Source organism: Erpetoichthys calabaricus, chromosome 1, assembly GCF_900747795.2.
Source record: "Erpetoichthys calabaricus chromosome 1, fErpCal1.3, whole genome shotgun sequence".
Taxonomy (NCBI): domain Eukaryota; kingdom Metazoa; phylum Chordata; class Cladistia; order Polypteriformes; family Polypteridae; genus Erpetoichthys; species Erpetoichthys calabaricus.
Window position 1 is genome coordinate 51,076,622 of NC_041394.2, and position 72,089 is coordinate 51,148,710.

Genomic DNA, 72,089 nt, shown 5'->3' on the forward strand with positions numbered 1-72,089 from the left:
GCAGTGTATAATTTCTGGGTAAAGTATTCCCTTAACACTTGTGAAATTTCCCTTAAACCTTTCATTTGTCCTTTCACATCCAAAATGAATAAAGAATTAAACAAATGCTAATACCCACCTTAACCCCTCGCTCTATAACGCATTGGTACTTTGTAGTTTGTTTGACTTGTCTTTTTGGCACATTACCGTCACAGCCTGGTCAAGTACTTGTGTAATGTGATGTATCAAAGCAGCCCCTGACAATACAGATGATGGGAGCATGGCAAGGTAAAATCCCACTGTGAACAAGGTCTTTGTTACTTAAAATATAAAAACAACACACGGTGAAGTTGATTTTATTATCCCAAAAAGAAAAAAACAAAAAACAACAAGTTTCATTTGTGTGTGATTGTCCTCCTTGGCCTTCTCACTCAATACAAAGAATACTTTAAAGACCAAGAATTCAGCAAAGGTTCAGTTCTTCACCCCGCTGGTGACAGTTTAAAGTCCAGTAGCCTAGGCAAACCTAGAGTTTAATACAATTTAGATCAGCATGTCCACACTTCCAACAAAGCCACGACCTGGCTCAGCCAAGCTACGAGCACAAAGACCACCTAAACCTTTACTTTTAAACTGGAAGTGTTGGCCAGCCAGCTTCCACCAAGACACAACAGTCCCAACAAACAGTGGATACAGCTTAAAGAAGCAAATGAACACAAATAATAAACAACTGTATAAAAAGAGTTATATATTAATTTTCATATTTCTTTAAACAATTAGAATAATAATCTAAAGTTGGTACCGACCACTATTTCAGTACTTTCACATTTCGTTTTAACATTAAAACATGAGAGAAAATCTACTTCTTTGGGGTTCAATCACAAAATCTTTTAAGTCACACTGTTTTAACAAATTTAAAAAAATACAACTTGTCACCTTTATACAAAAAAAAATACTTATCAAGTTTCTTACCATTTCTCATAAACTTAATATGGTTCAAAAGCAACATATGCAACAAACCCAAACAGGTTAATTTCTCACCTTTAAAGGTTTAGGTCCTGATCAAACTTAATAAAGCGCCCCATTAAATTTGCTGAATAGCATAATTCAGTGTACCCCAAATCGGCATTTTGAGGACTGAAATAGGAAGACAAAAGTGGCCTTCTGCAATGCATGCAAATACTAGAATGAGAGAGTCACCATTTTGAGTGTAAGAGAATTAGCCTTTTAAACACTGGTGTTAAAACAAGTGTTAATTAATATTTAACCTCTAAAATTATCATTCACATTGTCAGTGGTTTTTTTTTTTCTTTTACAAATCTTCAATTGCACTCTTCTTGTTCTGATGGCATTATAACTGAAAAACAAAAAACAAAGTTTAAGAACATTCTCTGCATTTCTTGTAAATAAATATTTCAATTTGAATTAAAGGGTCCAAAAACATTGATACAAATTTACCATAAAATATATATCATATAATTAAAGGATTGCTAAATAAACCCTGTAAAGTGACAAGGATTATTGGTAAGTATTGTAATCTGGTTTTGAACACCACTTTTACATTTTTTTATTTATTACAAAAAAATATTATTAGTATTGAAACCCAATCATCCATTCAGTTGAGGATGGAGGAGGTTGGATTCTGTACTGGCAGCACTAAGCACAAACCTGTGGTCAGAAGAGAAACTGGCTGCTTGTAATAAAAAAGTCAAAAGAAGATGTCATGCAACACTGCCATAAGTAACTTTTTTGTTTTAGCAAATATGGGATGGCAGGTCAAAAGATGCCACTGCTGCTACTCTGCTCGTTTTTCTTTAAGCCTCACAGGTATCAGTGCTGGCCATCCTTCTGCAGCTTACCTGGCTGCAGCCACTGCTTTTGTCTTTCCACCTTTCTTGATTATTACATGGGTAAGTATTTATGTTTTTAATTGCTTTAAATGTCATCGCTTTTAATTACTTACTATGGTCTGTGTAATTCATCACCAGCATGTTCACCCGTTTATTTATTTTTTTGACCAGGTGCCATTTGATCACAATGCACACTGCTGTAGATGTACTTTACTTTAGCTACAAATCCTTGCCCATGTCCAGACTGCTGCTCTCACTTGACTTAATGTGCTGGACAGGACACCGACATAAGTCCGTTACTGGAGGACACCCAAATCTCAGAATGCAATGTACTTGTCTTCACAGAAGTGCTCATTACACTGAAGATCCTTGTTTTCTTCAGGTGTAGGTTATAGTTTTATTTTAAGTTTGTTTTTAAGCCGTTTCCACTTTTGGCAAGTTTGTTCTATATCTTACTTAAACATCCTAATTTCCACATCGATGGAGATTTTGGATATATATTAATAGAGTTTTCTTTCTATTTCTTCCTTCTGTTTGTAAAGAAAGCACATTAGCATTACTATTGGTTTTAGAAGGATCATTTATGTGCCTGTTGTGAGTCATCACCATATTTAATCCCAAAAAGATAAACAGCAAGAATACTCCAAGACTGATTTCTGCCTAAGTGATGAACTGGTCAGCACACAATTAATTTAATGAATTGCATAATTTATTAATACTATGTATATTAGGCTTGTTCTATAGAACTATAGTAATCATCATTCCATATAAGTATTCATGTGTGAAATTTGTGAAAATTATTGAAACACCCGATCATACAATACAGTAGTCAAGTGCTCCCTTTATAATGTATATATGATACCGGCAATGTATGAAACGCGGGCACTGTATAGAATGCCTAGGCAATATATAGAATGCCTGGCGTTTTTGGGAAAAGTATAAAATATCCAAATTATTTTAATATTATATATACTTTCCCTAGGCATTGTATATAATACCATGGCATTATATTGAATGACAAATGCTATTTAGGCAAAGTATTAATAGAGAGTCAGGAAAAGACTTTTATTGAAAAGACGTATATGAAAATGAACGAAATACAAAATAAAGTATAGGACTTTCTTACTGAGGAAAACAAGAGAAAATAAAATATGAACCTACTTGTTGCAATACAGAAGGAAAGAGTTTTATTTTAAATTGCACTTAATTCCAAATCGAACCCCACCCTTGAGAAGGAGAGCATGGCTTAGGGCTTTTTAATAGGGCAAAAATAAACAAAAGAAAAGAAAATATATATACATACATATATATATATATATATATATATATACATACATATATATATATATATATATATATATATATATATATATATATATATATATATATATATATATATATATATATATATATATATATAAAAAATGAAGAAGGGAAATAAATGCGGAAATAATTATTTCTTCTTATTTTAAAATATTATTGATTAGTGGGAGTATTTTATACTTTGCCAGTTTGTCTTTTGGCATTGCATAGAATGCCTACGAAATGTGTGACATATTAATCGTTTCATACTTTGACATCCAATTTTCGGCATTATACATATTGATACACGCACACACACACACACACACACACACACACACACACACACTAAAAAGGGGGGGAAAATGCAGTTTGTTTTAAAACACAGTCTGTTGGGGGCGGGCACCTAGGGCAGTACGAATGTTAGAGCTGGCCCTGGCATCATACTTTACACCCAGTGCCGATTTTCATTCTGTGGCTGCTGGTAGCTTTTCTAACCTCCAGTAGTGTTCAAGAAAATAATATTTGTTTGACATGAGCAGAGAGATACGTGCGTGTCTTTCTTGTAAAGTATAAGTAATGGCAGTTGTTTGTTAATATATTCTACCCTGCATTGAATATATAAAGTGTTATTTTTGTCTCTTAGTCAAACTGAGCTTGACACCCCTACTCAAAAGGAATCTAGTTGTTTTTTAAAAAATTCTGGTATTCAATTTTGTCATCAATCCCCTCCTCACACCCACTTAGTAATGTAGCATTGAAAATGACACTGAATATTGACACTTTTTAAAATGTTGCATCAGATTTGAAAATTTCAGCATCATGACGTTAGGCAGAGACATGACAGCCTAGTACAAAGCTGATCAAAAGACTTCATGTTTGCAAGCCTGTATTAGTTATTTAGTAATGTTTTAATTATTACCAGCATAAAGGTAACCCAAAGCCTGAAACTGGTCAGACCTCTCATAGAATACAACGTTGACTTTTTCAAATTAGACAAGGATACTTAGAGAGAGAGAAACAGATGTTAAAATGATAGAAGCCATTTACCTTCTGATCTAATCGCTGATATTCTGTTGATTTTGGGCGACGAGCTGATCTTGATCGTTTTCCCTCTAAGACATATGCAATAATCTGAAATGCAATCATGAAAAGGTTAACATTAAGCGCTGGCCATTCAGGGTTTCCCCTTGAAAACGTTTTATTTTTGAGTGGCTTTGACCACAGGAAAAAGGGGCTGCAATAAATAATTTAATAATTGTGACAATAAATAATGCAATAATTCAAAGAACATCTTTTTACAATAAAAAAGCACACATATAAATTTTAAATTGAATTACAATAAAAGCATACAACAAAAGACATACGTAAAATTAAATCCTATTTAAAAAACACATCTTAACCAAAAAAGACACATACTTAATTGCATCATATTTTCTAACTCGTTATAATGAGGATTTCTGACTGTTTTTTTCTGTGAAATATATAGCTTAAATTGTTGAAAAGGGGAAGATCTGCTGCCTGCTCAATCCTTATTTAACCATCTTATTTTCACTGTCTTTTTTTGTCTTGCTTTCTGTATACCTTTAACAAAAATGTATACCTAGTGTCCTTCAACACTAACAACAAAATCCATTACTGGGTTCCTTTAACAGAACCATGCAGATTATTTTAATACTTGGAACATGTCTTTGTAGCTTTACAATGTAAGCTTTTCTAGCTTTTGCCTCTGCCCCAGATGCCATGTTCATCAGTTGGGTTTTGCTCACATCCCTCTCCTGTTCGACTTTATTGAAACACAGACTGGTTGTCAGCTATGGTGACACTAAAGCCCATGTCATATTACGCGACTTCTTGTTGTTGGGTCTGTCAGACTTACCAAGTGCAGTTGCTGGTCAAGTTACAGGGTCATGTTAATTTGCACAAATGAAAATTGTTGGCCACATCAAATTTAGCGACTATATGCTGACCTTCCAACACTATCTTGCTGCCTGGCAGAGCCGGTGCTGTACAAAGGTTTAACAGGGATGGAGTGTTGGGTTGTAACCATTTTCCATTATGTCATGGCATGCAAAATATGAAACAGACAAGCTTCTCCTCTATTTGTGAGGACCAAAACACCTCTGTTTCTTATTCCTCGTTATTGCATACTATTTATTAACGAGTAAAACAGAATGAGTAAAAATAACATCTATAAAATAAAAATGCACAAATAACACAAAGTTCCAAATCTCAGTTTTTCACAACAAAGCTTTTGAAGCCAATACCTACAGTAGGTAACATGTATGTCTGAACAGTGCAAACTACTTACAGTGACAAGATATACTGTACACTGACAGTATAATACTGCATATTCACTTGCCCTCCAAATAGCACAGCTGATAGAAAATAACATTAGAACAAGGCAGCTTGTGCACGTACAAGAAGTCTCACTTTACCATGACTGTCTGTGTCTGTGCATGTTTGGTTAAAACCTGCTTGTTCTTCACTCAGTGAAGTGATGGTTAAGCTTCAGCAGGAGTTGGCTCTCAAGGTTCTTGCAGTGAAGCTGTGACTGTTTAGCAGTGAACAGGAGCCCTGCGTGACTAAAAAGTCTCTCACAGGCTGCAGACGCAGGAAGTTTGTGTGTGGTCATGTGACTGCATGGCCACGTCTGATTGGTGAAATGGAGTTATGTGATTATTGTTGCCACGTCTGATTGGTGAAACAGAGTAAGGTGATTATTGTTGCCAAGTCTGATTGGTGAAACAGTCATGCAGTAGATCCACTGGCGACTTCTCTCTGGCAAAAATATAGCGTATCTAATGTGTAAATGGAAAAAAGTAACGAGTCGAGTGTTGCCCAATGTAGCAGAGTAGGAGTAGCATTTCTTCTTCACAAATATACTCATGTAAAAGTAAAAAGTATGATGCAGTAAAACTACTCTTAAAAGTACAATTTTTTTAAATAGTTACTCAATTAAATGTAACGGAGTAAATGTAACTCATTACTACCCACCTCTGGGTACAACCCATTAATTTACTACTAAAGCAATACATTTTTTGGGCTTAATTTTAGTCATCTTGCCTGATACAGTTCAGAACTCTTATTTGCCTATTTTAGCTTTTAGCAGCTGCATTTAAGTTTAAATTCTTGCCCATCTTCTTAACCAGGTATTAGTTAATAATGCAATAATAATAATAATAATAATAAATAATAATAATAATAATAATTAATAATAATTCTTTGCATTTATATAGCGCTTTTCTCACTACTCAAAGCGCTCAGCAATTGCAGGTTAAGGATCTTGCTGAAGGGCCCAACAGAGCAGAGTCCCTATTGGCATTTACGGGATTCGAACCGGCAACCTTCCGATTGCCAGTGCAGATCCCTAGCCTCAGAGCCACCACCAATAAACCAGCAGCTGCCCAGCTAACATGCTTCCTTTAAAACCTGTGAATATGCAACCATGAAGTGTCTGTGTTAAAAAAATGTTTAGAAATCAATTTGAGGGGAATTGGAAGGAGCATTAAATTTAAATCTATTCTGGTCCACAAAACACATGGATAATGTTGTCAGAGAAGGAAACTCTACAGGGCAATTAACATTTCTTTTGGATGAATGAAAGCACTAACATGCCAAACAGTTAAATACCAAGTTTCATTATCAACAAGGACTGTCTTCTAATTAGAAAAAAACTAGTTGTAAGGAAAACCTGCAGCCACTGCGGCCCTTCAAGACTGCGATTGATGAACCCTGTTGTAGACCCTTCAATTCTCCTGTGTCATCACTGATCAGGGGCCTCATCTATTAAACCTGAGTTGTGTGAATTTGAGGTTGACAACATGTGCAAGGCAAATTTAAAAAGAGAACACCTGGCGTACACACATTTGTATACACTTTACTTTTTATAAATCACAATTACTTTGTAAATATGTGTACATGAACGTGCCTCGAACCATTCATATAAGGAGTACCCTAATCAACCTAATGTTAAAAACACACCTCACACTGTTCCACTCCATTTGAACTTGTGTGGTGCTGAGGTGTCATCTGTTGCACAGCTGTGCTCAGGTCCTAACTTGGGATCCTGAGGTGGTTCGACATGTGGTCGGTGCAGCAACATGGTGTATCAGTGCATGCTCCCAGTCACTCTCTCTCTCTCACATCAAATGCTCACGCTGTCTCTGACAACCTGATTAGTCTATCATTAACTTGTGGTGATTGACAACTAATAAGACAAATTGCTCATCAAATCACTGACATTTCTAAACACACACGCACAAACGTGCATGTGCAACATCCAATGGAAAAGTACTCTGAACTTATGATAATCTTGTGACGGATGATTTTTGACCTAGGAAATCTGAGTAGCCGTGGAGCTCTTTAAGCCCTCCTTCAAACCGAGGATGCTGCATGCCACTCACTACACCACTGTGGTGGTCTACTATAATTTAAATCTAGCATGTTAAGCGCATCTCAGCTTTCAACAGCAGTGAGATTTACATTTTGCTTATTCAAAAGCAGTCTGACACCAAGTTTAAAATAAACATACAAACCTGAACATGTGGTGCTCCCGCTTTTAGTTTCCTAAATTATATAGGTGACATCAAGAGCTGTTTGTTGATTTGTAAAAGAATACTCCACCCTAAAATGATAATTTTATGTATTTTAAACTACCCTGTGTAGTTTGTAGTGGTGGGCAAGAAAATATTTTAGTTTCATGTTTACGTGGAGAAATGACTGACATACTGAAGATTTTATTTCAGCGGGACTCTGCGGTTATTACTATAATATAAATATTAATCTAATGTTCTGTGAGGATAAGGGTATTTACCTCAAAATGAGAAACTTAAACATTAGCAGGAAGGTAGGTGCACTGACAGCCACAAACATTTAATTTTGGCTTATCTTTTGTTAAAATCAAACTAATCTGGATCTTAATATTTTAATAATGGGTTAACCTTACTTAGTACAGAGTAGTGTGAAGCTGCATGCCTGAGAATGCAATAATTAATGACATAAAATTAAAAAAGAGACATTTAGTGTCATTCAGATTTTTAACCTAGATGGTTATTCTTTTGAGTGTAACATTCAACTAATCTAATACCTTGCATCTGATTACTTCACAGGTTGCTGCTATAAACTAGAACTTCTACACTGCCAGGCTTTTATATAATCTGGGTTATACTCTGTTCTTACACTGTGGATACCAGTGTGGATGGACTGGCATCATGACCAGGACGGGGAGTGGTTCTTTACCCAGATGGGAGGGCACAAGGGAAAGATTTGGATGGACAAGCATACCAGCCAGGTTGGTTCTTGGTACCTTTCCTGGCTGGGAAGATTTAATGGAAGGATAGGGAAGGACCATCTCTTGAGGTCATATAATGCCCCAGTATGGCAGCATCTCTCTGGTGGAGCTCTGATTTGTACACCCACATAGCATCTGGGGATTTGTAGTCCTGATGAACAACCCTGTCGGGATACTGGTGCGTCACTCGACAGTGCCGTGGGGAGAGGTCACCCATACTTTAAGGAAGTTCCACCTAACTTAGAAGTATTTCCTGGGTGTAATCATGTGACCTCACCCAGGTAAGTAGGAGTCTGGACAGTAGCAGAACAACACTCGCCCGAGAGGAGTAGAAGGAGAAGAATTACATTGCGTTATTGAAAAGAAGAAGCTGGTAATGGTATAGTCTGAATAAAAATCCTTGTATTTCGAACCTATGACTGTGGTCTTGGAATTGTGTCAGAATTTTGGGGCTCAATGGTGCCCCTGTTGGTCACAACATGTTTCACAGACTAACCAACTGTACTAAACAGACTAACCAACTGTACTAATAATGCAGAGTAATAATATTAGATTAGGTCATTATTATTATTAACTAAATACACTTATTCAAGTGAATTACAAAAAAAAAATTACAAAGCTTACACATCACACAATTTTTAAAATATTAAGACAAATCAGTTAATTTCTGTACCATCTATGCTACTTAAGGTCTCACAACTATACTGGAAACAAAGGCTAACTCTGGATAGGGCACCAGTCTAGCTATTTTGCAGCAGCAAGAACCACTGTGTCAACAAATGATCTTTTTCAAATTTCATATTCATTAACCAGCTGAGCATGGATGGTGTTTCAGATGGCACTGTCCTACAAAATACATTCACCTACCTTTCGCTTGTTGTGGTAGCCAATGTACAAAACTGCAACCAGCAAGACACCAGTCACCAAGTAAGTGAAAAAATGGCTGCTTTCAGTATTATCATTTGGGAAATTTCCTTCGGAAGATTCTTTAATTTCAGACTCCCCTTCATCTCCATTTTGAGGTACATTTGAAGTTTCTTGTCCTTCTTTACCAGTTAATTCCTTTTCTCCATTTTCTTGTCCAGACTCTGGAGGCTGATCATGGTCTTTAGTAGGATTCTCTTTTGCATCATGTGGTTCTCCTGGCTCGGTAATTTTCTCATCCCCTTTGCCACTTATCTCTTTATTAACCTCTGCTTGATTTGAGTTTATAAGCTCTTTACCCTCTGTACCAGGGGGCTCTTTCCCACTTTTTGTTTCCTTAGAATTAGGAGTTTGCTCATGTTGATGTTGTTCTCTGTTGGGAGGAGACTGAGGAGGATTTATTTCATGGGTGTCAGGAGCATGTTCATTCTTAGTACTTTCAATCGCTTTGTCATCTGCGTGATCAGAATCAGGCTGCATACTTGGTTCCTCCTCATCATCATCTGTTCCTCCTTTTGGAACAAGAGGTTGTTTATCCCCCTGACGAGGCACCACTTTATCATCTTCTGCTTTATGAGAATCGGGAGAACTGGCATCATTTGTACCAGGATCTGTTTTAGCATTTATTTCTGCTGCAGACTTTTGAGGATTTTTTTCTACAGGCTTTACAGATTTAGCTGATGCTTTATTGTCAGCTTCATCGTCTGTGGTTTTAGAGTTCATTTTGTTATTGGTTTCAGATTCAACAGGTTTGTCTGTCACTGTATTAGCTTGATTCTTGCCATAATCTTTTTGCTGAGAAGACTGTCCAACAGCTTTGGCATTATGATTTGCTTCCGCAGTAGTTCCTGTCTCAGAAGAAGTTACACTTGCTCCTGTATTCTGTTGCTGGACTTTTTTTTTATTTTTTTCCTCACCACCACCTCCGCTGACTGGTTTAGAGGGGAGCGGAATATTAGATAAATCGTTTTTACTTTGTGGTTTTGCTCCTCCAATGGATGCATCTACATTTTCAGAAATGCTAGTAGGGTTTTGTTCACTTCTTCTAAAGCGATTTTGTGAATTTTCACGAAAAACTGGATTTCCTGTGTTTTATAGAAGAAAAGAAGGTAAATATCAATATCTACTTAATATTTCTGCTCCATTATCATTTTCTTTGTGACACACAATGAATGTATTCATTATTTTCTGTATCTCTATTGCTATGGAAATTGGAGAAGAACAAGCAAAAGTATACTTTTGTAATTTTTACCAAGTACGTATCAAGAAAAATATTCATTAAGAACTAAACAGTAATCACCTTATATTAATTATTTAACACACACACACACACACAAGCATTCTCAAACTCTCCTAAGACGAGCAACCCTAATTTTGCCCTGTTTTGCCGTGCCCATCAATGGGACTTACATCCAGGCACTCTGGCATGGGTAGGTTGTTGTCTAGTATCTCTCTGGAATTGTGTCAGGCCCACTGGTGCTAAATTAGATTAAGTAGGTTTGAGAGTGAATGCTACGTACATTTTTTTTTTTTTTTTAGTATTTCCAGCGACACCATCACCAAACTTAGTAGAATATTAATGATTAAACAGACCCAGCTATGACTCAAAAAGTAAATTCCGTCACATCTTGAACTAATTTGCACTAAGAATGTAATAGGGTTGTTATGCTACTGAATTTCTTGACTTTGACACAATACTTTGGAAAAGTACCCGTATTCATTACCACACCACCAGGGAGGAGGTTTTGAGTAGTGATGCTCCAATCGATCAGGCACAGCGCTAAATCGGCTGATTTTTACTATAAAAGACTCAACCAGTGATCAGTGAAATGTCTGACAGCAAAGAAATATTTTTTCAGTATGTGCTTTTATAAGTTTTAAGATAATTTAGTTGTAGTGCTCTTCTACAGGAGGTATTACAGTAGTTAAGTGAGCACACATCTTTTACTTCCTACAAACAGAGAACAGTAAGGCAGACTACAAAATAGAGAGAGAAAAGACTGGAATAGGAACCTTTACATTAAAGAAAATGGAGTAATAAACTGGAAAGAAAAATTAATCAGATGAATCTTCCTGTGCCATTACATAAACTGCAAGAAAAGCTACTTTAATAAATTCAGTACTTTTATTAAAACAGACACTGTTTGTTTGAATTTGAACGGTCTTGTGTTAAGCACAGCAGTTCACATTTCCAATTACAAAAAGAAAGGATCAAGAAGAATTTCTAACTGCTGCTTAGTAAAAATAGGTTTGTAAGCATAAAAGCAAAATGTTTCTATTTTACTTGTAAACATGTTAAGCATGCTAGCCTTGTATCTACTTTATAAATATCTTATGAATGTTTGATAGATTTGGGCCATTTTAAGCATTTGTACTATATTTACTATTTGTTTGCATGTACCATACAGTACAAGTTTTCATACAAAACAAGTAGTACACAAGAATTAGGAATATCTAGCTGGTACACTGGAAAAAATGCAAATGAGAAAAGCAAACAAACAAAAAAAAATGTATAAATAAATGTATATTTTGATATAAAAAAACTGTAGTGCAATGAATGATCAAAAACAATTTAGAACCTATAATTGCATGTATCTTCTTTTATAATACGCTACTGTGGCTGTTCGTTTGTCTGTCCAGGATTTTAAATCACCTGTAGCTCGCAAACTGTTTCACCTATTGATTTGAAATTTGGTACACATATACTACGTGACGTCTACTATCCGCTTTCGGGTGATGATTTTATTACTCTTTTTATTTCTATTTTATTTTATTGTAGAATCAACTCTCGGCAGCACGTAGCAGGGCAGCCATGCGGCGCATGCGTATGGGCGCCGTTCTCATTCCCTACCACCTTCGCTAATCATTCTCGAGGCAGATTGAAGACTTAAGTGCCAGATTAAGTGAAAAACTAAACAAAACGTACTAAGTAATTGCAACACACAAACTAATTAGTTTTAACGCGAAAAGATTTCAGATTTTGCTTTTTAATACATTTGCCAACCTTTCTGAAAACATGTTGCCACTTTGTTGTTTGTGGTTATGCAGTGCAGATTGATGGAAAATGGCACACATTCATTTAAAATTAAATCTACAACATAATAAGTGCAAAAAGTAAAAGGGGTCTGAATAATTTCTGAATCTACTGTAATTGTACGAGATGTTGTTGAAAGGGTTTAGAGAATTAGAGTGACAATCATAGTCAAACTGAATAGGGCAAAATACATTTTGCCACTTGTCCAAAAGGTTCATTATTGCTTTACTTCCTCAAACGTCAGAGGACAGCTCACATTTCTCCATCTATTCTTATGAACTTGTAGGTGCCCAGTGGAATTCATCTCACTGAGTGAATCATATCCTGGTAATTCACCTGTTCAACTCAAAATCGCAAAGCACTGCATAGACGAAGAATATTACTAGCACTCAGAAGGAGGAGGAGAAGGAGGAGGTTAGGATCATGCAATGATTCAGTGTGCTGACACATCTTCCACATGACAGACCATCAGGATCCCAATTTAGGACCCGAGTGCAGCCATGCAACAGGTGACACCTCAGAATCACACTAGTTTGAATGGAAAAGAGCAGTGTAATTTTTTTTTTTTTTTTTTTTACAGTGGCTGCAGTGCCAGTCCTGCTACCAATCCCCAAACTTCCCTTTGCAAGTTGGAGGATCTGCTTGTAGGGCTGGATGCAGGTTAACATCATACCCAGGATGGAGCAATTATAGGTTAAGGGACTTGCAGAGTGGTACACTGCTGCCTTCTATTCAGGACATACATAATGCTACCTGCCTTAGAAGGGCAAACAAGATAATTAAAGACCTCTGCCATTCTTTTCAGAAGCTTTTCTCACTCTTCCCTGCCAGGGGCACTAGCAATCATACCAGTACAATATGGAACTGTTTTTACCTACAAGCCTTAAGGTTGCCAAATAGTCAATTTTAATTTTTAAAGCCTCTTAAACAGAGAGTGAGAGAGGTTGAGATTAACACTTTGGCAGTGGGAGAACAAGTATTGAAAGGTAATTATGGGCTGCAGATCCTCCATGGTGCTCTGAAAGTGCAACAGGCATGGCACTAGAGCAGGAGTGAGTACAGACTAGAGATGACTAGAGGTCACAAGACCACCTGATTGACAGGTGGCAGTGCAGTGTCCCAAGGTGACCATATAACAATGAGATTAGAGACGTCTGGTGGAAGTCTACGATCATCTCGGCTCACTATGTGGAGAATGTCTCACAGTTAGACCTTATTGGAATAAAATACATGCTTATTTATGAGACATTTTAGGATTTAATATAATTTCTAACAGCTTTGTTTCAGATATATTATATATTGTGGTAACATATATTACTGGGAGTTACCTTTTCTATATTTACAATTGTTTGACCTTTGGAATGACTTAATATATTTCAGTGGTGACTTCATATAAAAATTTTCTGATTCCTTGCTTTGTAAAATAATTTGAATAAGAGAAAATTGAATGATCTGCGTTTGCATGTTCTCCCCGTGTCTGCGTGGGTTTCCTCCGGGCACTCCAGTTTCCTCCCACAGTCCAAAGACATGCTGGTTAGGTGGATTGGCGATTCTAAATTGGCCCTAGTGTGTGCGTGTGTCCTGGTGGGTTGGCACCCTGCCCGGGATTGGTTCCTGCCTTGTGCCCTGTGTTAGCTGGGATTGGCTCCAGCAGACCCCCGTGACCCTGTGTTCGGATTCAGTGGGTTGGAAAATGGATGGATGGATGGATGAATGATCTGCAATATATTTACTGTAATGTAATTAATAAACCCAATAAAAAAGTTCTGTCTGGTCAAATGTCTGGGGAACAGGAAGTGCATTTGAAAAAGGACTCAACTGGCAGTAGGAGTAGAGGCAGAATATACATGTGAATAACAGGTGAGAAAGTGGGGAGCTTGCTTAAGTGCTAAGGTATGAAGAGAAACAGTTAACCCTAAATGAATAAGAAGGAACAGACTAATGATTGGATTTTGTTTAGTTCATACTTATTGCTGCTCAAACTGTTCATTATATATATATATATATATATATATATATATATATATATATATATATATATATATATATATATATATATAGTGAGATTTGCCCGGAAACCACATCTTTATAAAATGCACATGTTTATTATGCATGAATCACAGTCCTGCACAACACACAGTACTCCCAAACACCAATCACCCCTGAATTCGACTCTCTCAATGTCTTTGGTCGCCTTTCCTCTCCTCCTGGGAGCTTCGTCCTGCTCCCGCTCCCGACTCTAGCTCCCAGATTGTAGGAAGGCAGTCCCTTTTATTCCCGCCCAGATGTGCTCCAGGTGTCTGATGACGTCCTTCCGGCAGCACTTCCTGGTGTGACGGAAGTGCTGCCCTTTGCACCGGAAGCACTCCGGGCGTCCCTGGCAGGTTCTTCCGCCATCTTGCGAAGTGTGGCGGTAGTAACTATTTCCGGGTTCCAAGAGGCTTAAAGCGCCCCCTGGAGGTAGCCACGGGTCCCAACAAGTTGGAATGTCTCTCCTCCTCCAGGGCGGTTGCCCCCTCATGACCCGGAAGACATAAAGGTCACCTTCCAGACCTAGAACCCCAGCCATCTGTGACAATCCACATTACTAACCGAGAATGCTAAACCGGATGGACGCAGGGACATCCGGCAATGGGCCGTGCAAAAGACGTACTGCGCAGGCGCCCCACAAATCTATCCCCCCCCAACCCCCCCCCCCCCAAGCAACGGGAACCGGATGGAATGCAACGTAAAATAAGAAATGAGGCATCGCGCACACAAAAAAGGAGTCAGACCACAGAAAAAAGGAGTCAGACGCCGTTGCACACGAAACGGGACACACAAAGAGGAGGATTCAACAATCCCCTAGCACACAAAAAAAAGAAGCCACGAGCACCACACAAAGCCCATTGGACACAAAACGGGACAGACTACGGCCATAGCACACGAAACGTACACAAAAACGACGATTCAGACCCTCGACCACAGTAACATAAATAACAAATGACACACAAAGCCCCATTTCTAAATGAACCGTCCGTATTAAACATACGTCATCTCAACACGTTCACACTATGCAGCATAGGTGGATCTCATTACAATAAGGCACTATTAACCGTTCAACCGCAGAAAAGGCTCCATATTAACAGTGAGTGCGATCCTCCTTATTACTTATCCATTTTTATCACGCTCAAGAACAAGTCATAAATTCACGATCACGGGTACAAAACGATACGGCTCGGATAACGGGACCAAACACAATTCACACTATGCAGCATAGGTGGATCTCATTACAATGAGGCAGTATTAACCGTTCAACCGCAGAAAAGGCTCCATATTAACAGTGAGTGCGATCCTCCTTATTACTTATCCATATTTCTAACGCTGAAGAACAAACAATTCATGAATTCACGATCACGAGTACAAAACGATACGGCTCGAGTAACGGGACCAAACACACGAACCCGCATGAAAAAAAACAATATACGTCGGCTCCAACGCGCTTCTGAAACTCTGGAAGAAAAAATGTCTCGGCTCCAAAAACGCAAAGCTCAACTAACACAGTTACAGAAACGAACCCAAATGGACAGACACACTGAACGTGGACGCATGCAGCGCGCGTCTCACAGTACTGCATCGAAACAGGCACGGGTACAAAACGAAACACCTCCCGTCTCAGACATACAGAAACGGCAGCGAAGGGACAAAATAAATAAACGCAGACGTCTACACCGCGCATCTGGACTGCCGGAAAACAAGCACGCAAGGCTCCAAAAAGAGAAAGCTCAACTGACCGACATACAAAAACGGGCAAGGCTCAATACAAACAATGCACGCCGTAAACTACAACGGGCTTCTCACACAGCACATGCAAATCGATTACACCTCCAAAACAACATGTCCCAAATAATGGACATACAACGATGCGACTCTCAAACGACACAAGCAAAAGATACACGTCACAGACATCAACGACAGACACCTGCTAAACGCTTGCGCCAGTTAGCTGACAACGCGTTCAATAATGAGTCCACTATTCAGGAAAATTCATTGGGATTAATGAATGTCATTTGCAATCATTATCATTCACTTAACTTCCCTGAAGAAACAACTGGCAATACAAGTAATGAATTTACACGTTGTTATCAAAAGGGTCAAATTAGACTGCCTCCTTTACATTCATATCCTGAATATCTACAGAAACTTCTAACTAACGATGTACCTCAAAGTGAAATCTTTATGAACTGCATTAGATCCTACAAATCGGTATCCACTATGAACATTAACAGTGGCACTGCACATGACATCCGTCTTGCAAAACTGTTAATTATTGATGAATGTACAATGGCATCCACTCACTTACTCAACACCATTCATAAACTTCTACAAACGTTTATGAATAACTAGCAAAATACCCGCGCTTCGCAGTGGAGAAGTAGTGTGTTAAAGAGGTTATGAAAAAGAAAAGGAAACATTTTAAAAATAACGTAACATGATTGTCAATGTAATTGTGTTGTTATTGTTATGAGTGTTGCTGTCTTATATATATATATAATATACACACACATAAACATAAATATACATATACATATCTACATATATATATATACACATCCACATATATATACATATATATATATACACATATCAACATATATATACACACATACAGTACATACACACACACACATATACATATATACACATGCATAATATATATATATATATATATATATATATATATATATATATATATATATATTCACGGCATTCGAAGTCTGTGTCACAATCTGATTGTATGGGTGGTTACCTACCAGGTAATGCTTGTGGTTGGCCAGCGATCTGCTAACATCCGCCACGGTGCCCTCAGTTTGTGAAGAGCAGATCATAGAATGGTTGAAATAGTTTACTCTCAAATAAATGCAAAGAGTACACGACACGTGTTTCGCCCTCATTCTGGGCTCATCGATATATATATATATATATACACACACACACATACACATATATATACATATATACACATATCTACATATATATACACATATATATACATATCTACATATATATCTATCTATCTAGACATACAGTGGTGTGAAAAACTATTTGCCCCCTTCCTGATTTCTTATTCTTTTGCATGTTTGTCACACAAAATGTTTCTGATCATCAAACACATTTAACCATTAGTCAAATATAACACAAGTAAACACAAAATGCAGTTTTTAAATGATGGTTTTTATTATTTAGGGAGAAAAAAAATCCAAACCTACATGGCCCTGTGTGAAAAAGTAATTGCCCCCTTGTTAAAAAATAACCTAACTGTGGTGTATCACACCTGAGTTCAATTTCCGTAGCCACCCCCAGGCCTGATTACTGCCACACCTGTTTCAATCAAGAAATCACTTAAATAGGAGCTGCCTGACACAGAGAAGTAGACCAAAAGCACCTCAAAAGCTAGACATCATGCCAAGATCCAAAGAAATTCAGGAACAAATGAGAACAAAAGTAATTGAGATCTATCAGTATGGTAAAGGTTATAAAGCCATTTCTAAAGCTTTGGGACTCCAGCGAACCACAGTGAGAGCCATTATCCACAAATGGCAAAAACATGGAACAGTGGTGAACCTTCCCAGGAGTGGCCGGCCGACCAAAATTACCCCAAGAGCGCAGAGACGACTCATCCGAGAGGTCACAAAAGACCCCAGGACAACGTCTAAAGAACTGCAGGCCTCACTTGCCTCAATTAAGGTCAGTGTTCACGACTCCACCATAAGAAAGAGACTGGGCAAAAACGGCCTGCATGGCAGATTTCCAAGACGCAAACCACTGTTAAGCAAAAAGAACATTAGGGCTCGTCTCAATTTTGCTAAGAAACATCTCAATGATTGCCAAGACTTTTGGGAAAATACCTTGTGGACTGATGAGACAAAAGTTGAACTTTTTGGAAGGCAAATGTCCCGTTACATCTGGCGTAAAAGGAACACAGCATTTCAGAAAAAGAACATCATACCAACAGTAAAATATGGTGGTGGTAGTGTGATGGTCTGGAGTTGTTTTGCTGCTTCAGGACCTGGAAGGCTTGCTGTGATAGATGGAACCATGAATTCTACTGTCTACCAAAAAATCCTGAAGGAGAATGTCCGGCCATCTGTTCGTCAACTCAAGCTGAAGCGATCTTGGGTGCTGCAACAGGACAATGACCCAAAACACACCAGCAAATCCACCTCTGAATGGCTGAAGAAAAACAAAATGAAGACTTTGGAGTGGCCTAGTCAAAGTCCTGACCTGAATCCAATTGAGATGCTATGGCATGACCTTCAAAAGGCGGTTCATGCTAGAAAACCCTCAAATAAAGCTGAATTACAACAATTTTGCAAAGATGAGTGGGCCAAAATTCCTCCAGAGCGCTGTAAAAGACTCATTGCAAGTTATCGCAAACGCTTGATTGCAGTTATTGCTGCTAAGGGTGGCCCAACCAGTTATTAGGTTCAGGGGGCAATTACTTTTTCACACAGGGCCATGTAGGTTTGGATTTTTTTTTCTCCCTAAATAATAAAAACCACCATTTACAAACTGCATTTTGTGTTTACTTGTGTTATATTTGACTAATGGTTAAATGTGTTTGATGATCAGAAACATTTTGTGTGACAAACATGCAAAAGAATAAGAAATCAGGAAGGGGGCAAATAGTTTTTCACACCACTGTACATACATGCATACATTTACACACATATATGTATATATATATACATACATATCTACATATATATACTGTATATGTAATTGTGTTGTCATTGTTATGAGTGTTGCTGTCATATATAATATACACACACACATAAACATATATACATACACATATATACATATATATACATATCTACATATACACATATCTACATATACACAAAGATACATACATATATATATATATATATATATACACATATGTCAACATATATATACACATACATACACACACACATATACATATATACATATACACATACATACACATATACATATATACATATACACATACATACACATATATATATATATATATATATATATATATATATATATATATATATATATATATATATATATATATACACACATACATATATACACACACAGACACATATATATACATATATACAGTATATTTATATATCTACATATATATATATATATATATATATATATATATATACACATATATATATCTACATATATATATACACATATATATATTGTAGCAGATGTAGCGTTGAGCCACCTCCTGAACCCTCAGGTACCACTCTTGACACGAGGTAAAAGTACAACTACTATTTATTTTGTTGTCGTACAGTGCACAAAGCACTCCTTCCACCACACTCATATACACAATACTCTCTCTACAATAAACAATCCTCCTCGCCCAGACACTTAGCCCACCTTCCTCCCAGCTCAGCCCAGTGTCTGGGCTTACCCAGAGTCCTTTTATAGCCCCTGACCCGGAAGTGGCTCCAAGCCAAACCCACAAGTCCATTTGCCTTCCGGGTCAGGGCAAACAGTCCTTTTCTTCATCCCGGGAGCACGTCGCTTCTTCCAGTCACGTGACTGAGATGCACTCCCGGGTTATAGGGCATGCAAGAGTCCATGAGGCCCTTCACAGCGACTCCTGGCGGCCCCCAAGGTATCCAGCAGGGCTGTGTATAAAAACTACAGAGTCCATGAGGCCCTGCTGGAACTCGGGGCACCAATATGCTGTCCGGAGGGCTCCTCCTAGCGGCCTGGGGGTGAGGGCCGGACTGGAAAGCCGGCAATCCTCCACAATATCTACATATATATATATATATATATATACACACACATATATATATATATACATATATATATATATTATATATATATATATATACATACATATTTATATATATATATATATATATATATATATATATATATATATCTACATACATATATATATATATATATATATATATATATATCAAAATACCCGCGCTTCGCAGCGGCGAAGTACTGCTTTAAAATTTTTATTAAGAAGAAAAGTAAACCTTTTTAAACCGAGGGAAAATGTATCAATAATTATTTGTTAAGGATCTCTTTGTATAGCACGTTGTCAGTTCGCCCCTCTGCTTGTAATATGACCAAGCTGTGTGGTAGCTTACTGTTGAGCATGCAACGTACAGTTGGCCATGTGAAAAGCAGTCCTGCCTCAAATCAATGCCAACCTTTTGTAGGGTCTGCCCCTGAGACTTATTAATTGTCATTGCGAAGCAGAGCCTTAGTGGAAATTGTAGGCGTTTGAATTGAAATGGGAGATCAGAGGGTATAACAGGGATGCGAGGAATAAAAACTCTCTGCCCTGAGCCACCGCCAGTAAAAATAGTTGCCTCAATGAGGTTGTTTTGCAGACACGTGACCTGAAGTCTCGTGCCGTCACAAAGTTTCAGTGGCTGTACGCAAATCCACAATCGGTTTCATATTCTGTTCGTACCTTATCAATTGTGTTATTTGTTTTTTGAACAGGTTCGATTCATCGAAGTGAGCACTCCTGCTGCGTTCAGTCACTTCACGTGATCCACTCTCTTGTGTGATGTTGCGATGTCCACGGGTTTATTTAATGACCCGGCAGTTAAAAGTTTCTCGCTACAGCAATTTTAACTCTATTACAAAGTGATCCAAACTGTCATTTATACCTCGTGTCTTCTCATTAAACTTGTATCTCGCGAATATGGCATTGCAAACAGCAGCGGGTCAGTTCACGTGCTTACGTGGGAGGCGTGATGACGCGATATATTTTGATATATATCAAAATACCCGCGCTTCGCAGCGGCGAAGTACTGCTTTAAAAATTTTATTAAGAAGAAAAGTAAACCTTTTTAAACTGAGGAAAATGAACCGGTTGTAATATGACCAAGCTGTGTGCTGAGTTTACTCTTGAGCATGAAATCTAACGTGGTTTGTGCCCTTCAGAATGAAAACAGTTTGCATTTACCTCTTTAATAAAAGGCGAGCTTTTAAGCCTGAGAAATCATCCCGTAAATGTACACGTTTAATTGCACATGTGTTAATATGTATGCTTACACAGTATTAAAAGACACTCAAAAATTAACGTCATTTACCTTCATTCCCGCGTTTGACTCGTGCTGTAAATCTCTTCCTTGTTTTTAGTTCATGTGATTACATAGGAGGCGTGATGACGCGATACGTGACTCCGCCTCCTCCATTAGAGTATACAGTGAAATACGTTTAACGCGAAAACGCTTAAGATGAAATATCGGTTAACACGAAATAATACAACGGTCCAGACAAACTACTATGTATTTTCATGCATTTTTTTCTCTTAACACGAAACGAAAATCGCTTAACATGAAAAGATTTCCCTTCTGGGAATGAACAAAATACGGAAAACACCAGCCGCGCAGGCGAGATTTAAGAGGGGTGTGAAATGAAAGAGGTGGTTTCACATGTTTCGTAGAAAGGAGGCTAACTTGGCTTTGAAATACCCTCGGAATAGCCTGTGACACGAGCCAATTTTGTTTATCTAAGCTACTTTCACCCTCCACCCCTACAAACGCCACACAAAAACATCTCATCTCTCATCAATTAGCTTTGGAATTCGGTGACGAGTACATCGCAGTGTGAGTAAAAATCAGTGAGTTTGGTTCGCGTTTTTTTTTTTCTATTTTAGAAGAATTTTTTTTACGAGCACAATGGCAAAGAGCTCAGGGGGAAAGCAAACTGCTATTTCGCTTAAAATGAAGATGGAGCTTCTTAAGGCTGTTGATCAAAAACAGAAGATGAAAACGGAAATCTGTAAAGATTTTGATATTTCTATCTCTACATTATCAACAATACAGTAATTAAAAAAAAAAAGAGAGCAAATTACGGAAATGTTTGAACGGAGTAAGTTTGAGCCAGAGCGAAAATGGATGAAAACGGCCAAGCACGAGGATTTAGAGACGGCTTTACTTGTTTGGTTCAAACAAGCGAGATCTCAGAATGCTCCCATTTTTATTAAATACATGCATATATACATATCTATGTAAATAAAATGTACTCTAATAAACTTAATTTTGTTGAATATACTGCATGTTTTTTTTTTTTGTAATATCCTTTAACACGAAATTCTTTTAACATGAAAAAATATTTCAGTCCCCTCAGTTTCGTGTTAAACGATTTTCACTGTATGGACAAAAAACAGGTTCCAGTTATGACCATTACACGTAGAATTTCGAAAGTAAGCTGTAAGGAATGAGCCTGCCAAATTTCAGCCTTCTACCTACACGGGAAGTTGGAGAATTAGTGATGAGTCAGTCAGTGAGGGCTTTGCCTTTTATTAGTATAGATAGATAATATTCCCTTTGGAGGAAAGGTACTTTTATTAGGAGGAGATTTTAGACAGTGCTTAGCTATTGTTCCACATTCCATGCGCTCAGCTATTGTTCAGTGCACCTTAAAATACGCAGACAATTGGCATTGCTTTCAAAAGATACAGTTAGTACAAAACATGCGATGTCCACATCCAGATCATAACAATTGGTTATTACAACTGGGAGATGGTACACTCACCAATACAGATAGACTTCACCCAGATATTATTACAATTCCTCAAGCCTTTATCTGCGACGACTTAGTTACAGACAGATTTGAAACAGCAATCTCATTAGACCAAATGCCCCTTTTAACACAACGCACTATATTATGTCCAAAAAATATTAATATGGAAAACATAAATACCCAAGTCATTGCATTACTTCCTGGAGAGAGACAACTCTTTCTAAGCTCTGACAAACTTGACTGTGATCACGAGAATAACCATCTTCATTGACCTTACAAGTTCTAACCTGGAATTACCTTTTACACTTAAACGGCGTGTACAAAGACATTTTCCAATAAACCTTTACACTACTTTATTGTTTGCTTTCTATTTGCATAATCTACACCTTCACACTATTCTATATCTCATTCATACATCACGCTCTTTGTCATTCCCAACACCAGGGGTTGGCGAGCGAAGCCCCCTAGTTATATTATATATATTATTTCCTCTCGGGAATCGAATCTCTATCGTCAGCGCCAGAGTTGAAGCCCCTAACGCTGCGTTCAGCAAGTCGGCTAACATCCGCCATGTGCCGTCTTTCAGTTGCGAGAAGCAGATCATAGAATGGTTGAAATTGTTTACTTTCAAATTATGCAAAGAGTACGCGTCACGTGTTTCGCCTTAATTCTGTGCTCTTCATGCGTACACACTCATTGCATCCCCTCTCGGGAATTGAATCTCGAACATCAGCGCCAGAGGTGAAGCCCCTAACGTTGCGCTACGGCGTGTGGTTCGTTTATACCTCGTGTCTTCTCATTAAACTTTTATCTTGCGAATATGTTATTGCAATCTGCAGCGGGAGCGTTTCTATAAACTTAATTTAAACTTACATTTTACACCGTGCTTTTTTCCCTTATGAAGATGCTTGTATGCTTCACTCGCTCGCTTCTTATTGTTTCGCTCCCTTCTCAATTGTTTAATGAATATACACTCAACTCCTCCTCCCACGGCCATCGAGCTGCCGTCCATTACAGTATATTGTGAAAAATGAGGTTCCAGTTGGCGGCACGGTGGCGCAGTGGGTAGCGCTGCTGCCTCGCAGTTGGGAGATCTGGGGACCCGGGTTCGCTTCCCGGGTCCGCCCTGCGTGGAGTTTGCATGTTCTCCCCGTGTCTGCGTGGGTTTCCTCCGGGCGCTCCGGTTTCCTCCCACAGTCCAAAGACATGCAGATTAGGTGGATTGGCGATTCTAAATTGGCCCTAGTGTGTGCTTGATGTGTGGGTGTGTTTGTGTGTTTCCTGCGGTGGGTTGGCACCCTGCCCAGGATTGGTTCCCTGCCTTGTGCCCTGTGTTGGCTGGGATTGGCTCCAGCAGACCCCCGTGACCCTGTGTTCGGATTCAGCGGGTTGGAAAATGGATGGATGGATGGATGGATGGAGGTTCCAGTTATGACCATTACGCGTTGAATTTCGAAATGAACCTGCCTAACTTTTGTAAGTAAGCTGTAAGGAATCAGCCTGCCAAATTTCAGCCTTCCACCTACACGGGAAGTTGCAGAATTAGTGATGAGTGAGTCAGTCAGTGAGGGCTTTGCCTTTTATTAATTAGTATAGATATTTTATATATTATATATATATATATATATATATATATATACATACATATACAGTCATCCCTCACCATATCGCGGTTCACCTATTGCGGCTTCACTGTATCGCGGGTTTTTTTTAATATATTATATATTTTATTTATATATATATATATATATATATATATATACACACACACACACACATACATACACAGTGGGGCAAAAAAAATATTTAGTCAGCCACCAATTGTGCAAGTTCTCCCACTTAAAAAGATGAGAGAGGCCTGTAATTTTCATCATAGGTATACCTCAACTATGAGAGACAAAATGAGAAAAAAAAAATCCAGAAAATCACATTGTCTGGTTTTTGAAGAATTTAGTTGCAAATTATGGTGGAAAAAAAGTATTTGGTCAATAACAAAAGTTCATCTCAATACTTTGTTATATACCCTTTGTTGGCAATGACAGAGGTCAAACGTTTTCTGTAAGTCTTCACAAGGTTTTCACACACTGTTGCTGGTATTTTGGCCCATTCCTCCATGCAGATCTCCTCTAGAGCAGTGATATTTTGAGGCTGTCGCTGGGCAACACGGACTTTCAACTCCCTCCAAAGATTTTCTATGGGGTTGAGATCTGGAGACTGGCTAGGCCACTCCAGGACCTTGACATGCTTCTTATGAAGCCACTCCTTCGTTAACCGGGCGGTGTTTTTGGGATCATTGTCATGCTGAAAGACCCAGCCACGTTTCATCTTCAATGTCCATGCTGATGGAAGGAGGTTTTCACTCAAAATCTGACGATACATGGCCCCATTCATTCTTTCCTTTACACGGATCAGTCGTCCTAGTACCTTTGCAGAAAAACAGCCCCAAAGCATGATGTTTCCACCCCCATGCTTTACAGTAGGTATGGTGTTCTTTGGATGCAACTCAGCGTTCTTTCTCCTCCAAACACAACGAGTAGAGTTTTTTCATCTGACCATATGACATTCTCCCAATCCTCTTCTGGATCATCCAAATGCTCTCTAGCAAACTTCAGACGGGCCTGCACATGTAATGGCTTAAGCAGGGGGACACGTCTGGCACTGCAGGATTTGAGTCCCTGGCGGCGTAGTGTGTTACTGATGATAGCCTTTGTTACTTTGGTCCCAGCTCTCTGTAGGTCATTCACTAGGTCCCCCCGTGTGGTTCTGGGATTTTTGTTCACCATTCTTGTGATCATTTTGACCCCACGGGGTGAGATCTTGTGTGGAGCCCCAGATCGAGGGAGATTATCAGTGGTCTTGTATGTCTTCCATTTTCTAATAATTGCTCCCACAGTTGATTTCTTCACACCAAGCTGCTTACCTATTGCAGATTCAGTCTTCCCAGCCTGGTGCAGGTCTACAATTTTGTTTCTGGTGTCCTTTGACAGCTCTTTGGTCTTGGCCATAGTGGAGTTTGGAGTGTGACTGTTTGAGGTTGTGGACAGGTGTCATTAATACAGGTAATGAGTAGAGGACAGAGGAGCCTCTTACATAAGAAGTTACAGGTCTGTGAGAGCCAGAAATCTTGCTTGTTTGTAGGTGACCAAATACTTATTTTCCACCATAATTTGCAAATAAATTCTTTAAAAATCAGACAATGTGATTTTCTGGATTTTTTTTCTAATTTTGTCTCTCATAGTTGAGGTATACCTATGATGAAAATTACAGGCCTCTGTCATCTTTTTAAGTGGGAGAACTTGCACAATTGGTAGCTGACTAAATACTTTTTTGCCCCACTGTGTGTGTGTGTGTGTATATATATATATATATATATATATATATATATATATATATATATATATATATACACACTATTGGCTGATGGATGGGTACTGGTGAGTACCCATATAGAATTTTATATGTTGTTAAAATTACGTAGGTTTAAGAGTGTAGGAAGTGTTTATAAGAGTGCGGGAAAGGTTTATAAAGCCTTAAAATATACATAAATAATAAAATAAATATAAGGTTGCTACTCCGCGGTTTTCACCTATCGCGGGGGGGCTCTGGAACGTAACCCCCGCGATAGGTGAGAGATGACTGTATATATAAAATACAATATCTGTCTGTCTGTCTGTCTGCTTTTCACAAGAGAACTACTTAACAGATTTAGATTAGGTTTTTTCTATAACTTGCTTGAACATTCCAGCTGATTTTGCGACTTCTCTCATCGTGTTATGTATCATAGTTCACTTGCAGTACCAATCTATTCGCGCAAATTCGAGAGACAAGCAGTGGGCCAAGCCCTCCTTACTTGCACGTCAGCCTCGGGGCATTCCTTACCTCCACTTAACTAGCGAACAAGAGAACCACTTAACGGATTTTAGATCGTGTTTTTTTCTATAATTGGTTGAACATTCCAGTTGCTTTTGCGACTTCTCTCATTGCACTGAGAATCAAAGTTCGCTTGCAGGAGCGATATATTCACATGAATCCGAGACTGAGGCTGCGGGCTGAGGGGAGAGGGAAGCATGACGTCAGGAGTAGGGAGCCAGGCAGGACCCTCCTCACTGTCCTGTTTCGCTACTACACGAGTGGAGCCGCAAGGGACGGCTAGTAAAATATAATACACAAACTCACTTCTTTGTAACTTTGGTCTCCTCTTCATTATTTTTAGACCCAGGGACATCAAAAAAGATCTGTCATTTACAACTCGTAACATACCCAGTAACTAAAGTTAGAAGCATTACATGCACTCTGTACTTCCAGCATCCCTCTTGAAACCATAAACTTGACGTCCTTTACTGGTATAATTAATCTTCTACACAGTTCCACTAGTTTAGTGTGAACATCAATACAAATTGTAACAGAAGCGCAACACATTGGATTCTAGAACATCTTCAAGTTGTTTTTGAATACTGGATCATTTTCACCATTCATTTCTTTGAGTGTCAGAAAAATCACAATAAACCATTTGCCTGTCGCTGCAGATGACACGTGTTTTTCAGTTTTCTAATACTGCACAGCATAATAGATGGACCAGTGCAGAAATGGTCTACAAACTGGTTGTTGCAGACACCCATTTAAAGTTATGAACGAGTATTGTTTTTCACTCATTATGAAATACCTGTGTTTCACTAATAAAAATGACTGTGATGAAGCCAACCATTCGGTACCAAACCTGTACAAAGTGTGGGATGTGTATCGCAATCGCAATCGTTCAAAATATTCAGAAGGTGTAGGTTACTAAGCATGATACAAATATTGACAAAAGTCTCATTGGTAATAATGGAAGGCTGTCGCACCTAAGCAAGGCAGTATTCAGTATGAACTTTTACATGCTGTGCGAAGCAAGGTCTGGGTACAACGGTAACTAGATACTCTGCAAATGTAGAGGGACAAAGTGAAATGACAAGTACGGGTAACAAAGTGGGGCTACTTCATCTGTGCTCTCACTGGTGGACCTTTTGCTTGACCAAGGTTACCGTACAATGATGGGACGGTTTCTATACCTCACCTGAACTGCTTGAAATTTTACTTTAAAGGAAAACCAATGCATGCGACACTGTAGATAGATAAATAAACAGACAGACAAAGAGATGATGAAAACACCATGATATGCCTAGTGACTCCAGTCAAGTGAATGCATCAACCTGGAGCATGTACAACAGTAGACACTAAACACACATTTCCTACTGTTATTTTGTTGATGTTGTGTTGTATTCATGAATGGACATGTTTTTTTGCAGTCACTTAAATGTTTAATGCATTAACACAGTGGTGTAACTAAGTGTACTGTTTAATCAAGAAAAATACTAGAACTAGAACTTCATTGCTGTCTCAGTTTTTAAACCCTTATCCCAAAGTGTGCTGCTGTAGTGAAATACTTTCTTTTGTTTTATTCTGTGTGATCTTAAACTTACTTTTCATCACATTTACTATATAATATAAGGCCCTATAACTTTTCAGTGCTTCAGAGAATGAATTTAGTATGTCAGGGCTCATCTGCAGCCCAATAGAGCATGCCTCACAGAGGAACACAAAAATATAAGAACAAATTGACATACTAATCTTTCTTGCAAAAAAATTGGAAGTTACAAAGACATCACAGTCTACAGTATTTACAGAAAGATGCAATGTGCACTATTTGAATTTATGCATTACCTTGAAGTGTGTTACTGGTCGATTTGTGTCCAACTTTTGTATAAATTGCACTACTTTGTTTTTTATCAATGTAAGGTTTATTTACTGTTTACAAAAGGCCACATTAATGTTCTTTTTACTTGAATATTTAATGTTTGTCTTAATATTTTTATGCATGCCGTTTACAAAAGATTGCAGTACTCATTCAACTGACATTTGTAACATTTTAGGGCTCGTTTATACTTCACGCTCAGAACGCGTACGCGCCCGCATCATGGCTGCCAAGCGTTCTCAGCGTTCATTTGACGCGTCCTCTGAGCAGGTCCTCAGAAATTAATGCGACACATGCATGAGTTGCAGTACCAGCAAAAAGTCGGGGGGCGCAGTGTGCTAAAAGTTGAAATATGATATCAGAGTCTCTGTTTAATGAATGGTTCGATGTGGTGAAGCAAGATGCCGACATACAGATGCATTCGTGGTGCTTTTATATTCAAGAGTCGCATATTCCCGATCGTAATGACAGATACATTTTAAAAGTCTTACATACCATCTTTTGTGCCGTCTTTATTTTTTTTGGAACTTCACAACAGCAACATAATGTACAGCCCTGTATTTGAGCCACTGAGAAAAAAATTAAGGACATGGTGAAAACATGCATTTTGTGATTAAAATGGAAATTTCGGCTTTAATCTCGAAATGTCCACTTTAACCTCGCAGTTTACTTTATCATTAAAGTAGACCGTCATAAACGTCATCCCAGTTTTTAATCTCTACGTCAAGTAGCAATAGATCACCACACAGAACACATTAAATGTATGATATTCCAACTCTCTGCAAATTTAGAATCTTTAGATTTATACTTGATATCACTTTCATGATGAAATGCATTAAAGTATGTATGTTACATTTTACAGATAAATTGTTAATTTCGTTTAAATAATGAATACTGTTAATAATTACACACATGGGGGTGACACGGTGGCGGAGCGGCAGCACTGCTGTCTCGCAGGGAGTCACATCTCTGGTATTCCCTGCTTGGATTCCACACTGTTCTCCAGTTTCATTCCAAAGATATGCAGATTTGGGGATTTGGTGCCGCTAAAATGACTCCAGTGTATGTGTGAGTGCTTGTATTCACCTTGCGATGAGCTGAGGCCCATGTCCAGGGATTGTTTCGGCCTCGTGCCCAACGCTTGCTGGAATGGACACATCCCCTGATTGATGGATTTAATCATTTAACATCCTTTTCAGAGATATTGTGGTTAAGGTGCCATCGGAATTTAATGGGTGTTCTAGGCAATTCACAACACAGAGAAGCCAAACCTGTTGTCACTGTGATCATATCTCGCACTGCCACCTGGTGGATTCCTCCAGATTTACGTAAAGTACGCACGCAAGTATAACCAGTAAAACGCTTGCGTAGCAGGAGTGTTTGCTGCAGCATGCATTGAGTCGCATGAAGTATAAACCCGGCCTTGGTGTACTATCTCAGTTACAGGATTGCTTATCATCAATTAAAAAAAAAAAAAAAGTTGACTGGATTTAAACTTGTTTCCTTTTTATTGTGTACATTACACAAACGATTGCAGTACTTGAAGTACTTGCATATAATGACTAAGTATTTGCATTTAATGACTAAAATTTCTATTATTTGCTTTGATTAATGCATACAGAATTGCAATTTATTTAATTACACTTTTTGTTGAGTTATTGTATTGGGTATCGAAAATGGTATTGAATTTCAATACTTTTCTTATCATCACATCAAAGTTTGGAATTTTTGTACTGTGACTATTCTATTGAGAATGCAACAAATAAGATGAAATAGAGGGAAAAAATAAGAGCACATGAAATTAAGCTTCTCAGTTCACGCTATTGCAGGTTATTCCAGGAACACAAGTTTATCAATGGTCTCAGGTTTCAGTGCAGCTTTTGACAAGCTCAGATATGGACAAAGTGTAAATACAGATGGCAGTCTGCTGGGCTAATGCCTTGGCAACCAGGTTTGGAATCCATCCCATTAGTAAAAATTAGTAAAAGCTTCTTCTTTTTTTTTTTTACAGCAACATTAATTTTGAAAGTACCTACAGCAAATAAATCATGGTTAAAAGATTATGGCATGCTGAAGCATTTTCATTATTCCAACACAGACAAAAATATTTTACCAAAATGAGCAAAAACAAAATATTGTATTTTTAACTTTAGTTTTCAACATTGTATAACTGCAGATCTCATATATTATTTGCTGTCTGTGTTAAAAACACCACCACTTTGATAGTCAGTGTTACTTTGTTGTGCAGTAAGCCCTATGAAACAAGCATTGTGGATGTACAGTAAGTCTACAGTGTCCAATGATTTATGTATACATCTGCATTAAAACCTGTCAAATCTGGACCATCACAATGAATGTTCAAAAGGCAGCCTTTGTTTCTCTCTGTTACAATGAAGTTTAAGTCTGAAAAAGAACACTCATCACTTGCAGTACTTGGGTGAACAGTGAGGAATGCTTCTTTCACAAGTTCCAATATATCAGAAAGAGTGGAATTATTTTATTTTAAAAGGTCACAGTACACGTGTCTAATTCTCAACTGTGAGCGCTTCTAACCTCTGATACCACTGTTAATGAGCTACCACAAAGGCCTTTCCTGTTATGACTACTTCTTATCAGTAGAGGAAATGAGACAAAATGCAAACATGAGGCCTGTTCTACTTCCTCTGGCAAATCAATTTTCATTTTTTTGAACAACGCATTCAACCAAATATGAAAATGATGACCAAAAATGACATGCCTTTCTTGACAGTTTGAAGTACTAGGGTGTTGTATCGTATTAGCCATTATGAATGTAGAGAAATATTGCTTGCATATTGTAATCTTTTTAGTTTGACAATAAGATGTTTTTCTTCTGTTTGAAACTCAAGAAAAATAAAACTGGTTTGGTTTTACTGGCATTCTTAACATGCAAGGTTTACAATCTTCTAATCATCTCTTGCAGATAATTTACTTAACTTTGACTGCGCCTGTGTAGTAAAGGATTGATCCTGGCTTTTCACCATTTCTGAAAAAGGTGGAGGCAATGATTGCTGGTAACTTAGAGCCCTTCACCACAGAGGGCAACATTTAGCAAGGTTGCATGTAACCGAAAGAAGTGTACAAGTCAAAAGCCATGAGAGTAGAAGTGGACTTCTCTGTTAGCACAACTAGCTGTTCAGGTTTGGTTTTCTTGGGGGTTCTGATGTGCACCCTGCACATAATTAAACGGAAGTATTCAAAAGAAATAAGTTCCACCTTACTGTGATACTCATACTTTATAACTAGTAACAACATCGGCTCACTTCTGCATTTACAATCCTCTGCTACAGCATTTGGTATCACATATATGGAAAAAAACAAAACCAGTAAGAGACCCTTTATATTGGTAAAGGAAGATGCAACCATCAATGGGTTGCCTCCCAACATCTGAAGCTTAGGGCCTTGTTTCAGTTGACTAATGATGCTTAGAGCAAACTCAGAGTCTACTAACCTATTTATTTCATTTACACTTAAATAAATAAAAAAAAAAACATTGTACTCCATTTTTGTTAATGGTAAAATTCTCAGTATTCCCACAAAGACAGAGTAAGATATTAGACGGTTACTTGCTAGTATTTACGCTTGACATCACAAATGCATGTTTATGACATGCACAGCATAAGAAACAGAGAAATATCAAATCAGCCTAATCATAATTGTAAGATCACCTAAATTTAAAAGTATGACAGTAATGACAGGAACAGCCAAAAACAAAATAAAATAGGAATGCCTTAACGTGATATCACATAAGGTAAGGTAGCACCACAGATTATTCCCCAAATTCCAAACAGAATACATTCCTCAGTTTTAAACCAAAGTTGTAACAAATTTACAGTGCAATGGACTGCACTTCAAGTTGGCCAGGAGATTTTATTTAGTTTAATGTCCAAGTAGCGCCTTTCATTTCAATGCAAAGTTTAAATGTCTTAATAGAACTTTTTTTCACTTAATGTCTGGGAGAGAAAACACAAGCTGTTCATAATTAACAAAACAATCAAAGAAAACAATAAATAAACACTTCAGAACAGGTATACAGGTAAATAAAGGACCCTTAAGTAAACTGCACTATAAGCCAACAGAATTCTTCCAATTGCTGCCTATGGAGATAAGTTACATCATCCTAATTAAGTGCAACAACAGAAATGATCTGCTAGGTTATAAAAACTCTAATGACTGAATCATTCCGACCATAGAAGGCTGACCTCTATTAGCATGCTCCATTTGTGGACGCAACAAGCTTGACCTACTATATTCAAATATTAATGCCTTAAAAAGTAAACCTGTGGCACAACCATCGCAGGTCTGACCATCACTGCTACCTACAAGCCTATTATTGATAGCAGCAGCAGCTCTATTATCCAAGCCAGAAGTTCTTATGGGGTTGTTGTTTATTATAATATTTATATTTTCTTGAACTTCTGTGACTTAACACTTCTCTACAATTTGCACTGCGTTTGTAGGACTCAAACAAAATTTGACTTGTTATGCATCTTGGTGTTTTCTGGCACATTCTCTCTAGCACTGTGTAGTTCACACTCCAGAGTGTCAGTCACACGGTCTTCTTGACACATTTCCAAGACACAGCCGGCCAATAGAATGCATCGACGGCATATACATATCTCTAAAAAATTATTGCAGTATTGAAAATATCCATTTGGGGTTATAATAAAAAAAGTCGGCAATTCTGTATCTCAATGTACTTCTCTGAATTGTACAGTTCAGATTACTGAGGTATATGCATTTGTTACATTTATCCATTACTCAGCTACTCATTTGTTAGGAAGAGATGATAATAATCTCATATATATTTCTCTTCTGGTTCGTCCTGCTTCCACTTCAAAACCGGTCCCGCCCACACACAGCTGACACGGCATTTCTCGATTTCTATTCATCGTCTTCCATGTCATGCACTGTACTGGCCTGTTGAGTGTAATACAGGTAGTCCCCAGGTTACGGACATCCGACCCACAACTTACGAACAAGGACGCAGCTGCGACCCATGCGCCGCAGTACCTGCCGCTCTGTCATCTTCGGCCTGGGGATGCTGCAAATGGTGGCTGGAGGGGGGCAATTTTGCTGCTCGCGCAGTGTACTGTCCCTCGGACGGCTCCCGGCGGCAAGCGGTGACCCATGGTTCATAGTCACCGGGCCACAGCTATCGCTCATGTGCAGGACGATGGTTCGCTGCCCGCCCACTACGCCGTCGCAGCTACTGCTCCTGATTGGACACAGGCTGGATGGAGCGGAGTGGGTTGTTTCACTGCCCGCCCAGCACACACGGCTGGTATTGCTGCAAGCGGTGACCCGGTTGTGGCTGAACGGGGCGGCGGGGGTAGCATTGTAGTGTGCCTCGGATGGCTGCCTGTTGAATTGGGGTTGGGCGATTCACTGCTCGCCTTAGGCCGCACTGTGTTCGTTCTACAGCAAACTGTAGTGGAGGTGACTGTGAGGTGGGCTGGTGATGAACCGCCCCTTGCCACCTCCATTCATTCTCAATAGCAAGCCTGCTTGTACTGTTACGCACATAGCAGGAAGTTGTCTCTTGTCAGTACATCAGACGTGTTGATGACTGGTGTCTTCCTGCTGTGATAACGTGTACAGTGCTGTGCAGAAGAGTTCATCTTAAACTTTTGTCTTCACCCTTCAAGAATGTCTCTGAAACACAAATCTGATGCAAGTGCTGGTGATACAGTAAAGAAGAGAAAAACCATCACCATTGAAAATAAAGTAGAAATAATAAAAAGGACAGAGAGAGGTGAAACTCCATCATTCATTGGCAGAGCACTTGGTTACAGTCGGTCATAAACAGCATTTATTAAAATAATGTACCTGTTCAGACTTACATACAAATTCAACTTAAGTACAAACCTACAGTCCCTATCTCGTACGTTACCCGGGCACTGCCTGTACATCCAACAAGTACTCGAGGTGCTGCCACAACGGTAAAGTAGCTTTACTACACTTGCGGGAGCCACCTGTGTCTTTACAACAGCTTCTTACACAGCAAACATCAGAAGCTAAAAATTATCGTGAACACATTCGAGAATACAACCCTTCTCTAGCGTTTGCTTCCATGGGTGCACAGATAACTCAACCTCCTGGCCAAGGACCATACTGTTTTAAAATACACGGGCAAATCTATCACCAAATCTCTCCACTATACACTAACACTTCTACCTCTCCAGGATATGGACAGTTGTATGTTTTTGACACAGCGCAAGCTGCTCACGTACGCTTACAAAATAATGCAAACTAGCCAACCCGCGCCACATAATTATGTATTGATGGGTGAACACTTCCTGAAAGACACAGTTGTCCAAATGGGGTGGGTTTGAGGATACGACTGTAATTGAATGAAAAGATGGAACTCTGGAGAGAACAACATACAATTGTCCGTGACTGAAAATTGTGTTTTGGCAGATACAGGCATATCGTTTTAAAAGTGTGTCCCTGTGCCTTATTAATTGTCATTGCAAAAGCCAATCTAACAAGAAATTGTCTGCGTGTAAAAGTATAAGGCAAATTTGAATCTGATGGGGTCAGGGAAATCTGGGGAATATGGACAGTTTGTGAGGTAGGAGCTGCGATTGTTTTACACCCCAGTACATTGCAGTGAATGATGAGAACAGTCGGTCTAGTGCCATCACAGAGACTTCTTGCTGGCATGAGGTTTCTGAGAAGTATGACGACTGAACCAATTTTAAGTTTGACTTTATGCGGAGGCATACCTTTGGGAATAATGGCTACCCGGCGGGTAACGGGAATAATGCCGCCGGATCGCCAGTAGACGATCGGAACTACGACGGTATGCATTCTTCTTCGAACCTCTAACTTTCGTTCTTGATTAATGAAAACATTCTTGGCAAATGCTTTCGCTCTCGCGTGAATTGTTGCCTTTGTGTGCCATGGTCGGCTGCTTAGTGAATTGTTGGTGGGCAGGGCTAGGTCTTGCTTGCCATGGACTTAGTGAATTCTATATACTGAATTCATATATATATGGTTGAAATAGTTTACTGTCAAATAATGCAAAGAGTACGCGACACATGTTTCGCCCTAATTCTGGGCTCATCAGGTGTACACACTCACTGCACCCCCCTCTCGGGGAATTGAACCTCGGACGTCAGCACCAGAGGCAAAGCCTCTAACGTTGTGCCACGGCGTGTGGTTCATTCATTTGACAGCATGTAGATCGGGGTAATTACATTCATTGCATTCGTAGTCTGTGTCACAATCTGATTGTATGGGTGGTTACCTACCAGGTAACGCTGGCGCTGACGTCCTTTGCATTATTTGACAGTAAACTATTTCAACCATTCTATGATCTGCTTCTCGCAACTGAAATGAGGGCACCGTGGCGGATGTTACCTGACCAACCACAAGCGTTACCTGGTAGGTAACCACCCATACAATCAGATTGTGACACAGACTACGAATGCAATGAATATATATTATATATATATATATATATATATATATATATATACACATATATATATATATATATATATAAGATTCTGCATGCAGCGAAAATGTACTTCTCCAGCTAGAGAATGTACTTCTCCAGCTTCTTCCATGCTCAGAACCATCAACCCCTTCGCTAAATCATACAAACACATGCATGAAATCGCTCAGTCCAATCCAACAGCATCTGTACTAATGGTTTTCAAGGAAACCCCTAGGCAGGATTTACGACGATACAATGCCACACCGATGTTGCAGCGATTTTCGTCGGAGAAGATAGCGAAACGCCTGCCGAAAGGGACATTTGCATCTATCCCATAGGCAACTCCTGTAAACAGATTTCCACGCTCAATATGAATTGCGATCCTATGGTTTACCCACTTTTATTCCCTTACAGAGACACTGGCTGGCACAAAGATTTACAACATGTTCCCGATAAAAGAACCGCCAAGCGAATAAGGCTTACTCAATGCCAATTTTACGCGTGCAGATTAGCAATGAGGAATACATTTAGTATTTGCACTCCAGCGGCAAACTATTCCAACAGTATGTCGTAGATGAGTATGTTAAAACAGAGGGCGCGCGTCTCAGCTATCTCAGATTATATCAGCAAGATCTGCGTGTCAAACTATCAGACGCACTGCAATCAAACACTGAAAATAACGTTCGTGTAGGTAAAATGATCATATTACTGTCCACATTTCCAGGAAGTCCAAGATACATGCAACAAAACTATCAGGATGCCATGGCCATAGTACGTAAATTCGGATAGCCCGATTTATTTATCACTTTCACATGTAATCCTGCTTGGCCGGGAATTCTATATGCACACTGTGTCTTTCAAGAAGTATTTATTTCTTCTTGATTTCTGAAATCCTTTCTCACCGTTTTCCGTTCCTATTCTTACACCGCCGTATGCTACTGCGGGCGTCGGCTTGTAATTAATAACTCTAAATGACATTACTTCAATAAAAGGACAGCCAACGTGAATATATTACATACTAATACAGTAGAGTACACTGGCCGTCAGAATTCATATAGAAGGCACTGCGATACCCCGAAGATTAAGAATTGTTTGCCAAAAATCGTCCTAATACAGAAGGTATTCTTTAACATTAATGTAACCAGTTATGCTTGATCAAGACGACGTTCTGGATCACCAGAGAAGGGTCAACGTGCACTTTCTTGATATTACTCGGCCACACCAAACCAGAATGCAATCATTCGGGCAATTTTCGAATTCAAGGAGGCGTACTGGCCAGTACCTATCAAGCAAGCTTCGGACGTAAGGCTGAGACCTACTTTGGATGGGACGTCATTCACTCACGTCAACACGGTCGACAGTTTATAGGCTTTAAATATCCAACTATGCACATTTTTAAGATAGACTGGGTTGGAATGTACAAAGTAAAGACAACTACAGAGCACAGGACACCAACCCAAGACGCTGGATCTACTAGGCAGCAGTGTTAACCTGTATGCCACCACAGTTGGGTTGATAAAAAATCACATCTCACTACAGAAATGAATCACGTCATAATGTAACAGACGATGGCCGTTTTATCTGTCTGTCTGTCTCTCTTTCTCTCGGAAGTGGCACCGACGCCTTTCGCTTTCACCCTGTCGCCCACTCAGTCGATGCCAGTTCTGCTTCTCTGACAAGATCATGTTTACTCCAAAACAGTGTGCGTATCCAGTGGGCATTTTAATTCCACAGCCCGGAACCGACAACCTGCCTTGCGTAAATATGCACGCGATATGACACAATCATACTGCAATCACACACAGATCCGGTTTAACGTCGTGTCACTTTTTTCTACCAATCACTTCAACAAACTAGCAAACAGAACACTAGTCGTGCAGCACTTACCCAGAACGCAGCACAGCCACAGGCCGGCAAACCACAAAGTTGCCTGCCGCATATTACCGTCCACCTCCTGTCAAACAAGCCTACAGACTACTCTTGGCGGATACTGAGGAATAACGAATATGTGACGCTTGCAACTATAACTTCCTCGAGTTATTCGTCGCATTCTACTTCCGCCTTATTGGCGTATTTCATATACTGTATCGAGTGCATCACTGCCATCTACTGCCGTGGAGGCTAATTTGTTTCAAGTGAGACGGAGCTCACTTCAGGTCAGAATAGAGAAAGTTATATTTTATGGAAGAATGGCTGTGCTTCCCGTTTAAAAATCTGAATAATCAACGTAGATCTCAGCATTAACGTTTGCAGTGCACCTTGCAATTCATATGTCTGATATGTCTGTTCTGCGCCATTTGAAAGGTGATTCGTAAAAACACTGTTAATGTTTGTGATGACAGTGACATAGCAACCGGACGGACACACAGACACGTATCCTTTCATTAAAGTGGATTATTCGTCTCAAAATTAAATGCAATTCAGCGCAGTATGCACGGTACAATGCAATGCACATGGTGCATTTAAGTTTGACTTTTTTATCGTGTCACAATTAAAAACATATCAAACAAATGATCGATTTCTTTTCACTATTGCGCGCAATTTTTTGTCAGTTTAAAATGCATGCAATACAAAAGAGTATTGCATTTTGATTCTTGTCAATAGGTCGAGTGTCTTAACTAAAAGCAAACATAACGCATTTCGCTTAGCGGCCGCTCTTACTCATAGACATATATGGATAGACGCCGCATTCACTGTGTTGCCCAGTCGACACGATACGTCAGCGCGTCCGCCATATTGCGAGTGGCAAAAGTGCCATTTTAAACTAATACAGGTAGACGTGGAAACCGGATTTTCTGATGAAAAAACAATAACGTTTTAAACAGTATCGTTTACATACAACAGATTTTGGCGAATTGTTTAAATGCAATTATTTATATCAATTTATACACTAATAATGGCAATTATTAAATAATAATAATAATAATTATTATTATTAAATAATTCCTCCCATATAAGTAACATTTCTCTGACTGCCTTCTTCCATCTCCGAAACACTTTTAGACTTCGTCCTGTTCTTACGCAACACAGTACAGAAGTATTGGTTAACGCCCGAGTCACCTCACATATAGATTACTGTAATGCTATTCTATCTGGCATCCCACAAAAACTTATCCATCGTTTACAACTTCTTCAAAATTCTCCTGCCAGGATAATAACCTGCTGTTCTAAATCCATTGAACCTATTACACCTCTTCTCTCTCAGCTTCACTGGCTCCCTGTTAACTACAGAATACAATACACAATACTGCTCTTAACATTTAAAGCTCTCCACAACCTCACTGATCTCCTACAGACTTACACTCCCGCTCGCTCCCTCAGATCCTCATCTGCAGCTCGACTTTTTGTACCGCACATCAAACTCTGTTCTATGGGAGCTCGAGCGTCTCTCATAGTGCTTTTCAACTCAACTCTGGAATTCTCTTCCCTCTCATATATGTCAGCTCGATTCAATAACACATTTTAAAACTACCCTCAAAACTTATCTTTTCATACTGGCATACCAATTGTGAATTTTGCACTGTTACTGCCAGTTATCTTTGTTTGTTTGCTAATTATTGCTTTTTGATTTATCATTCTCTTGTTTTAATTTGACTAATGTTTAATTTTATTGTAAGGTGACCTTGAGTGCTAAGAAAGGCGCCTATTAAATAAAATGTATTATTATTATTATTATTATTAATTATTGAGACGAAAACCTGACCAATGTCTGACAGTCAAAATAGCAAGACTGCAACTGGCAGTCTGGTCTTTCTTTTAACAGTGAAATGATACACTCTGTGACTGTTATAATATGTTTTATTATTAAGTTTAATGTCACTGTTCTCTGTGCCCACTGTTATGGACTCATTCATACAGGCAGACCAAGTATGGTACACAGGGGCACAGCATCAGCATTTAGAATTGCCGAGCAAAGCGCAGAACTAGAGAACCAAAGACAACTGGAGAATTGAATAGTCAGCCTAAAGACAGACTAGTATATTTCTGTCTTCTGTCAGTACACTATCCTCTTTCCTTGTTGGGAGAATGAGAACTGTATGTAGGCATTGTGCTATTCCTGTATTTTTGAAGGTGGGATTTGAGTCCTTTCCTGTCCTTGTTTGGATCCAGAGAGGGAGCCTGCACATGGAGCAACCAGAATATAAGGATGGACCTACGGCCAACACTTTGAAGCTGCCGGGCGGAAGATTATGTCTTCCGTCCGAGGCCGGGCGGAAGATTATGACTTCCGTCCGGTGAAAATCCTTTCAGCGTGGCAAACGAAAGATGGCAGACTACGTAGGTCAAGACACCCACATGCTTGAGAGTCTGTCATAAGCTTCCCGTTTGTAATACCGCATGAACCCGTCAATAAAGAGCTAAATTATCCTTAAACTTCTCGTGTAAATCTTGTAACCATCATATTGCATGCTGGGGAGGGATAATACCTTTTTATTTATAACTATTTAAATTCAGGTTAATTAAAACGCCGCAATTGAAAAGAACACATTTCCAGAGAGCTGATGCCTCTTATGGAAACATAAGCACAAGAGTAAACTTTTTCAGTGAGACCTAAAACACACTTCTCACCTTTTCTGTTAATCACTCCATATTGAAAAATTTATAGTTTCTGCCAGAACACAGAAATGTTTAGAAGTAGAACGCCTCATACCCCTAATTGATGCCCCTTGCCCCACATTTTGACGCTGATTGGTCATTTGATTACAATCAGTTTTGGCATGATTAATGTGCCAATGTGTTTTAAATCAAAATGCAATACACTCGGAGCAGTCGATAAGTGTAATTCAAACCACTTGCTTTGCTTTTAGTTATGACAAGAATTAAAATGCAATACGCCTTTGTATTACAACTGACATGAAAACAGCGTGTTGAAGTGAAAAGCAATCAATCATTTGGTTTGCACGATAAAGCTGTGCCAAACCCACTGCATTGCAAATACAGTACAATCAAACTAAATAAAGAGATTAGCAAAAAGAAAGAAAAGTGCTGCTGTAAAAAACAATCTTAGAAAGTTAATGCTAATGTTAAAATTTTTGCTAAAATAGATTGGAAGGTTAGCCTCATATAGTTACTTCTATAGTTACGGTGCATTTACTCCTGCAAACTAACATGTAACAAAGTTTTTTGAGCTATATCTATAATAACTGAATGTTAATTAGCCAGAACATTGGCTCTCCAATAGATACATGAACTATTATAACAAACAGTACAATGACATGGTTTTTGAACTTTATGCCCCTTACAAATGTCCTGTCAGTACAGGATAGACAGAAATGTATTTGTTGCCAGGGGTAAATTTGGCTTTTTACAGAATTAATAAAAAAAATGTAATAGATAAATACATACACACTACGGTCTGAACAAGCAAGTGAATGACTAAAATAAGAAAGAAAACTTCTCACTTGGCAGTTATGCACTTTCAGGCATTACAGGATAGATTACAGGATAGAAGCTCAAAAAATGTAACAAGATATGTTAAGCCTTAAATAAAAACGCCTTATACATTTACATTTTTCTTTTCTTTGCTTAACAGACTTTGTAAAGTGACTTACAAAAGAGGTCAACATAATCAAGTAAACATCTGAGGGACTGTTTGAGAACAGGACAAGGTTACAAAATTGATCACTAGAAGTGAAGTGCTCAGAACAAAATACAAGTGAGTTACAATTTCTTAGAGAGAAATTCACTAAATAAGAGATTCATCAAATGCTTCTTCAACACATTGAGGAAGTGAGAATTTCAAATGGAGGTAGACAGCTTCTTCTACCAGCCATTAAGCTACACATGGAAAGAGTCTGGACTGAGATTTGATACCATGCAGAGGTGGCATCACTAGAAACTGTTCAACAGCAGACCTGAGTGGCTGTGCATATGGCTGCTGACCACTGACTACTCTGTAGACAAACATCAGGCACTTTCCTTTTTTGTAATATCAGTTTTGCCCTTTTTTCTGTGAACTGTCTTTTGCTAAGAATATTACTAAAAATTTTAAATTGATTATACTTAAACGGTGAAATTATTTATTTATGTCCTACACTCATTGCCTGTATTGTTTTATAAAGCAAGCTGCAGAACTTTGGAAACCCTGGACAAATGCAGCTACAGTAGCAATAAAAAAAATTGTTCAGTCAGAAATTAACCCTGAATGGGATGCATGTACAACCCAGGGCATACTCATGTTCATTTGCATTTACTGTACCATACTGATAAACAGTTTGTATACGTTTATGGTCTTGGTTTTAACTCAATGATTTCTAGTAGTATTTTATAGCAAAGTTGTGATTTAACACATCTACCAACTGTTGACTGAGAAAGTTCACAAAATACACCATGATGTATGTGTCTGACTCAGCTTATTTGGCAAGTCCACTGCTTGTATGCAGGGGTCTCATTTTCAAAACTTTACAAGGATTTGAGCATAAAAATATACACATATCAAAAAAACATGAAAATGCGTACACCAAAAATATCAAATTTTTAAAACCTGGTATATACACGTCTATGCAATTATGCAATTTACCGCTTTAAAAATAAATGTATGTATGTGCACTGGCCTTGAGCACGTTCCTGAAACATCTATATATGGAGCATGCTAATCAACCTGATACATAATCCAATAATGATGGTGCAGAACTTTATTGGCTGGTAGAGCAGCCACCCACCTGATGAATCGAGACACTGCCACCTGCATTCAAGAGTATCTGGTGGCACTCCTCAACTTAGAGTACAGGATCATGAGTGGCATTATAATGCCTCTCCTCTGCATTCTGGGGGTCCTGAGAAGTTTGAAGGCGCCAGGCCACATGTAACACTGTCAGTATTGACATCACATATGACTTGTGCATTAATGGAATGTAACTATTTAGGTTAACCAAAGCAGCTTCATTCTTGCTAGATGCAGTAAATTGTTCTGATTACATTAGGAGCACTGGATGCTGCTGGAAATTGCCTTTATCATGTTAACAAAAACAGGTTATATGTATATGCACCCATACCATACAAAAATTGAATGTAGTGTTTCACCGGTTGGTTAATGACTTCCAGCACAGGAGGCATGATGGAGTGAAGCTTGGCTGAGGTATTCCTGATATGTTGGCCAATTTCTGGAGCAGCAACAACAGGTAAGCCAATATTAACAGAAGAATTACCAGTTCTTCAGTTCAAATACACAGCATTGTCAATCTTAAAAGGGAACTAAAATACAGTCTGTACATCAAATTCATCACTTTGAGGTGTGATATGTTTGTCACGTCAATGCACATTATAATAAAAGCTCAGTGATATAAATATCATGGGCATGAGTTGTCATTTGTGTGGTTTGGCTGCATTTCCGTATTAGATTGAAGGTGTCATTTCTCAGTTTCTCTGAAATCTTGCGTTTGGATGGGTGATCATTGCTGTAATTAATACATGTTCCACTGTCAAGTTATCTTTTATAAATCTTGACATTTGAGTGGGAATTTACATATGCAAGCTTTATAAATGAAGCCCCAGGACAGGGTTTTTTGGATCCTGTACAGGAGCAAGATTTCACATTAGGTAGATGGTAAAATGAAAAAAATAGAAGAATGGTATGTGGATGTGGTAAGTTTTAAAGATAAGAGAAGACTATTCAGGCCGTCAACATTTTTTGGGTAGATAATAGCTAAAATGTCCCAAAAGCTCATCCAGATGCTTCCTTAAAAGTGTTAAAGATTTAACTTCAACTTCACTTCAGCTAGCAACCATACCACCTGCCTTTCAGAACAATTAATCCACATGAAGCTAACCATTTTGGGCCCTGCCCAGAACTTGGATGGTAGACCATCTAGGAAAAGCTTGGGTTGCTTCTGGAAGAGCTGTTGGTGAAGTCTGTGGTCTGTGTGTATGTCCCAATGCCCCAGTGCAGTGACAGTGACACCATGCTGTAAAAATTGGCACAGCCCTTTGGATGAGACATAAAACCGAGGTCCTGACTCTTTGTGGTCATAAAAGATCCCTGGAAATCCTTTGAAAACAGTAGGGTGTCCCCGATGTCTTTGCTAAATTGCCTATCATAATTATGTCCTTTCTGGCCCTTTAATCGCCCCTTCTGTAATTGTTCGTCTCACTACCCCTTCACCACCTAATAGCTAATGTGTAGTGAGCACAAGAATGGCTGCCTTTGCATCATCCAGGTGGATACTACACATTGGTGGTGGTTAAAGTTGCTCTCCACTGCCTTTGTTAAGCACTTTGAGTTTTTAGAAAAATGCTATATAAATGTAACTATGTATAGGTTTCTAATAGTAAACTATAATAAAATTGTGATTTTGCATTACTGCCATCCATTGGCTGAGAAACCTTATAAAATGCCCCCTGGCCTATACCTCTGGAACAATCCAGATGGCAAGTATTGTTGTATCTAGGACAGTCATTTTTGTATCTTACAAGCAAGAAGCAAGATGCCACAATTTTACAGAGCCACCGCCATGAGGGAAATGATAGAAAAGAAAAGAGATGAATAGTATCTGAATAAGATATCTTTCACAAAAGAGAGAAGACCGTTCAGTCCATCAAGCTTGTATGGTGAGCTAAGAGCTAAAATGTCCCAAAAACTCACCCAGCTGCTTTATTAAAAGTTTCAAAGATTCCACAAAAAACAACATCATTTGGACCTGTGCTTTACATGGCCACAAACCCTTTTGTGAAGAAGGGTGTGTGTGAAGAGTCTCCTGGCTTACATCTTAAATACTGCTTCCCTTCCATAAATGGATCAACAGGCTGTGCAGTATCCACTACAGATGGAACAAGTTGCATAACGTTTGAACTGCAGAATGCTTGAAAGAATAAAAAAGTGCATTAAGCTATGGAGTTCCTAGATAGATAGATAGATAGATAGATAGATAGATAGATAGATAGATAGATAGATAGATAGATAGATAGATAGATAGATAGATAGATAGATAGATAGATAGATAGATAGATAGATAGATAGATAGATAGATAGATAGATAGATAGATAGATAGATAGATAGAACTTTATTTGCCCCCAGCTCAGAAGCTCTTCATTTATATATAAATAGAAAAATAAATACATAAATATATACACACACACTATGGTCTGAGCACACACCAGAATGACTAAAAAGCAAGAAAATTAAAAAGAAAGAAAAATTTGGACTTGGCTGTCACACATATGTGCCTGGGAAACGGTTTATAGGCTCAAATGGTGTTATTTCTCAGTCACACCAGGTGTTGGCACTGTCGCTTTGTACCTCTGCAGACCAGCTGAAGACCCTGCCTCTCAATGACATCACAATGACTTTCACCCTCTGATGACATCATTTCCAGTACCCAGAAACCATTTTCCTGCCACGTCAGTTCCTGTTCCGGCCTCTCTAACTCCACCTCTTCCTCCGTTCGGCAATATTTATTGACCAGCCTACAGCCTATTAGTCAGTTCAGTTTTGAACTCTGCATCTGTAAAAATGTGTTTTCTTTATATTTTCTGATTTTTCAGTATATGGGGTGGCCATCCCCAAACCTTCTTCTGTCTGCTGCCTATTTTTTATTACAACAGTCACAGTGGGGCATTATGCAGATGTATTGCTATTGGTATAAAAGAGCTTCATGAATGTTTCTTGACACACTTCTGTTCAATGATTCGGTGGCTGAAAGTCCTCAGTGTTAGTGTGCCAGAGAGAGGATGTGCAGAATTGATCATAATGACACTCAATTTTGTTTTAATTCTTTCCTTTGCCGTTTACCTCCAGGGGGTCCAGAGTGTGTTCCATAACTGTGCCTGCCCTTTTGATCAGCTTGTTGATTTGGTGGGCCTCTTTTGAAGTGATGTCAGCAGCCCAGCACACACATTATAGCAATTTCCCTACAGAATCTGTGCAAAATAATATTAATTGTTGACTACTCTTTTTCATTACTGAGGAAGACTACATTTAATCTCATAGTGTCACAGTGTCTAGCAACGCTGCCTTGTGGGTTGAGAATTCTATGTCGGAATCCTATGCTCCATTCTGGTCTCTATGGAGTATGAAAAGATGTAAATATAGGAAAAGTTTAGGGGAACGTCTGTGACCCCCTATAATGAAAATAAATGAAAGCAAAATTATTTTTTTTACAAAGATGAAAATACGTCTTTTCAGATTGGAGTCCAATACAGGACTGAGTTAGAATGGCAGAATTTCCAGTCATATGGATTCCAGGCAGGAAGGGGAGTGTCTTCACACATCCCCATAAAGATTTGCAGTTTGGTTAATTAGGAATTCCAAATTGGCCTCCTGTTTGTGTGAGTCTGGGTGTGTGCATGTATGGTCCATGTGACATACTGGCAACTCTGTCCTGGGCCATTTCCTTTCTTAAATCTAATATGCTAAGCATAGCCTGCAACCACCCTACCCCATGACCCTATGATTCTGAACTGGATTGAGTTTCATAATGTTATGTTATACATATGTTATTTAATTACTAGTCATTTAGCCTGTTACAATAACGGGCGCTAGAACAGTAGTGCATAAACATTAGTAGGAACAGTCTATATTAAATGGCAAGGGACTTTGACCTCATTCTTTTTGTTGGTCATATTTTTCTTTCTTTCAGCCTTTCTTTTGTTGATGTTTACTTGCTGAGCTGACCGTTCTTCGTAGGCTGCCGCCGTGTATTGGGTGTCTTTAATTTTCTGTGACAGTAATACTGTCTTCTACGGCTCCGTACTATTCAATAAGGGCGCGTAGATAATTTAGTTCAAATGGCTCTGGAATATGTGAAAAGCAACAGGTGCAGATCTTTATTTACGTGTGCCTTTATTCGCTGCGCCCAATTGAGGTCGTTCTTTTGAGGATCGCCTTTTTGTGCGCGCCCTTATTGAAGGATGCTTGTGCGCGCCCTTATTGAAGGATACCGTCTTGTACCTCCGCTGGCTTGTACGTCCGTAATATACGTCCGTAATATACCTTTAATTTTCTCTGGCGGTAATACAGGCGTGCGCGTCAGTAATATGCCTTTAATCTCCTCTGACATTAATACTGGCTTGTATGTGGCTGTAATATGCGTCACTGTATTGTGTACCTTTAATTTCCTCTCGCAGTAATACTGATTTGTATTTCCGTAAAACACCTCTAACTTTCTCTGACAGTAATATCGCGCATAGCACCGTGCCCCGCGCATGCGCACTTCACCAGTAGACACCCACACACGGACACCTGGACGCACATAGGGATTTTATATATATAGATATCATATCATGTATGAGATTTAATGAAAAACTGTTGCTTGTCAATACTAATGATCAAAATCATAAAGCACTTATTTACTAATGTGACTATCTAAAGTGAGTTATATACACGTAAAAGGTCCAAATAACTGATATGTAGGCTTGACTTTTTCAATTTTGGAAAGTTAATGATACAAGTAAAACAAATAAACAAAGGTCTTCGGGAACATGAGGCCTAACCCAGCAAGAATAGTGCAAGGCAGAACAACCCCTAGACAGGGTGCCAGTCCATCACAGAGTGAACACGCTCACACTCACACACATACTAGGGTCAGTTTAGCACTGCCAACCCAGCTAACCTGTATGTCTTAAAAAACTCTTTTTATATAGTACTTTTCTATAGTGAGCATTGTAGTACAGGATAAACTGTCAATCCAATTAAGTAATGACAGTTTTACTACATTACACTAGGGGGCAGTACAAACTCACAGTTTGAAGGCCTTGTTAGTTATTTTGCTCAAAAGGATTCTTGTGACTGCTTCTGGGGTTTTCATTACACCAAGTGTATTAACAAAAGGTTCATTCTTGAGCTCCTTGTTCAGTTGTGCACTTTGTTTTAAAGACTTGCATTTAGTTATGTCTCATTCTCTTACACTGTTGAGCACATCCATGCCTTCTCTTTACAGATTAGCTGCCACTTTTAGTAAGAAGTTGTACTATCCCAATTCAACTATCTAACCTTCTTCTATACTTCTTGTTCCTATTATAAGGTCAGGGTCATAGGGTCTAATTACTCGCACACAGTATCACAATGTCCTCTCTAAAATGAAAGAATAGCTGAAAAAACAAAATAACTTCCAGGCTTATTTCAGAGAATGAATACAATAATGTAGATTAGCAATAGTCTTATAAAATAATTAATTCAGGCTACAAGTGAATTTTGAATCTACAGACTAAAGTGCAAACCTCTTAGTCAATGCTAATCATTTTTAACAAACACAAAAGGGAAAAATGAAGACAAAGTCAAGAAAACAAAGCGTGAATTTCCAAATTAAAATTGGGTGTCGTTCCTCCAGTCTTCACTACTAAATTAGCTAAATTCAAGCAGTGACATTTATGAACCACAATGTTATGTAGGCGCGATTGCAAAAGATGGTCATAATCAACAGCTGATGAAGTCACTCCCAATCTACTTGACCTATAGATGTGTAAAGAGTAAACTGTAAATCTGTCTTTTGTGATCCTCGCCATATTCATTCTATTTGTCCTTGTGTGGGCCAACATGCTGATCTAGGTTTACCAGGTCTTCCCTTTCTCAGTACCTTCCTCCATTCTTTTCTTAGGAATACCCAGATTGTCCTAGAAGAGCTGAGAGTTATAATCAGTCCAGCATTTCCTGGATCTGTTCCTTGGTTGTCTCCCAGTGGGCCTTGTCTTGCACCACAGTCTGGCACAATGTTTGTTACACTGCTGCTTCTGTACTCTTTCACTGGTCAATTTTGCACTAATTTGTACCTTACCTGTGAATGAAATCTTGAGGTACTTGAACACCTCTGTCTGAGACAGCTACTGACTTCTTACCTACAGGGAGTAAGCCCTTCTTTTCATTATAAGACTATGACTGAATATTTGGAGGTGCTAATTCTCATCCCAAATTCAGTTTCAATGTGCACTATAGATCATAATATGATGAAATGAAGAGGAAAACATCCTCAGCAAACAGCAGAGATGAAACCGTTATGTTCTCAAACTGAGTACTCTCCCAGCTCTATCTTGACTTCCTCGCCATGAAAATTATGAGGATGAGAGAAGCCCCTTGACAGAGTCCAGTGTCTACATTAAATTGTCTTGACGTAAAACTAAGTATGTGAACATTATATAATTATTTAAAATGCTATTTATGTTTTTAATCTGTATATATGTTACTATACTCTGTACACATAGTTCTATAAACACAACTCTCACTCTAAATTCAATCAACAAATCAAATTCAGCTCTTGACTCAGTGCCCAATACTCTTGGAGCACTTTGAAAAGGATACTATGAGGTGCACGGTCATAGATGTTTTCCAGGGACATAAAACACAAGCAGACAAGATTGACAAATATCCCTCCAGTGTCTGTGCAAAGTGTGTACTGTTCCATGGCAAGGTTGTGTCTATATTACTTCTCCTGAATCTAAAGATTATTGGTAGGACTCTTGGTTGTAGTTACACTTATAGGCCTTCCCAGAGAGGATGAGGAATGATCTGTTAGAAACTGAAACACAATCAAGCTCAGGCACTACCTTCTCCAAGGAGCACATAATTCACTGGGTTTAGGAGTCTTTTTATTCCTATGTTCACCACTCAATGTTATACCCAGTTGAGATCAATGTTTCCCCACCCACACCTATAATTCTTCAGTCATTGCATTGTTTAACAGAACTTCTCTGAGGTAATCTAAAGTTCATTCTCCTTGGAGTCACCAAACACCACCCACACACTGGACTTTTCTTTAACCACTGCTGTACTAGCCTCCTTTTAGGTCTGCCAGTATAAAGCCATCAAATCTGGAAACTCTCCTGCTTTTATGGCACAGAGATTCCCTTTCTTCACCTTGACAGCTTCCTTTTCGACAGGTGTTCACAAATGTGTACTATGGTTGCCACCATGAAAGACACTAACAGCTTTTTAGCCAGAGATCCTTGAGTCTGCCTCGACTACTGAAGTCTTGATCAAAGTATGTTCAGACTTAGGAGAAAAATTCAACCCACAGGAATGAACAGACGTATTTGCGGACACAGACCTGCACAAGCAAAAGCCAACAAAGAAGATATGTAGAGGTACAAAATAAAAATGAATATTTATTAAAATGCAGAAATTATCTTTCTCAACATGAAGGAGAAGCAGAAATGTTCCTTTCAGAGGTGGGCAGAGGCATTACAGAGTCATCCGATAGTCATTGTCCTCTTGACCACACCACCCATTTAAGTTTTAAATGTCTGTCCAACTGGCATTCCGTCTATCTGAGCCAGACGACCATCAAGTGATTAACTGACAGCTCAGCGTTGCTCTTGACCTGAGTGTTCCAGAACATCCAGTACAGCATCAGATCAGATAGCAGGACTACGCAGTAGACAATTAATGTTTGATCTAATGCACTCTTGTACCAAACACACTTATGGGCAATGTTGTGCTCAAACTTGCTGATCGCTATGGAAAATCTACAAAATCACAGAAGCATAAGCAGAGAAATCTAATAACAATTACTTTCTTGTATTAGGCAGACTGGTGTTCCCAATCACATTCTTCCATGCATCTTTCTTTTCCCACATGAACATAGAAATGTGTCAGTGGGACTAAGAGTCAGTGGATTCTACCTTTTCAAACAATTTTGACTAGTGTTTTAGTTTCCAATTGTTAAAATGTTCCTCTCTGCAACTTACAATCACATTGAGTTGACTCTCTTGCCTACCGGAGCAAACACCAACTGTGTAACACTCAGGCACTAGGTAATATCTTCACAGCTCCAGAGTTGCAGGGATAGGCTAACATTAATTGAGAAGTTTGACACCAGAGCCAATACTTTGTACAGAGACAAGGTGGGCCATATCTAGTCAGTATGTTTCAATGTCTGGCATGAGATCCAGCTACTTGCCTGCTAGAGAAATTATTTTCCATGTCTCAAGAGCCAGTTTCCATTAACAGGATCTAGTATACCTTGGTCTCTTTCCCTCTTGCCTAGTGCTTGACTGGCCTTGCACCCATCCCTTCACCTTGTTGATGGTTCCTCAAGCCACATAATGACTCCTCACAGCTGTGGCACACCAGGTTATGTGGGCCCTGGGCAAGATTATGTTAGATTTAATGAAGACATTCCTGAGGGTCAATAATGGATTGCTCTTTGTCTGGTCTCTCCCCTTAGACTAATTTGCTGTCAAAAATACTAACAGAGTTTCAAATAAATGTAAACACTTTTTGATATTGGCACAATTGGTGCCTTTGAACAACGTGAGATACTGTATCTGATAGCAGTTTTAAAAGACAGAAAACAGAAGCAACGGCATTGTGTTAAACAGTACATCGGTCGTTCATTAAAATTAAAAAGTGTTTTTTTTCCACTGTATTAATCTTCAACATATTTAAGTCTAGTTTTAAAAAAATTTACAGATGCAGGCTATTCCAGGAATTTTCACTTTGAGCTCATGAGAGAAGAAAACCAGATCATAAATAAATAAAATGATAATTACAATTTTAAACAAGAAGAAATGCAAGTGCCAAATGTTGCATAATCATCTCCTGACACAAGAGTTTCAACAAATGCTAGAAATTATGGTTAATAGTGCTCTCATTCATTAGCCTCTGGCTATGCCTTAGTTTATCTTAATTTATATAACATTTTTAGATCTGTTTCATTCCATTCAGGGTCATTGTGAACCATAATCCTATCTTACTATCGTTTATGGGACATCAGTTGATTTCAGGGCACACTCATGTATGCAGAGCCAGTTTAGAATCATCTATCAACTTCTTTGAAATGTGGGAATACCAGGAACCCATAAAACATTCATGCAAAGATAAGGAGAATGTGCAGACTCCACTTATACAACAATGGGGGTGTGGGCTTGATCCTAGGACACTGAATCAGCCTGGCAGCAGCACTATTAATTGCACCACTATATCTTTCTATTATAAAACAAAATGTTGGGACGAGACATTCTTGGAGATAATTTAAAGTTCCGTGAGAGATAATTTCAAGACAAGACTTTATGCAAAGAGATTTTGAAAAGTCATGCCCTCTTCTCAAACATTTAGAACAATGCCCACGGTCCAATAACTTCTCATTCGTGTGAATGCTATTGTCAGACACAGTTCCTGTGCTCTCAGCTCCAATCAGGGTTGGAAATAAAAGACAAAGAGTAGAAGACAACGTAGAATGTCCTAAAGAGGGTGAGAACCGGTCCGAACAGACAGAGACCACGTCTTTATAAAAGCACACATTTATTCCTAATAAGTTGCACACAGCACACAGAGCTCCCGCACCAAACACCCCTAATACGGGCCTTTCTCTCTCAGTCTGTGGGCCGCCTTTCGTCTCTTCACGGGAACTTCATCCTGCTCCCACTCCTGACTCTAGCTTCCTGATTGTAGGGAGGCGGCCCCTTTTATTCTCACCCGGATGTGCTCCAGGTGCCTGATGACACTCTTCAGGCAGCACTTCCTGGTGTGGCAGAAGTGCTGCCCTTGCACCCGGAAGCACTCCAGGCGTCCCTGGAAGGATGTTCCTCCACCTTCCCAAGTGTGGCGAAAGTGCCTGTTTCCCGGGCTCCATGAGGCTCGGGGAGCCCCCTGGCGGTGGACACAGGCCCCAATGGGCTTGAGCCTCCCTGCTCTTTTCCCATGGTCTCCTCAAGATCCAGGGCAGTTGCCCCCTCATGGCCCAGAGACATTTAAGCCACCTCACGGTCCTTCCAGGTGTCCCAGCTGGGTCTGTCCCCCAGCCTTCTGTGACAAGAGGTTCAAAAACGTTGGCACGATACACATGCAGAGCAGGTTAGTGATTATGAAAGTACTAAAATTCGAAATTCTCAAAAAACTAAGAGTAATGATCGCATTAGCGCTAACACACAGAAATTATTACTTGGTGAAATAATGGAACTGCGAAAAGAGATTAAATATATGGACTTTAAATCGGAGATTTGTAGATCATCTAATTTGTGTTGCCATCAGGAAAAAGTAGTGTTTCTTCCCAATGAAAATGCGTATCCGCGAGAATTAAAAGATTTGTTATTTGGTGAAAGTGAAATCCACATATACGAGCGGCAGAGCGGCGAAGTGCAGGCCGGGGAGTTTGGCAAGCAAAGCGAAGTGGTGGTGCTGCTATAAGTTCCAGCTACCTGTGTCCATGAACTGGATTAAGTGGGTTTGAAAATTTTGTCTTGCAATTTGTTAATGTTAATTTATATAGGAATCAAATTTATTTGTATTAAATATAGTTTCATATAGAAGCACAGACGCAATGGTGAATGGAAATGATTTCCTCACTGGATGACCAACAACATAAGAATCAATGCACCGTCAACTCTGAAACACCAAGGATTTACTCATCATAAACTGTTTCATCCAATTCATGGTTGTGATGTTAAATTACATCCAGGATTCTTCCCTCTCTGAGGTTCAAAGGTCTCTTTTATGTTAACATTGTTGATTATTTAATTTCTTTATGTCTACTCTTATTTTTCAATGCACCTTATGCTTGTTGGTGATGACTCAAGAGCTGAGCCTGTCAATAGACTGCCCTCAGAATTTAAACTAAGGAAAACCCACAGTTCCTTGCAGTTCATTGAATGAGCTGGTGTTGGTTAGTGTGCTGGTTTCTGATTTACTTTGTGTTATTGTGATTTCAACCTTTTACTGCTCTTTGGATTTTTTTTATTAATACATTGTTTTCTTATTTCAGGTAACTCCTTTTGCCTTTTGAGATCTTTGTTAACAAGAGCACTTTTTGTGATAATAAATTTTTCAATTTATAAAGATTCTAAGCTTGCCTTTTTCGTTTCTAGCCAGGGTATGATGGTTTTCCCCCTCCAGTGGGAAGCTTTAGTAATTTTGGAACTTTGTGCTTAGGAACTCTCTTGCCTCTTTGACATTAACGTTTACCCCCAGAAAAATGAGTAAAGAAACATGAATTGTTCTCAATAATAAATATGTTATTACATGTAACAGAAACATGTAAATGCCAAAATGTCAACACAAATACAGTGGAAGAGATATGTCTAGTGTCCACTGTTGTACTGATGCAGATTTAGTACTCATCCTTTGTGTGATATGTTTTAAAACAGTCACCAAAACACTGCTCAGTGTCACAATCGGGATCATGCAAGCATGTTTCTTTACGCACTTTTTATGATATTTTTTTTGTTGCTTGCATATAAGAGGGTAGAATGTCAGTGTCTGACACGTTCAATCGATGTTGCCCTTATGTTATTGTGGGGTACCACAGCACAAGGCTTAGAGACTTTCACATTTCCCTGACATGAACATTAACGGTTGCTGCATCGTGATCAGTGATTAGCAGGCCAACATCTTTCTTGTCATTCCACCTAATCACATCCACTTTGCCTTTTTGCCTTGTAGAAACTATACCACATTGCATTGTTGCGCAGCTAAACTGCACCAGACATATCATGGCGTTTTGATCACATGGTGCCATATGCATCAGTTTCACCATCTTTGTCAACGTCTGATGACCATTTGTCATCACTATCGTTGGATTCTAGTAATTGTTCAGTTTCAGTTTATTCTAAAACTGATTTTGTAGCCTCTCATTTACACACCATTATGTTTTGGTTGAAGATTCCACCCTACTCATTACCTTCTGATGGCAAAACGTTTAGAAATCTGATTTTGTGCTGCATGCTGTTACTTCATCCACTAGATGCCAACAAATACTGTCCCAAGTGTTGTTTAGACATAAAAATCTAAAGAGGAGCATTAAGCATCACCCTCGGTGCAACTTGTGGTAAGCCGTGATTACTTGGAATTCCAAGCCTGAGTTCCACTCAGGGGTTAACACCAAGAAGACTAGCTTATGACAGACATCAGGTGCGTGTTGACACATCATACTCACAGATAAGGGAATATGCGCATCACAGCAGCTTGTAGTCCGTTTCTCTGAAAATAAAGCTTAGTTGCAGGACTGTAGCATGAAAATACTTCCATGTTAAGTGTGGAAGGCAGTATGAAACTTGGTTGGTGTGCCGTGCAGTTTGAACCCCCTTGTGATGAGGCATGTTGAAAGAGTAAAACAGATTTGTCTATTTTCAAGTCCATCGCCTAAAAAGTATTTAAGAGAACAGACAAATGGTCATATATGGGGAAGTGAAAAACAACCAAAGCCAATGAAAAAGCACTAGCGAAAGGCAAAGTCCAAACACAGGAAGGAAGAGGTCATGTATTGCATTTCTAAAAAACAAATAGAGTACAAGACAAAATCATAATGCGAAATAAGCAAAGCCAGAAATGGCAAAAAAAAAAGCTCCAGCAGAGCGGCTAAGTCAGAGGCATAAATGTACACAACGCAAGAAAAACAACTAAAGTCTGTTTTTTTATTTCCCCTGCCTTTCCCATCATGTGACCAATATGTAAGTAGTGCTGCATAGCAACAGAAACCAAAAGAGGGGGGCAGAGAACAGCAGGCAAAAGGATTTCCTAGTGGGTAGAGTCCCACCATTCCCTGACAAATGGGTGCCAGAGCTTATCCTGGCAGCACTGGGCACGAGACAGGAGTCAATCAGTCAACCGCACACATATTTGGCAATTTTACACCTTACATCTTACACACATATATTTTTATGGGATGAAAGAAAAAAATGAGATAAAAACTACACAGACATGGAAAGCAATGTCCATCCTGGGATACGAATCCAAGACTCTTGAGCTATGAGGCAACAGTCAAAATCACTGAACTAACATAATAAAAAACAAAAATTAAAGAATACGATTAACACCATTAAAGCACACAGAATTGTCAAGAAGAGTCGGGGAGCCATATTCCATTATGCAAAGCATAGGCTTGTGCTTCACAAAAGTGTCTTACGACTTTTTCGGGATAAAGATGACTCTTACTTATACTTACATATAATTTGGATGGAAGGGAGGAGGCTGGCTTGCATTCCTTAACAGGTTGGCTGAGGTCTGCAACTGAGTGTTGAAAGAAAGAAGCAGGCTGTGGTGTAGCTCTCACATCCTTCCCTAATGTTGCTCTCATTCTGGACCTCAGAAGGAATGAAGCCAACTCGTTTAAAGAGACACTAGAAATGTCAAATAAAAGCTTAATAACAGTGTTGTTAATAATGCAGAGCATAAACTTGAGATTATCTTTTAAAATTTTAACAGTCAGACATTTGTCAATGATCAGGTGAAATGTATTAAGAACAGCAGGTGTGATAAAAATAATGTACAGACAGAGAAAGAGGTTCCCCTTGTCACACACGTGTGCATGGGGGACAGTTTACAGGCTCAAATAGTGTTATTTGTCAGCCAGGTCAGGGATTGGCGCTCTCACCCGATCTTCTCTCCTCTTGTTCCTCTTGTTCCTCTGCAGTTCAGCCAAAGACCTTGCCTCACAGTGACTTCACCACCGGTCCATTCTCTGCTGACATCACTTCCGACAAACCCAGATGGCATCATTTCCAGTACCCAGAATCCACCTTCCTGCCACATCACTTCCTGATCCAGCCACCCTGACTCCACCTCATCCACCATATTTATAGAGCAAACTCAACCTGCCAGACAGTTCAGTTGTGAAATCTGCTAATGTAAATACGTGTTTTTGTTTTTTTGCTCATTTTTCAGTATGCAGGGTGGGCATCCCCAAACCTGTTTTTGTCTGTTGCCTAATTTTTACCACATACTCATTTCTCAGATTTTTGAATATTAAAGATTTTACCCTTTTTTGCTTGGCCTGTGCAGGCTGTGTGACACTCTTGTCACGTGGCTATCACAATACAGCAGAAGCAGAACTTTAATGGTGTTACTCAGATTAGTGAGTGTAGTTGTAATGTGGAATAATTGAACAACATGCTTTAATGGAGCAGTTAATGCAGGGATCAGGTAATTTAATATGCACCTCAAGCTGAATGAATGGTGAAGCCACCTGCATGGCAGCTCCACGTGGTAATTCACACTGTGCCTTACTCCAGGAAAAAAATGTAGTGGTGAGGAGAGGGAGTTCAAATCATGTAAAGAAAAAAGATGGGAGCAAAGAGAGAGAGTGGATTAATGCTAATGTGGAGAGATTTAGACTGTGAATCTCTGGCCATGAGTGTGTCTTCTGAGGAAGGTGTGTCTAACCTTTTGAGTAACGGAAGGGGCAGGGAGGACAGAATGTCCTGTTATGGCTCTGTGGGTAGCAACTGAGGTGGCAGTATGTCCTCTGTGGGTACCAACTGAGGTGGCAGTGAAGGAACTGATAGTGTGGTCAAGTTCCTAGACAAATTGCGTCCAGGCTACATCATTACTGGGAGGAAGCAGAGGAGATGAGAAAGGATTGCCAGATTGAGTAGCTGTAGTAAGCAAGTCAGTGACAATGCGGTGTCAGGAAGAAAAAAAGTGGGGGTGAATATGAGGTTGCTAGCCTTATTGTCAAGAAGGTTTGTATCAGTCCCATGGATCAAATTCTCCTCAGAAGCCAAGGTCGATGGGCTGTGATGTTCCTTCCTCTACTATACGTTTCCTTAAGTATTCATCTTTTCTACAGGTCTGCAGTACTGGCAAGTACAAGAAAATGAATGTGAAAAATACTAAACCATTTACTGATTAAAGAGAAAATAATTCTACTAGGATTAAATTAGCTATAATAAAATTAATTAACTTATTAAGAATGAATCTGACTTCTGTCTGGTTTGCTTTATCTTGTTTCTGAATATTATTCTTTGATTTTTCATTTTGCAGTGTTGTGTTTGGATCATCATTTTGTGAGGTTGTTGTTCAGAGGGTGCACTCATTTTATATAAATACAAAAGTAAGAAGTTTTGGGGTACCAGTGGTAAGGCCATTTCATTGAAATTGCTATGGTAAAAAGTAAAAATATTTCAGTTAAACAGAGTATGGTGCTGTTGCTGGCACAGCTGTGCCTTGCTTCCTGTTCTTTAGACAGACAAGGAATTCCTGTTTTTGTGACCAGAAGAGGTGAGGCATGGTAGGAGGTCACTGCTCCTCTTTTAGGTCATAATGATTATGATCTGAAATAAAAAAGAAAGGCCAACCCACAAGTGAACAAAAGTAGAATCTTGATTTTATATGATATTTATAAAGTTTAGTTTTATTGTTTGTTGTTCTTTTATATTCTACTTAATGCATAGCATTAAAGTGTAGAAACTAAACACTTCACTACATATGACATTGTGTGTATAACAGTAACAGCTGGTGAAAAAAATGTTGTTTTGGGGCGAGGCAAGTTGAAGCAGCACACATCTATTATACTGTGCCTTTGACATCTATCTATCTATCTATCTATCTATCTATCTATCTATCTATCTATCTATCTATCTATCTATCTATCTATCTATCTATCTATCTATCTATCTATCTATCTATCTATCTATTATATAGTGCCTTTCAGATCTATCTAAGTCTAATCCAAATCTTATGCTGCCTTGGACATTTCCACTGTACTCCATAAATCCACAATCACTAGTCCTCTGATTTTTCTCAAGTCTATCATTATCCACACCCACAGAGTCATTCTCACCCTAATTTTATTCTACGCTTGCTGCCACTCTGCCCAGTCCTATGTAAGTTTTCCAGGCTTACTTCACCTTGGCACAAATTCACGTTGTATGATCCACAGACCCCTACATCTTACAACATAATTTGTCCCCCAACCTGTCTTGTACTACACACATAGGACAAGTCCAACCTAAATCTTATTCTTCCTTTAAAATCTGGATACTTAGATTTCCTTGAACAAAAATGTTGCCCTCCTTTCCTTCAGGCCTGAAAATTTCTCAATTGCTTTTGGATTAAATTGAGTCATTTCACTAAGCATGCCAAAACAATTAGCTTCATACTATTGTCTAGATTTTTTCTAGCCTTTTTTTCTGTTGTGGCACACTTTTTGTAACTAACATCATCCCAAAGCACACCAAAATTTTACTGACCAGAAACACATATACAGTATATCTCATACATGTGCTCAACTGCCTGATGGAGTGGGACTATTGGAGATGCCAGTGAAAAAGGAGCTTCAAGATCAACATTTGCAGACACAGGACTTTGTGAGTACTTTGGTGGCATCTCCAAGCTGCCTCACCCCTTTGCCCACCCTTCTCTACCTCAGAGAATACTTGTATGCCCACTATCCACCAGTCCTGTGAGGCTCGCTGGTGTCCACACACTCAGGGCAGATGGACTCTAGCAGCCTGGAGACACATCTGAAGTGCTGTGGTGACATTGGTAGTCCTGCCCTCCTCAGAAATAATAATAATAATAATTCATTACATTTATATATGTATAAAACCATCTGAGGAGCTTGTCTCACTCAGGTTCAGACCCAAGTGTGCTACACTATTATTTCCATAGCACATCTGGGTAACTCTCACAGCAGACCACTGTGGCATGGAACACTGCTTGATAAACACTACTGTAGATGACTGTGGCTACATTCATGCCGCTTGCATTTTTCAGAAGGATGTATTAGGTCTCATATCCCTGTCATTGTCCACAACACTTTGGTAGGTTACTGACACGTTGAAACAGCAAATAGGGAAAGGAAAAAATGGCCAACTCCGTGTGTAAACTCATCCTTTATCACTTGTCTGTTGTTGAATTCTTAAGTCAGGTAGGTCCAGTCCAAGCTCCTTCATCTTCTTTTTTTCTTCAAGTGAACAATTTATGAAGGCATGTTTCATTAAAGAAATACACAAAGATTCTTTGATTTCTGAAGTTTCACTTGAAGTTGCCATCTCCCTAAAGTCACGCTTGCTCATCTGTTGTTTCATTAATGGCGGGTATGAACTATGCACCATTGACGATTGTCCAATCACATTAGATTACAAAAACCTAAAACAATACTAATTCGCTGCCAATAAATGTGGGAGTGTCTGGGATCGCAGAGAGCTGTGTCCCCAGAAAAATCTGAAAACAACCAATTAAAGGGCAGTGTCAGGTCACCTGCTTGCCAATAGATCAAGGACTTACTTACACTCTCATTTGCTGACATCCTTCACATATAAAATATACCTATACACACAGAAATGAAACAAAAATAGAACCAATTTTTAATGGATGTTGATATGTTGCACACATAAACTAATTTATTTCATGATTATTTTGCATTACAAATAAACTAATTTATTTCATGATTACTTGTATTACCAAATTAATTTAAGTAGAATTTTAAAAATATTTTGAGGGGGGTGGTGCCCCAGCGCCCCACATTACAAACCTATGCTGGTGTATAATTGTACGTTACAAATAAAGTTTGATTTGATATGATTTGATTTGAGACTAGCAAGGGACAGAGCCAACTTGGTCAAAATGATATTTCAAACAAAACCAGTATGTTAATCAAAATTCGGAGGTCAAAAAGCAGAAGCAAAAGTTCCTGAACATGACTAAATACACCTAACTACATTAAGATTTTGTGAAGGTTTCTTGAAGATTCTACATTATCCAAAAGCCTGCAATATGTGTGCCACCAGTTTAAATGACAAGTGCAAAGTGACAACAGATGTCATGGAGATGTTCCAATACATACCTGGCAACAGGTAAGGTAACTACAAGCAAGATGGCCACTTAGTAAAAACTGCAAAATGGAGGTGCAATGTCAGAATTTACCTGACGATTGCTGACAATTATAGGCGTGGAAGAGGAAAACATGTAAGACACAAATCTTTCCTCATGCACAATTATGTTTACTCCCTGTAAGATTTCAACAATAGGTCAGTTAAAGAATTTGTCTGGTTTCAAATCTTGTTTTGTTGATTTGACAATGGATTCCACTTACAATTTTAGTTTTTACAATAGGTCCTTCAGCTACATATAACAGACCCCTGCTTATTCACTGGATATTTCTTTACCTATTCCTACCTACTGCTTCACTCTAATAAATTCCCACCTGACTGGACACTTCAGCAGTCCAATCAGAATACAGCAGTTGCTGGGTCAGACATTTTGATTTGTATTGTTTAAAGAGAGAAAAGGGCTGAAGCATTTACCTGACTCCATCTCCCATTGCCAGTTCTCTCCTAAGTTGGCATCCCATCAGAACATAACCCTATATTTTCCATAGGATCAATGCTTCAGTGACTGTGGTTTCGATTTCTGCAGGGTTTTTCACGAACATAACCCCTACGAATAATGAGACTTGACAATACAGTGCAGATCAGATATACTTTAACCTCAACAATGCCATGATTTATTTGATGTTTTTAATAAAATATGGACACGTACCCCTGTGCTGGCTCTGTGATTGCACTATTGAGTTTGTTTTAGGTGTTTTTCCTACCAAAGGCAAGGCTTATGCATTATTCCTTCATGAAACTAAAGTGATGTACAATAACTTACAGAAAAATGTAGTCAATGGTATTATTAGGTTGTCCAGTTGTCCTACTGGGGCTGATTTATTTTTTTTAATTAAACAAATCAGGATTCCTATCATCATATGCTAATTATCATAAGCTAAACAAAAAACAATAAAGAACTTCTTCTTCTTCTTCTTCTTCTTCTTCTTCTTCTTCTTCTTCTTCTTCTTCTTCTTCTTCTTCTTCTTCATTTGGCTGCTCCCATTAGGGGTCACCACAGCAGATCGTCCTCTTCCATATCTTCCTCTCCTCTACGTCTTTCTCTGTTACACCCATCAACTGCATGTCCTCTCTCACCACATCCATGAACCTCCTCTTAGGTCTTCCTCTTTTCCACTTGCCTGGCAGCTCTATCCTTAACATTCTTTTTCCCAATATATCCAGCACCTCTCCTCTGTACATGTCCAAATCAACGCAATCTCGCCTCTCTGAGTTTGTCTCCCAACCGTCCAACATGAGCAGACCCTCTAATGTACTCATTTCTAATCTTGTCCATCCTTGTCACACCCAATGCATATCTTAACATCTTTACCTCTGCTACCTCCAGCTCTGTCTCCTGCTTTCTGGTCAGTGCCACCGTCTCCAACCCATATAACATAGTTGGCTTCACTACCATCCTGTATTTCTTTTCATTTTGTCTGTCACAAATCACTCCTGACACTCATCTCCACCCATTCCACCCTGCCTGCACTCTCTTTTCACATCCCTTCCACAATCCCCATTACTCTGTATTGTTGATCCCAAGTATTTAAACTCATCCACCTTCACCAACTCTACTCCTTGCATCCTTACCATTCCACTGACCTCCCTCTCATTTAAACACAATGAACCATTATCACATCACTCTAGTGTCCAGGTTTTCTATTTTAACTAAATTAAACCTTCCAATTGCATACAGTCTCACCCATATTAGGGAGGGGTGTAATGGAAAACTGCTTTCAGTATCATCACTGGATATTACAAATATTGCGTAACCCCACATGGTTTAGCCAATAGCCCAGAAGAATTTAATTCCTTCAAAAATGATCATTTTTGAGATATATTGGATACTGTATGTCCTCGTTTTTTCCAAAATTTGAAATCCATGTCAGACACACTTAGCAGGTATTAAATCAATTTAGGAAGAATTAATTCATTTTTAAAACATTAGAATGGTGAGATTCATGATAACATCAGTAATGCAAATAGAAACATTAGGACCATGAGAAGGACCTGAGCTGCATGGTTAATTCAGAGTCTCCAATTTCCTGTCTTTCGCTTAATTGTCCCAGAGCACTGTTGTAACTAATGCCACAGTGGTTTGCCCTTTTGGATGTTTATATGGATACTCTTCCATGTCATGGATTCCCAGTCCTACAGAACATCTTCAGTAATTTGGAAAACTAACTGGCTGATAGTAAAGGAGATCATGTTGACATCGGGAGCCTCTGCCAAGTCAATCTTTGATCATAAATGTAAATTAGCTAAATGTTAATTTAGGCAGAAAACATGGCTCTCTACAAGAGGCATCTGGTTGATGGTCCATCCTGTAAGCCAGTGTCATTATCTATATATCTTTATATCATTTGAAGAAAGTGTGTTGGATGTAATTGCAGGTTAGCTCTGCCTGCCCATTTCTGGGTATTTTTGATGTTTCCCATGTTTGGGTTAAAACTTCTTTCTTCCAGTACATTTAGTCAGATGGTGGGGTTCTCTGTTGATTGATCACACTGCAGAATTTCCTAGCACTTGTGCCAATCCCAAGCCACCTCTTTTGGGCAAGGCTGAAGTTATTAGTCAAAAACCTGACTTATGTCTGGAAGTACCTGTGCACCAAATGTCAAGTCTGTGATAAAGACTAAGGAAAAAAGTTATGACAGACTTGTGCTTAAGCAACAAATAAATTTAAGTTAAGTTTCTGGTCTCAATCTAGCCTTGTTCTTTGACTTTGAGTTTAATGGAGACCTGTTGATTTTGGTGATCATTAGAAAACATCAAGTCGAGTTTTGAAAGTCCCCAACGTCTTACTGTCAACCACACTACTTGATAGCTTATGCCAAGTGTCTATCGTTCTTTGTGTAAAGAAAAACTTCCTAATGTTTGTACGAAATTTACCCTTAACAAGTTTCCAACTGTGTCCCCGTGTTCTTGATGAACTCATTTTAAAATAACAGCCTGGATCCATTGTACTAATTCCCTTCAAAATTTTAAACACTTCAATCATGTCACCTCTTAATCTTCTTTTGCTTAAACTGTATAGGCTCAGCTCTTTTAATCTTTCCTCATAATTCAACTCCTGTAGCCCTGGAATCAGCCTAGTCGCTCTTCTCTGGACCTTTTCTAGTGCTGCTATGTCCTTTTTGTAGCCTGGAGACCAAAACTGCACACAGTACTCCAGATGAGACCTCACCAGTGCATTGTAAAGGTTGAGCATAACCTCCTTGAACTTGTACTTCACACATCGTACTATATAACCTAATATTCTGTTAGCCTTCTTAATGGCTTCTGAACACTGTCTGGAAGTCGATAGCTTAGAGTCCACTGCGACTCCTAAATCCTTCTCATAAGGTGTACTCTTGATTTTCCGACCGCCCATTGTGTATTCAAACCTAACAGTTTTACTTCCTATGTGTAATACTTTACATTTACTGACATTAAATTTCATCTGCCACAAATCTGCTCAAGCCTGTATGCTATCCAAGTCCTTCTGTAATGATATCGGATTCCAAATAATCTGCTAATCCACCTATCTTGGTATCATCTGCAAACTTAACCAGCTTGTTACTTATATTCCTATCCAAATCATTTATATATATTAAAAATAGCTGTGGTAATAGCACTGACCCCTGTGGAACACCACTCTTAACATTGGCCAATTCTGATGAGGTTCCTCGCACCATCACCCTCTGCTTCCTGTGTCTGAGCCAATTCTGCACCCATCTAAAAACATCACCCTGAACTCCCACTTCTTTTAATTTGATGCCCAACCTCTCGTGGCACCTTATCAAATGCTTTCTGAAAGTCAAGATAAATAATATCATATGCTCCACTTCGATCATATCCTTTTCTTGCCTCCTCATAGAATTCCAACATGTTAGTAAAACACGACCTCCCTCTTCTGAACCCATGCTGACTGTTCAGAAGAACTCCTGTCCTTGCCAGGTGTTGCTCAGTCTTGTCTTTAATAATTCCTTCCATTAATTTTCCTATGATGCATGTTAAGCTTACTGGCCTATAGTTGCTTGGATCTGCCCTGTCACCCTTTTTATATAATGGGATGATATTTGCCATTTCCAGTCCTTCGGAATCTCTCCAGTGCGCAGTGACTTCCTAAAAATATGTGTCAAGGGTTTATATATGGACTCACTAGCCCCCTTAAGAACTGTAGGATAAATATTATCTGGTCCTGGTGATTTGTTTGATTTCAGCTTATTTAATCTGAGCAGCACTTCTCCCTCTACAATTCCCAAATCCCTCAGTACCTCATTAGTAGTTGCGTTTACCTCTGGGAGTTTATCCACTTGCTCACTTGTAAACACCTCAGAAAAATATAAGTTTAGGGCGTCCACTATTTCACTGTCTGTATCTTTTAATTCCCCTTTATTATTTCTGATGCACTTGACCTCTTCCTTGACTGTTCTTTTACTACGAAAATACTGAAGGAATCTCTTAGGGTCTTCTTTCGCCTTATCTGCTATATTCCTCTCCAACTGTCTTTTAGCCTCCCTGATATCCTTCTTAATGGTTGTTCTCATGTTCTCATACAGTCTATGATTCACTTTGCAGTCATTAGTCTTATATGCCTTATAAAGCAGTTTTTTCCTTTGCAACTTCTTTTTTAAATCTTTATTAATCCACCGTGGAGTTTTTTTTAGTTTCCTATTAATTCCAAGTTTAGGTATGTGTCTGTTCTGCATTACATGTAAAACATTTTTAAACCTGTTCCACTGCTCCTCGACTGTCTCCACACTTAAAAGCTTATCCCAGTGTATCCTACTTAGACTTTGTCGCATCTGCTCAAAATTAGTCCTACCAAAGTTCAACTTAACAATTTTAGTCTTTGCCATCTGTACTCTTACAAATTACTGAGAATTGTATTACATTACAATATCAATTCTTACATTTTGGTATATTAAACTTTGAAGCAGTATCACCATTCTCCTTTAAAGACAATTCTTCTAGATAAGGAAATTACCTAGGAGGGTTTGCCTCTAAGTTCTCAACAGTCACAAAGAATGTGAAAGAGGCTATAATGAAGGATTTCAGGATGTCTAAGCCCAAGAGTTCAGCGTCCTGCGAGAAGGAGTGTACAAAAGCACATGGAAGCTTTCTTCTAAAATGATGAGCCGGTTGCCTCTGATGAATGTTCTGCTGCTCCATTTAAAGTCCTGTTGCTCATGGCTCAGGCTGTGCTCTCCAAGTTTGCCATCATTGAGAAATTATAAATAGCTATGGAACAACATGGAACAGTATTAGGGTACTTGAGAACAATCCTTTGCAGTTATTGTTGGTTCAGTGTAGATATGAGTGGGACCGATAATTAGCTCCAGTTTAATTAGTGTATTTTTTGACACAGTGGGATAAGGGATGCTGGCAGAGATCTGACAGCATGGATCTGTAATTATGCTGTTTGACATTTAACAGCCTAAATGATTCTTTTGAATCCTAAATGCAGTCCTTTCTTTAAGGTCAAACTGTTATAAATAATAAATTAAACTTTTTTTCTCTCTAAGCACAGCTTGAATTGCTTGCCCCCCTCTCCCACCACCCTCAAATCTGCCCCTGCAGAGACCCCCTAACAAACATATTGTGAAAAAGAGGCAAGCAATTATTTGCAGTACTATGGCTTCATGTGACGCATGGCGGGAGACAGAGCTGTGAGCGTTCCCCCTGGAAGCAGAAGCCTGGCTGACCCCACGTGAAGCTGTTTCAGATAAAGTGTGGCTGATGCCAGCTTGAAGGGAATGTTAAGTTGACACAGATATGAAGTCTTTAAAAAGAAAAAAGGCAAAGAGAAAAATAAATAGCTGAACAGAGAGGGGCAGAAGAGGAAGGAGGTTACCAGGGGGTCTTACTGCTCCGTCATGCCAAAGCAGCATGTACTGGAAAATTCAATGTGTCTGGCTTTTATATAGTGCCTTCCACAACTTAAACACCATGCTGCTAATTTTAACAAAAGTTTTGAAATCAAATAAAAATAAAGGAGGGAACATGGGCAATGTTTTGTGAAATGGAACCCCTATCCCAGGAAATACTGGAATAATAACACATTTGCAGAACAAAACCTTTGGAATTTTATTATTCCTTTTTTCAGTTCAGGTTATCTCCCAAAATGCTCACCTCAAACCTGTGCGCATATGCAGCATGAACTTTTCAGCTCTGTCTTGGGACTTGGAGGGTAGGCCCCATTAAAGCCACCCATTGCCTGATTTCTTTTGTTGTTGTGTTCAGTTTAAAGTGTGAACTTCATGCTATTTTGGAGTAGCCGTCACCTTTAACATGAATCATGTTGTTTACTTATCTCAGTACATTACGATTTCGCAATTTGCCCATTGAGCAAAAACTGAAAATGTATGAATATTAATTTGCTTTTCTGCTTTTGGTATTGAATATTTGATGCTGAGATCATCATACACAGATAGCTCTTGCTCCTGCTTTGGGGTCCCTATCTGCCACACTGCCACCAGTGTCAATAGGTCAGCTGCAAGGTCATCATCTGTGAGCCACCATTCATTGATGTTTCACCCTCCTGGTGTGGGGGGCATTGGCTCAATGGAGATGTCTCCCTGTCACTCTCTGCAGCTCCCCTTGATGGAATGTTGACCCCCCCCCCAAACTCTGTCCTTCCTTCTTAATCATAACTAGTAGCTTGCTTTAATTGCCTCCTCTACTAGCTCTCTAGCAGCCTTTTGCAATGTTGACTCAGTCATGCTAGTACATAAAGAAGTTGGATGGTTGCTATGCTGCCAAAACCCTTGCATTCAATTTTCATGAGGTGGATGGTTGCATTACAACCAGCTTCTTGGCACGCCACTGCCTGATCTGAATACTTCAACATTTTCTAATCATGTGCCACTGATATTCCTTCCTCCCTGGGTATGTTTAGTTCAATAATGAAGACCTTATTTTTCAGCTGTCGATCACATCATGATGTCTGGCCTAAGGGTGGTTGTTGTGATCTCATTTGGAAAAACCAGCTGTCTGCCAAGGTCCAAGCACATTTCCCATGTCTTATCAGGGGTGAGAATGGATGTTGTTTTTCTTGCTACAGTCTCTTATATGTTCCCAATTAACTTTTCGAATATTATGTATTTGGGTTTTGCAGGTTCTAATTTGTTATTCTTTCCCACCCTGCAGCTCACTAGAACTTGGTCAGCTTCTCCTTGACTTGGTTGTGTTGCCATCTGAAATGGCCTTGCGTCAGCACAACCTTGCTTCTTGAAAAAACTCATGTTATTACAGAATGGGCAGCTGATTTCTCTTCTAAATTACTGGCATAGGTTTTGCGGATACGGTAGGGCAGGGGTCTCCAAGTCCAGTTATGGAGCGCTACTGTGAAGGCAAGTTTTCATCCTAACCCATTTCTTAATTAGTGACCTGTTTTTGCTGTTAACTAACTCCTTGGTCTTAATTTCAACTGACTTGGTATTTAAGACTCACCCCCTTAATTGTTTATTGTTTGTTTAATTACTGGCTTAATAATAAGATCCAATATTTGCCAACACATGACCAACATCTGAAGATAAAGAAAGGTGATGGTCTTAGTAATGTCTGCTCAGATCCACAACATTTTGATGGTGCTATTAGAAAAAAGAAAATCAATAGTTTCAGAAATGTCAGCTGTGGCAGAATGAGAGCACCAACAAGCCCTGGAATTAAATAGCGGGTTTAATTAAAAACAAAAGAAGTTAACTAGCAGCAAAAAGTGGTAACTAATTAAGAAAATTGTTAGAATACCTGCAGTCACAATAGCAATCCGAGATCAGAGTTGGAAACTCCTGTAGTAGGGTATGTTAGATTACCCTTATGACAAAGCCGGGCTGTGCCTGAGATGTCTGCCCAGCTAACCCATCTGTTTATGGTGGGTTCCCACAGAGTCCAGGTATGATGACCCATGCAATGGCAGCCTGGGCATCTGTAGACGTAACTGATTGGAACAGTAGGTGAGTGATTGAGACATGCTCAAAAAGAATGTTCATAAAAACAGAAATCCTCTTTCATTAAAGCAAGTGCCAGGTACTTAGAATGCAGTGTTAAAAAAGCTGACAGAGATGGGAGTAGATTCATACCTGGTGGCATGGATCGTGGACTATCTTACAGACAGACCTCAGTATGTGCATCTCGGGAACTGCAGGTCTGACATTGTGGTCAGCAACACAGGAGCGCTGCAGGGGACTGTACTTTCTCCGGTCCTGTTCAGCCTATATACATCGGACTTCCAACACAACTCGGAGTCCTGCCACATGCAAAAGTTCGTTGACGACACTGCTATCATGGGCTGCATCAGCAGTGGCCAGGAGGAGGAGTATAGGAACTTCATCAAGGACTTTGTTAAATGGTGCGACTCAAACCACCTACAACTGAACACCAGCAAAACCAAGCAGCTGGTGGTGGATTTTAGGAGGCCCAGGCCCCTCCTGGACCCGTGATCATCAGAGGTGATTGTGTGCAGAGGGTACAGACCTATAAATACCTGGGAGTGCAGCTGGATGATAAATTGGACTGGACTGCCAATATTGATGCTCTGTGTAAGAGAGGACAGAGCCGACTATACTTCCTTAGAAAACTGGCGTCCTTCAACATCTGCAATAAGATGCTGCAGATGTTCTATCAGATGGTTGTGGCGAGTGCCCTCTTCTATGCCGTGGTGTGCTGGGGAGGCAACATTAAGAAGAAGGATGCCTCACGCCTGGACAAACTGGTGAGGAAAGCAACCTCTATTGTAGGCACGGAGCTGGACAGTCTGACATCCATGGCAGAGCGACGGGCACTCAAAAGGCTCAGTTATGGAGAATCCACTGCATCCACTAAACAGTGTCATCAATAAAGTATCTATCTATCTATCTATCTATCTATCTATCTATCTATCTATCTATCTATCTATCTATCTATCTATCTATCTATCTATCTATCTATCTATCTCCAGACAGAGGAGCAGTTTCAGCGACAGAATGCTGTCACTGTCCTGCTCCACTGACAGACTGAGGAGATCGTTCCTTCCCCAAACTATGCGACTCTTCAATTCCACCCGGGGGGGTAAACGTTAAGACTATTCAAAGTTATTGTTTGTTTTTACCTGCATTTTTATTACTCTTTAATTTAATATTGTTTTTTGTATCAGTATGCTGCTGCTGGAGTATGTGAATTTCCCCTTGGGATTAATAAAGTATCTATCTATCTATCTATCTATCTATCTATCTATCTATCTATCTATCTATCTATCTATCTATCTATCTATCTATCTATCTATCTAAAATGCTAATGTCTATCTGTCTGTCATGTGAGGTCTAGAACCTTAATCTTGGTATTAATTGAAAACCTATGACCTGATATGTTCTGGAAGTTCAAATTTTACATACCAGCAACTTGCTGGCCATGAGTTGTGGTTGTGTGTTTATGGCAAAGTCATTGAGAATTTAAATTATAACTACCATAATGGCAGAAAGAGAAAGAAGAACTGAGCATCAAACATATCACAGAAGGCAATTAAGTGATGAAAAATGAGAAAGAATAAGAAGAAAATACTGAAGCACTTAAGCAAACAAGATTAAAAAAATTTTAGACAATGTCAAACTGGTGGTCACTTTACTGGTGACCACAAACGTTTATTGTAATAAAACCACTGGTTCCTGCAAGCTCATCTATTGATAATCCCCCAGGACACAGTACATATGTGTCCAGAATTCATAATCAAGTGTAAGTATTGTGTTTATCAATCATCCAACATCAAAACTTTATTAAACTTTAATACATGATGGGCATATATCCCATGGTTATGTGTTTATGACAAAGTGATCACAACTGATAGTCAACAAGATGGCAGAAAGAAAAAGAAAGTCAGAGGCCTCTGCTAACCGTCAAGCAAATCTCAGAAGGTGATTATCTGACAAAGAAAGAGTTAGAAAACATGACACTGAATCACATTGACAAACAAGAAGTAATTCTGAAAATAGAGCCATTGAGCATACAGTAGACAAACATGATTGCTCACAGGTATCCAAGACTACATCCACTAAACACAACGCAAGAACTCTCAAGAGACAGAAATGAATGACAACAATTGAGAAAACCGTCAAATACTTGAAATGTCTGGCCATATGTAAGCATCGGTTTTATATTCTTGCATTGACGTTTCTTTGAAGATCACTACTTAGCAAAGTTGCATCAGTGATGTGATCAATGTCAAGCTGTGTTTATAATGTTGAAAACAAAATAATATGCTGTCAAAACAGAATTGTTCTAGATGAGCTACCAAAAGGAATAAAATACATTGTGACGTCTATTGATAATCTCCCCAGGACACGATACCTACGTGTTCAGAATTCATAATCGTGTGTAAGATCTGTCAGAGAGTTTACTGTTGTTTGTTTGTATCCTTTAGTAGCATTTTATTTTAGGATCATAGGTCCATGTACTTCAGTAAATATAAAAATGTTAGCTTATGTAATAAAAATGCCAGGTAATGAGGCTGTTGCTGTGGTGACATGATGTCAACTTGCACCGTCTGAAGTGCAGAATGTTCAAACAGTAAAAGGTTTGTGTGCTTAGTGTGGTGAAAGTAGCTCTAGACACTTTAAATATCCTCTGTTTTGTTTTTGGAAAGAAGCTAGAAAGTTAAAAAAAATATCAAAGGGAAATTTTTTTGCAAGAGGATAAGAGATTGATTTGGCCTTTGCCCTCCAGGAAGTCTTGCAGAAAAGCTGGTTGTTTTGAAACCTGCCTGTGCCCTGCGCCTTTGCACGTTCTGTCTGGAGTTTAGCTGATGTGATGCTGATTCCTGTTCGACTTGTTTTGATTGGGATCGTGCCAATGATTGTGTCACATATTTTACACAGTGGTTTGAATTAAATAATAAAAATCACTAACATTTATTATTCAGTATATGTGAGATGGTATTAATGACAAGATTGAACACCGGTCACATTTTTTTTGTTTTATTAACATGTATGGTATTTGAATGACCTAATAAGCAAGTTATTTTTTGACATGAGTAATAATTACCATTCTTATGTTTAATTTGTATAATTGTTATGGTGTAGCCAGGGTTTTATCCACAACTCAAGTTCCTTGCCTTTTATTTTTGTTTGTTCTTTTCATGTGTATTTTACTATTCAGTTAGAAATTTTTGTTGCACTGTGTATTCATTAGTCTTTTGTAGTCATTTTCTTGTGTTTTAAATGTTGAGCCTAAGGGGGTAGTGCCTCCTGTCACACAGCTGAAAGACCACCAGCAGACCTTTGTAAGCTTTGTAGTAGTGGGCTTTGTCATTAATATGTGTATACCTCTGTCATTGGTTCGCTTTTGGATTTTCATATTACAACTTTGATAAGTGTTTTGATTTTCTGTTTTTCTGCTATTGCCTTGAGATTACATTTATTGAAATAAGGACTGGATTTATTTGTTTTTTGGTTTGCCTTTTAGGAATACCTTACTTATCGTTTTTCCTCATTCTGGTAAACAAACATTTTAATTAAGCATTTTTTTGCCATTATCATGAACTAGGAGTCCCAAA

The 72,089-nt window shown here is 38.9% G+C and overlaps 1 protein-coding gene across 1 annotated transcript; it reads right to left on the reverse strand.

The window, feature by feature from the left end:
• Positions 1–319: 319 nt before the first annotated feature.
• Positions 320–38,179, reverse strand: tgoln2 (trans-golgi network protein 2). Its single transcript, XM_028799283.2, has 4 exons — positions 38,011–38,179; positions 9,292–10,433; positions 4,182–4,265; positions 320–1,336 (listed from the first exon to the last, which is right to left on the reverse strand). The coding sequence occupies exons 1-4, from the start codon at positions 38,060–38,062 to the stop codon at positions 1,331–1,333; spliced, it is 1,284 nt and encodes a 427-aa protein (XP_028655116.1). The 5' UTR covers positions 38,063–38,179; the 3' UTR covers positions 320–1,330.
• Between the last annotated feature and the right edge of the window lie 33,910 nt (positions 38,180–72,089).

Coding starts and splice junctions, on each gene's coding strand:
- tgoln2 (XM_028799283.2), bottom strand. CDS start 38,062: ATGCGGCAGGCAACTTTGTGGTTTGCCGGCCTGTGGCTGTGCTGCGTT. Junction 10,434..38,010: donor GTGGCTGTGCTGCGTTCTGG/GTAAGTGCTGCA, acceptor TATAAAACACAG/GAAATCCAGTTTTTCGTGAA. Junction 4,266..9,291: donor GCTACCACAACAAGCGAAAG/GTAGGTGAATGT, acceptor ATTGCATTTCAG/ATTATTGCATATGTCTTAGA.